Source organism: Eutrigla gurnardus (assembly GCF_963514095.1).
Source record: "Eutrigla gurnardus genome assembly, chromosome: 19".
Classification (NCBI taxonomy): domain Eukaryota; kingdom Metazoa; phylum Chordata; class Actinopteri; order Perciformes; family Triglidae; genus Eutrigla; species Eutrigla gurnardus.
The window spans coordinates 2,774,496-2,846,584 of NC_139930.1; the positions used below are offsets into that span (position 1 = coordinate 2,774,496).

The 72,089-nt window shown below is 44.3% G+C and overlaps 1 protein-coding gene across 1 annotated transcript; it reads left to right on the plus strand.

The window, feature by feature from the left end:
- Positions 1-8,308: 8,308 nt before the first annotated feature.
- Positions 8,309-36,360, plus strand: lmo4a (LIM domain only 4a). The gene is made up of 5 exons (XM_084036018.1): positions 8,309-8,485; positions 30,273-30,520; positions 31,242-31,338; positions 33,005-33,163; positions 34,997-36,360. The coding sequence occupies exons 2-5, from the start codon at positions 30,279-30,281 to the stop codon at positions 35,003-35,005; spliced, it is 507 nt and encodes a 168-aa protein (XP_083892144.1). The 5' UTR covers positions 8,309-8,485; positions 30,273-30,278; the 3' UTR covers positions 35,006-36,360.
- Positions 36,361-72,089: the final 35,729 nt, after the last annotated feature.

The window sequence follows — 72,089 nt, forward strand, 5'->3', positions numbered from 1 at the left end:
GAATTATATCCTCTCCATTAGACCTGTATCTTTCAGATATGTCATCAAATGCTTGAGCATACTGTCAGCCTCTGCTCCTAGCAGGTTCTCCATACTAAATACCCCCATGGATTTCTCTGCAGCTGCTGACAATGTTCTTCTTTCCTCCTCGTACCCTCTACAGTCCAACAGCACATGTTGGACAGATTCAGTCTGCTCACATTGGTCACATTTGCCATCCGGATGCTTTCCTATTTTATGTAATGTACCGTTCAGTCCTGTGTGCCCTATCCTAAGTCGTGTGATGACTGCTTCCTCCCTGCGGTTCCTGCCCCTCCTTCTTCCCAACCCAACCTGTTTCTGTATGTTATAAAGGTGTCTTCCTGTGTCTTGGAGGTCCCAGTATTCTTGCCAAACTTTCCCCAAATGTTTCTTGATTATTGATTTACCCTCTGCCCTACATAATGGGATTACTGTATCTACCGTGAGTGATCTGAGTGATTGTTTGGCCAGCATGTCAACTTCCTCATTTCCTTCTATCCCTTCATGGGCAGGAACCCAAATGAAGCAAACTGTCATGCCCTTATTGTGCATTCTGAGAAGTAGACTATGTATTTGATATATGAGATCTTGTCTACACGATTTCATGGTTTTGATGCTTGTAAGTGCTGCCCAACTGTCAGATGCTATTAGTGTATTGTTATGGTTATTTTCCTCTATCCACTCCAAGCCTAAAATGATAGCTACATGCTCAACTGTATGATAAATGGTCCGTGGTTCTTTTCTTGCTGTGTATTTTGTATTGTGGAATGAAAACTGCAGCTCCTGTTCTACCAGTATCTGGGTCTTTTGACCCATCAGTATAGATTACCGTCTTGTCTGAAAAATGTTGCTCCAGATAGCTTTCAGCTACCCTTCCCGCCGAGACATGCCTTTTTCTTTTCTTCAACTGTTGCTGTATATCAAAGTTTACTGATGGTGTTATGTATAACCAGGGAGGAGTACATGAATGTGGGACTGTCGGACTGAACTGTATATGATCTAAACCTGCTTGTACTGCTTTTATATTTCCAATCCACCCAAAACTCATAATATTGGATTTATTGTGTTCCCAGCAGTCCTCCAGGATGGTTTTAGCAGGATGTGATGTCCTATGCCCTTGTAGATTTATCCAGTATGCCAACAGAAGTTTGGTTCTCCTGATCCGTAATGGTTGCTCCCCCATTTCCACCTGTATGGCTGCTGCTGGAGAGGATTTAAAAGCTCCACTACATATTCTCAGTCCCTGTGTTTGCTGCACATCCAGCTTTTTCAGATGACTATCCGCTGCTGCTAGATAGCCTAAACACCCATAATCAAGTGTTATAATTGCTCTCATAATTGCATGATAGATATTTAACAGAGACGCTCTGGTTGCACCCCAGTCTCTTCCTGACAGGCATCTTAAGAGGTTATTGACTCTCTTGCACTTAATTTTTCATCCATCCACATTCCAAGCAATCTGGCAACTCTGACCTGCTCAATTTTTTGACCATATAACTTCAAAGAAGCCTCTTTGTGGCGTCCAGAAAAACATATACATTGTGTCTTTGCGACAGAAAACTTAAAGCCCCACTCATCTGCCCACTGCTCCACTGTTGCAATTGCTCTCTGCAGTTTCTTCTGTATATATGCAAGATTCCGGCCCCTTGTCCATAATGCCCCGTCATCTGCATACAATGATTTGCCTATACCTTGCTCAACCTGCTCAAAAATATCATTAATCATAACATTAAAAAGGATTGGGCTGCAGACACTTCCCTGTGGCGTTCCATTCTCTACGCGATATGTTTTAGAATATTCTGTGCCCACCTTAACCTCTATTGTTCTTTCAAACATAAAATCTAACACCCAGTTGTAAAGTTTTCCATTCACCCCTAATCTATTGAGTTTGATGAGTAGCCCTTCCTTCCATAGCATATCATATGCTTTTTCTACATCAAAAAATACAGCAATCACCATTTCTTTGTTAGTCTGAGCCTTCCTTATTTCTGATTCCAAACATAAAACACTATCCATCGTCCCTCTTCCTTTACGGAAACCACTCTGGTAGTTTGAGAGAAGGTCTTTACTTTCCAGAAAATGTGACAGTCTCTCTGTTACCAACCGTTCCATGGTTTTCCCTAACTGTGATGTTAATGCAATGGGATAGCTAGAGGGACTTGATGGGTCTTTGCCTGGTTTAAGTATTGGTATTATAACTGATTGCTTCCATGTTGAAGGAAGTTTACCTGTTTCCCATATATTATTAAACAGCCTTAACACTGCTTCCAGTGCGTTATCTGTCAAATGAGCTAACATGCTATAGCATACACCATCTTTCCCTGGTGAGGTTTGCCACGCATTTAGAACTGCTCTCCTTAACTCAAATAAAGAAAAAGGCAGATCTAGGTCACCACCTGACAATGTGCTTCTTCTTACTGAGCCTCCTATATGTTGTGCAAGAGTGTTGTCTCTGCACTGTTTAACTTTAACTGATACATTTTCTGAGCTGTGAACTGTGACAAACGTCTTCGCTAGGAGCTCTGCCTTTTCTACCGTACTGATTGCTGTTATGTTATTGCTATGTATCACTGGGATTTCAAAGTTTCTTTTTATGCCGTTCATTTTCCTGATCATACCCCATACTTCTGCCAGCTGAGTCTCTTTCCCAATTTTATTACAATATTGTTTCCAGTATGACCGTTTTGCTGATCTTATTGTTTTCCGAACTACTGCTTGTGCTCTCTTGTATTGTATTAATGTGTCTAGTGTGTGGTGAGCTTTCAGATGTCTAAATGCTCTATTTCTCATTTTGATTGCTTTGCTACAGTTATCATCCCACCACGGCACACTCTTTCTCCGCTTGCTTCCACTACTCTTTGGAATAGTTTCATCTGCTGTCTGTATCAATGCTGTTACCAATTTTTCGTTCATTTCTTCTATATTTATCATACTCTCTTCCAGTAGTTTTACACACCTGCCTCCACTTATTATTTGGAATGCACCCCAATCTGCTTCATCCAACTTCCACCTTGGTGTCCTTGCACCCCCCTCTTGATATACTTCTATTCCTACTTTGACCAATATTGGGTAATGATCACTTCCTATTGTTGACTGGTTTAAGACATCCCAAATACTGACCCCTGCAATTTCAGTGGACGTGAGCGTCAGATCAATTGCACTATCTGTGTTCTGTGAGCTATTATATCGCGTACCTCTTCCATCATTAATACACACCAAACCCATATCATCCATAAACTCCTCTATTACTGACCCGTTTGCATCTGTATTATTGCTCCCCCATAATGGGCTATGTGCATTGAAGTCCCCACACCATATTACCTTCCCTTGTGTTGGCCCACTTGTATCATTCAGTATATCAGTGCTCAGTCTGTTGCATGGGTTATAGTAATTTATTATTGTAATGCTACTCTTTCCTGACCACACCTTCATTACAATAGATTCTTGCTCCTTTCCTATCTTAACTAAATTATAGCTCAACCCATTCATCACAAATGTTGCCACTCCTCCCCCATTCCCGGTTTGCCTATCCTTCCTTATTGCAGTGTACCCATATATAACAAAGTCCCACTGTGGCTTTAACCATGTTTCTTGTACACATATTACATGCGGCTTGTCTGACAGATTTTCCATAAACTTTTTAAATTCTTGTCCATTAGAGGTAAAACTCCTTGCATTCCACTGTAATATAATTAAGAACCTGATGATCCTCCAATCCATGTCTGAGAGTTTGATGCTTCTCTAGCTAACATGTCCTCTACTGCTTCCCAGCTTATCCCCTCCAGACCCAGATATTTCTAAGCTGCCCTCACAATGATCTTAATTTTTTCGGTTTTTCTGCTTGCTTGTGCTGAACAATTGATTACCTCAACCATAAATAGCACAAATTCATTCTTTCCTACCATCAGCATATCATCCTTTATGTTTTTAGCCTTAGCACATTCTCCACATGGTCTGGGGTTATCTTCTACTGCCACTGGTTTAGGGGCAACTGTCTGTTTTACTTTCTTCGCCGCCTCTGCATATGAAATCCCCTGGGATATTTTGACTTTCTGCACCTCAGCTGCTTTTTTGCTCATTTCACACCCTCGATAAGCAGATGTATGCTCACCTCCACAGTTGCAGCATTTTAGCTTAGCCCCCTCTTTACACTTGCCATACTCGTGCTCACCTGCACATCTACCGCATCTTTGTTTGCCTTTGCAAACTGCTGCTACATGGCCATACTTTTGACATTTAAAACATCTTAGTGGTGGCGGAACAAATGCTCTCACTTCGTAGCTCATGTATCCTATGTACACTTTGATCGGCAACCTGGGTTCATCAAATGTTAACACCACAGACAGGCTGTCACATTTCTCTCCATTTCTGTTCGCTTTAAGTCGTCTGGCTTCCAACACCTTTGCTCCCATCACATTTTCTTTAATCTGGTCTGTTGACACAACCGTAGGTATCCCTGAAATGACGCCCCTAATCGATTTCTTCCGATCTTCGGGTATTGAGCACTGCACTTTTTTACCCTCAATCTTGTCCAGTCTTATGGCCTTTCCTTGTTGTATGCTACTCCTACAGAAGATCAACACTGATCCATTACGCAACACTTTAGCTTTCTTTATTTCACCCACAGCCTTATGAATCGCCTTCGTCAGCGTAATAGGGTTCCACTCACCGAACGACGCACCGTCTTGAGAAAGTTTGATGATGATCTTATATTCCTCACTCTCCTTCACTACTGCTGTAGCACCTCCGTCGCTATCCGGTCTTTCTGAGCTACCTCTATCTCTTTGCTGTCTTCCTTTCCTACGTTTTCTCTTGTTTACCTTCCCTGGCAAACTCCAGTCATCTTCGCTCCCGCCATCCACTTCAATTCCCATCTCACTTCCTGATCCGTCACTAGCGTCTGCCATCTCCTGCCCATTCACAGTCCAGCCGTTACCAACCGCCAATCTCTTCGCCTCCGGACTACTGTATTCCCAATAGTCAATCCTGAAGTCAAAGAAAAACACCTTTTCAAATATTACCAGCACGGGACCCTTTCAGTGATTTCAGTTTGAGATTTTGTTCTTTACTGAAAACATCGGCCTCTCCTTTTCCCATATAGTTGTATCCTTATTATTTACTGTTTTGTCAATGAATGTTCTTGGAGCTTCATCTCCACATTTAATGATTGTATCAATTATTCATCTGGTTTTGTACATTATTAGCCTATTATGCTATTCGGAGGTGGGATGTACAAATACTTCGTAGAATTTCCAGGTATCTGTACTTTACTTGAGTATTTATTATTCTGACAACTTTTTACTTTTACTCCCTCCATTTTAAAACAAATAAATGACTGTGTGAATGTGGATTTTGGCAAGAATTAAAATCAGATTAATAAGGGAAAATGCATGTCTTTGTCGCTGTAATTATAGCTACCACATATAATGTCTGTATTACTCAAAAGGAAAATCTGAGAAATTATTGTCAACTATAAAGTTTTTAACATCTTTCTACATTTGTATTTGTAGTGTACAACATCCTCCAAATGAAGAAGAACTAAGTGATAGGAAATTCCAGTATGTACAATTTACATTTATGGGACTCTTTCACTTTTTTTTTTTAAAGAACGTTGTCCGTGGATAGAAACTGGATGAACTCAAATGACACCTCTGTTACTTTGTTACCTAGGAGGATTTTTTGTGTGGTGAAGACCAAACTTTCTTCCACTTAATTTCCCAAAAACAAATTACTTAGATAAAATGTTGCTGCTGGAACAGAAACCATGTTATCCTGAAATAAAGACCTTATTTTGGAGTTCATACCTTTTAATAATAGAAAAACAAACAGACTACAAGGTGACACTGAAGAAGGCAGTTAGTGGGCAACGCTACAATACAATACAATACAATATTCAATTTTATTTCTAGTATCATATCATGCTCATGATTTTCAGAGTTAATACATTTTCAAAGTCCCAACATCACCAGGAGCAAGTGTTACAGCGCCACCCAGTGGAGAGAAAACACTGCTTTAACAGACTTTTAGGCAGAAATCTCGTGCAGCCCAGGCCCTTGGGTTCCAACTGCATTTGGTGTTGGTAGTATAGTAGTAGTAGCATTAACAGTAGTGGTGGTATTAACAGAAGCAATAGTATCAACAGTAGTAGTCCATGGCAGCAGGCACAGCCACGCCCAGATGGATCCATCCCAACCATGTCCCGTAGACCAAAAGCAGGAGTTACAACACAATACAGTACAATACAACACAACACAATACAATACAATACATGTCCCTCAGACATTTTCTATGGCATTCAAACTTGCCTCTTAGCAGTTTGTCCACCAGAGGTCGCACACGTTCATGTTAGAATCAAAGAAGGTAGGAAACATTCAACGTACCTGCATGTGTTCATGATCACAATGTGGCTTTCCGAGCTTCATTACCCCCACCCCCCTTTTATAGTGAACTCATACAGGTTCATGTGTTTGGATGTCCTTTTAATTGACACCACATCTCAATGTTTAGGGTCACATCAGCTGTTTGCAGCTGGATCAAGTTGTTTGACTTTGTTCTTGTTGCCTGTTCTCTTCCTGCAGTGGTCACTGAGACGATTAGCGCTGCCGTCTTTAGACCGGACCTCTGCAGGTGTGATGCAGGACTGTGGTGTGGCCGTAGGCTTAGTTAGACCACGGAGCAGACTATAAATAACCACATGATTAAAGGTGTTGACAGGGAACTGACACTGTGGTCTCACTGCACTGCACCCCTGAAAACACCAGTATAGAGCAGCAGTCTGCAACCTCACAATCAATCAGGAGATCAATTAGATAAGAGCTCTATTCAAGAATGAAAACATCCTCGAGTCCAAACCTTGAACCTACCAACCTTCCACTCATCTACTTGTTCACTAATGACCTTAACAAAGTTGCATTTTTTGGGTATTAATTATATGCAAAGCAAGAGTATTAGCCAATCAGAGGCAGAGAGATTTTCATGGATTGCGGATCAAGCAAAATACTGTAAATAATTACATACTTATAAAAAACACATTCCATTCACTGTTCATGTAAAAATATTGATGAGTGCAACTCTAAGTCATGCCTTCTGTGTGAGGAAGTTCTTCTCTTGGTAGTCCACAGAATCCTGCTCGATGACCTATGACCCTCTCAACCCTGTGAGAGGTTTTGGTCTGGTCTTAAGGGACCTTTGAGGCTCCTCATTGAAACACGTCCTGCAATAATGTGTACATAAGAACATTTAGCTGGTAATACGACAGAAGGCGGGACATAACTCTGGGAACTTGATTTCATGGTTGATGGGTGCTAGGCTATGCTAACATTGTTGCTGCTCCATCAACACTCCAAATAAGGTCATCTAGACAAATACAAAATCTTGTTTGGACCACAGACAGTCTCTGGTTCCTCCACATAGTCTGGTCTGGTCTCTGGACTAATGTGAGCTACTATCTAGACCACTGGGGGACCACATTAGCATCATTTTGCATTGACATCCCGACTGAGGAGGATCAGTCATCTCTTCTACACACTGGCTTTAAACTGACACTCATTTTACTGCTGCTTTGATTTATTGCTTTTAGGGTTCTGGTGGCAGGTTACATGTCAAATTTATTTATTTATTTAATGGCATTTGTTTCATCTGTTGTACTGTTCTGTTATCAGTGTTCTAATTGTCATTTGTTTGGCCTCATATGATCGTGTATCTCACTTTAACTTTGCTTGTCTGTCAAAACTCTTAGTAAAGTCTGTTTTTAGAGGTGCTATATAAATTCAGTTATTTGTATAAGTATCTTTTATTTCGTTAATTTAACACACTATTTAATAATTTCACATATAGAGGAGATCGAACATGTATGCCCCATAAAATTGACTTTTGACAATCCATTTAGAAAAAGAAAATAAATAAATCTGAGGATAAAAAAGTTCCAGAATAACATACCATGTAAAATAAATATATGTGAAAAATATGAATCTTCTACAAATAAATTAAAGAGTTCAAGAGTTGTAATCCTTGTTTTTTTTAGTTATTACATTTGAGAGATTTTTTGATAATTCTGGAATTAAATTTGGAAAGCGATAGAGTTGGTTGATAGTTTTTGTTACCTTACATCTGTGCAAATCAAATTATTTGTGTTACAATTACAAAGTAGGCAGAACTCCCCAAGCAGTCATCCATTATCCTGACAGGAGCCACGCCCCCTCCACTACGTCAGAGGAGGAGTCGTTCCAAGCCGTTTAAATGATGAAGATCACCTACCTCTGTGCCGTTGTTCTCCGTGAGGAATCTAACCGGCACGCCGTCCGTCCGCTCTGCCATCCGATCCGTCCGTGGACACCGAATGTGAGAAGAGAAGAGGACTCGGGCTCCTATCCGGCAGCGACCCGGAACATCTGGTCCTGGTCTTTAACCGGAGATCACTTTCATCAACTCTTCAGTCGACGACTGCCAAGTTAACAGCGGTGAGGTGAGTGGGACGTCGCCGTGTGAACACGCCATCAGGACGCAAGTACGGAGGGGACGGTTCGGCTTTTCACCACAGAGACGAGGTCGCTCCTCCTGATTCATGCCCACATATTTAACAAAAGCATATTTAAATAAAACATTTTATTATTTATCATCATTATTATTATTATTATTATTATTATTATTATTATTACTATTATTATTATTATTATTATTACAGTAGTTACTGTTGGAGGCAGGAAAATGACATATGAAAATATAGTATACAATACGAGTTTCTCCTACAGAATATAAACTTGCAATGTTGATTTTAAAAATCGTTTTTTCTCAGCAGCAGGCTGCTTTCCCAGCTGGCATTCGACTGAAATGAAATGTTAAAATGTTGTTGAAATAATGTCAGTTATGATAAAACATTAATTCAACGTCAAAACAACGTTGAACACCAAATAGTTGAAGTGGTGTTGTTAACTCACTCTGGATTCAACATTGAAATGACAATTTTTGAGTTGTATGTCAAATCAAGGTTATTTATCAACAGTGACTCGATGTTAAAATGCCATTTGCTTCATGTAACGTGCAGAACTATCATGTTTATAATTTGCCTGCAGCTGTATTATTGTAGTTATTATTGTCACTGTTGTTTTAACTATTGGTGGTAGGGAAATTCAATTATTTGTTTTATCAGTAACTATTCTCATCTCATCAAACAGGAGTTACAGTAGATATTATAATTTTTTATGATTATTTTATTCTAATGTGTTGTTGATGAGCATGCTGGCTGCTTCATGTGAGTCTACAGGACTATAGATTGGCTGTAGTCTCCTGCTGGAGGACACTTGTGCCCCAGGTGTTAAAAAAAACATGTCAATGAAGCAGCGAGAGAAAAACCTGAATGTGTCTCAGGACCAGTTAGACCATCATCTCTGCAGGACTGGAGACTGTGGTGTCCCCCGGTGTCTTCAGTCATGTGACCTTAGTGGCTTCCCCCAGACACGGTTGACCCAGTGAGTGTGTGTCAGGGATCCATGATTAAATTAGTGTATTTCTATCAATGAAGGAGGTAATAAGTAGTGTAAAAAATCTCAATGAAGTGCTGTCATTTCCTACGGTTCCAGATCTCAGAATCAAACGGCTGTAAATCAGATTGTAAACTGACTCTAAATCTGCATTAAACTACAGGTCAGGAAAACAAAGTTGACTCACCAGACTGAACACATTTCTGAAATTATGAAAACACAATATGCCAAAGCTCAAGTAAAAATCTTCATATTGCTGCAAATTAAATATGCAAAAGATATTCAGCTTTACGTATATAAAACAGAACTATTCCTAATCTTAATACACGTATAAAGGCCCGTCAGCCTGGACTGAAGGAGGACTCAGATGCAGAGTGGGATCAGTAAAACAGGCTTTTATTTAGAAACTTCTTAGCTCTTTAACTACCCTAAACTACACTCCAATACTGAGCTATGAAATTGTACAATAAAGATCACTTCATCGGAGGAAAAGAACGGCTATAAACTTAAACTGCGAGACAAAGCTGCGCTATAAAATTATCAAACACAAAATCACTCGTTAAGAGGCAAAAGAATGCAAAGTTACCAACAAGGAAATCAAGGCTCGGCCAAGACGAGAGCTGTGGTGAAAAGCTGTACACGGTTGAACGAGACACTGTGGCACAAGACAGAGAGACAGACTATAAGACACATGAGGGAGAGGGGGACAGGTGGACACAATCAGGAATCAGGGGAGACGTCAGACCAGTGACACATGAGGAAGGACAAGTGACCTGCAACGAGAGGAGAGTTACTTTTCAAAATAAAACAGGAAGTCAAGAAACAAAAAACCCAGAGCAAGACAACCCTCACCGTGGTGTGACAAGCCCTTTGCACACTCAATGCATATTTTAACATTTTATTTTTTCATTTTCACGTTAATATTACTTTGGAACCTGTTTCCAGTCAATGCAAGATTTCACATCAGCGACGGAATTTCGCTGAGCGTTATTTCAATGATCTTGAGCTTTCCTTTCTGACATGTGAACATCAGACCAATCAAAAGGCATGTTGCTAACGTCACTTTCAAAACTTTCAACAAGGTCTGAATAAGTATCAATGCGTACTGGCATTGCTGCCTCGGAGCGCACAAAAAGGCCAATAAAAACACCACATGGGGAATTAATAAAGTGTGTGGTTGGATTGTCGGTTAACTCAGGCCTCGAGAGGATAGATCAGACCCCGAAGGCTTTCTGAACAAGTGACTCAACTCCTGTCAACTCAATGTACACACAGCAAACAAACGGGTCTTTTAAATTTAATGTAAAAAGCCCAAATCAAACTTTTCGCCGGCCATCTTAAAGTAGGTTCTGGAGTGGCTTTGGTCCAGTTTAAGCTCCTGAACCAAGGAGTGGAACTCTCTAAGTTCTCTCTTTTTCTCACATTTTTGTCCTTGTTATTAAGTAAAAGGTGATTTATCACTTGATGTTGAATCCATTGTTTATTTCCCATGATGTGAATAGTCAGGCACGTCAAAATTAGCCTCCGATTAATTTGTAATTTTGTGCTGTTCATCTGCGTCGCTGTTGGTGTGTAAAGGTCTCTCTCAAGAGTCCTTGTCGGCATCCTCCTGGAACAATAACCTGGCATGGCTTCAGACTGGGGCTGCAGGTGTCGAATATTTGTAGAATCGATAAAAAAAATCACACCACAATTCTGAAGCCCCAAACCCGACCCAGAATCATACTGGGTCCGCCAGTCATCAACGGACTAAAAACGATGACTGAGCACAAACTTGGCTAAGTCTGGGGACAAATAATATCAATATATATTGATCATTGTTACCTTATTAATATCATATCTTTGCTGGAAAACCAGTCAAATAAGGAGAAGGCATCCAGATGATCCATGTGACAGCGCTTCTACAGAACTGTCACATTCTGACACCAGTTTGGCTCCGCCCACAAAATATGTCAGAGCTGTTTACAACAGAAAGGTCTCTTTATTGAATTTATAGACTTTTAAAGTTTGCTTTTAATGAGTGGGTAGAGTCCATCAGTATTTAGTGTTTACATATAAAATAGTATTTGTTGTGAAACTTACGAGCATCCAAGTCCCTCGATGGTCCAACTCCGTTATCTGTGGTCACGTACAGACTAACAGCTTTGACTTTTCTTTGACTTTTCTTTGACAACAGTCCAGTGGTGGTCACCATGTTAATCGATACAACCGCTGGTGTTAGGGTTTAACCAGTGACCGTGTTATCTGGTGAATCTCAGTTGAAAGTGTCTGTGGTTGCTCGTAGTGACGGCAGCTGTTGAAAATACCAACAGAATTTTTAGGTGTCTGTGTAAAAGCCTTCAATCCATTGGTTTATTATCTATGCCAACTATTTACTAAAGTTAGGCCCCTACCAGCTGAAAGTCACCAGTTAACACGGTTCCTGGTTAAACTGAAACACCTGTTGCTGTGTGACTGTCGTGATCCTGTCTGAACTGAGGGAGTTGACGGGGAGTGAAGTCACATCCTCAACATGAGACGAACACACAATCCACGATGGCACAGGAAAAACTGGACACACAACCCTGATCATCAGGACACAGCACGGACACTTCCACCGTTGGCTGGGCCTGGAGCACAGGAGAACACGATGAGCATGGAATGAAAAGACTTGTAACAGAAATTCAATAGTTGGATCACGATGCGCTACCAATGGGGTAAACGGACAGACAGTGCCGGTTTGTATGCAGCAGGTGAGTAGATTGGGTGATTGCCTGCAGCTGTGCTGAGTGGCAGGCAGGAACTAATCACCAGGCTCCCTGGTGATCAACGCACAGACACAGGGGAGAACAGACAAGAGACACAAGGAAGGGAAGAAACACCAGACACAGGAGGGAGAGAGAGGGATACGGGGAAAACTTGATGGATTTTCATGGTTCTGGGGAGTTTGACACCAGATGGGTTGATGATTGTAATCATTTCAAATGGGGGAGATAACTTATTGGAGTCAATTCATAAAGGAATGTTATTAGAGGAAAGCCAAACCTTGTGTCCAGTCTCGTAAGCCAGAGCAGGAATCTGATGACGGTCAGTGATGCACTTGTTGGTCTCTGCAGTTCTCTAAAGGGCTGCGCGGGTATCCCTCCAACTTACGGCAATGCCGTAGATGTGTTGGACTGAAGGCACAGCAATGCACAGGAAACAGTTGAGGGGTGCTTCAAACCTGTTGCAGACCTAGGCAAAGAGTTACGTGCATACTCAATCCAGACTAGATGGGAAGACCAGGAGGAGGGATAAGTCAACACAACACAGCGTAAAGCAGACTCCAGATCCTGATTGGCTCTCTCAGCTTGCCCATTAGACTGAGGGTGGAACCCCGTTCCTTACAGAAATCACTCCAAACTTGTGAGATGAATTGTGGACCTGGGTCCCAAACAATATCCATAGGGATGCCATGTAGACGAAACACTTGGGTCACAAAACAGTTCAGCAGCCTCTTTAGCTGAGGGCAACTTCTTCAAGGTAACAAAGTGAACTGCCTTGGAAAACCTAGTGACTATAGTCAGAATCACTGAGTTACCTTTTGATGGCTCTCAGCCAGTGACAAAGTGGCAGGGGGCCTCAGAAAACCCACAGGTGTGAGGACTTTCCCTGAACCCAGGTGGAACAGGACCCAACAAAGTTCCAACTGTCTGCCTACAGTGTGGGCCAGCAGAAGTGTTGCTTCACCAAGGCTATGGTGTGATTACTGCCGGGATGAGAGGCGAAGCCAGATGCGTGGGCCCACTGCAGGACCTGAGGACGGACAGCATGAGGTACAAAGATGAGGTTAGGGGGTCAGGCTGGGTCCATTGATCCTCACGGAACATGGACTCAGTCTCCCAGCTTGGACTTGATCCTGAGCCTTCATTTCCCGTTATCTAGACTAATTAAAGATCCCATATTATACTGTTTTCATCAATTTCACACAGCTGTCAGAGGTCCAACAACACTGTTTTCGATATGCATTGCCCCAAACTCATCTGTGGTCCTGAATTTCAGCTGTCTAAAAGTTGCTCAAATGAGCTCTACTGAGAACATGCTGCTTCTGTGTCTGCACCTTTAAATGCTAATGAGCTCCGTCTGTCATCGCCTACTCGGAGAGAGACAGGATGCCGCTTGCGCTACGCGGCAGCATGCGGCAATGTTTACGTGGATGTATCACTATGGCTTGCCTATGTGATACAAGTTCACAAGTTGCTGGGCCCGTATTGTGGGGACAGATCCATTTATGAGGGTCAGTACAAAGCCAGCTTTGTACTGACCCTCGTTACTGAAGCAGCCCGATGTGAAGTGGTTAGCACACACATACAAGCTAACGCGGGCCGTAGCCGTAAAAATGAAATGCAAGAGACCCGACCTGGACCTTCGTGCACGTTGCTCTGTCAGACACGCGCCCCCGGGTTCCGTCCGACCGGAGGCAGCAGTGAAGACGCACCAGAGCACGTGAGACAGAGGGATTCCCGCACCGGGATTTATTCACAGAGCACCAGCCGGATCACCCAGCGCCATGACCGGTAAGTTGGGCTGCACTCTCCGTGCATGCTGTGGATCCGTGCGCGCTGTCTGCCCGTGCTCTCCGTGCCGCTCTCCGTGCGTGCTCTCAGTGCACGCTATGGGTCTGTCGGTCTTGCTCTCCCTCGCTGTCCGTGCGTGCTGCCGGTCTGTGCCGGTCCGTGCTGCTGTCGGCCCGGGCTGTCAGACCTGCTGTTGGTCTGTCCATGCTCTCCGTCAGCACTCTCCGTGGGTCTCTCTGGTTGGCGCTGTCTGTCCGCTTTCTCCGTCCGCGCTGTCGGCTCTCAGCGAAACGCCCCCCTTTCGATCTCCCATCATCGTGCAGAGGAGTTCGGGCTTATGCAAATTACTCCTTTTGTTACGTTAAGAAAGGAGCTGAATCTGAACAGCCAGGAGCACCGTTTTACCAGAGGGTGGGCTGCAGAGACCATGCAGGAATTGCTTGTTTTCCTCATCCTGGGAGTTGGCAGGCCCAGGGAGGACCAGTTTATAGGTGTAGAGACCAGAGAAAAAATCTGTTTTGAATAATATGGCCCCTTTAAGACTAGACAGTGAACCAGGACCCCAACATAAGACACATTTAGGACCCAAATGCAGACACTGACTAAGAAAAAAATAAAAATAAAATAAATAAACTTACAGATGGCAGTCCACAACAGAAAGGGGCAGGCATTAAACGAAAATCCACAACTGCACAGGAACATGATGATGAGACAACAGAAGCTCAAGGAAACAGGCTGGAAGATCGTCAACCGAATAACTCAGAGGTGGAATGAGTTGTCCTCCAATCGGAAGATCGGCGGTTTGAATCCCGGCTCCTCCAGTCTGCATGCCGAAGTGTCCTTGGGCAAGATTCCAAACCCCAAATTGCCCCCGACGGCTGTGTATTTGGCGTGTGAATATGAATGTGTAACTCCTGTCGGCAGGTAGCTACTCTGCCATCAGTGTATGAATGTGTGTGAAGAGGTAAAGAGACTGAATGTAGTGTAAAGTGCCTTGAGTAGCTAGGAGCTAGAAAAGTGCTAAATGCAGGTCTATTTACCATATCACACACGTGATACAGAAAAAGGGAGGGAAAACTGAAACAACACGACACGAGACAGAAACTACAAAATAACAGGAAATCAACAAGAGACAAAAAGTATAAAATAAAGAGGAAATCAAGCTATGATCATAACATAAATGTAGTTAAGTTGCCTAAACCTTACTACATAGTTTAGTTGTATGAAACCTAAGCATATAGTTTTGTTGTTTAAACCCAGCCAAGTACTTTTGTTGTCCAAACATAAAGTCCCAGTCGGCTAGTCCGGTGGTGGATCGAGGGCACAGATTCTGAATGTTTCCAACTCTCAAGCTCCTCCCCCACGACTACCGAGCTCCTCCCCCACGACCACCAAGCTCCTTCCCCTAGACTTCGTGCCCTTTGAAATCCCTTAGATCACGCCACCTTTGAAACGCGGGTCCGATGTTGACTCTGGTTTTATCACGGGCACCGTCTCAATCTTTCTTTTTTTCCTTCTTTTCCGACACTGTTTTCTTTTCCTTGGTTGTTTCGGACCTCCTCGTTTCGTTTTTTAACAAAGGAATTGGAAGCTTGTTGCTACTTCCCTCCGCCTCCCCCCTGTGATAGTGGAACGACCCAAGGGGTCAAACAACAGGCTCTACGTGCACGTAGAGGTGCGCTTTTTTTCTAAAACCGGATGATTTATGTTGTTCTATCGGTGCATAGTGTCGGCTTCAGTGAATATGATCAAAAAAATGTTGGGACTTTAACTATGTAGTTTTGCTTCCTAAACCTAACTATGTAGTTAATGTATAGTGTGGGAACATAATTTAGTAGGAGACAGAGTTGTGTTGAGTTGTGCACTGTTAAAGTTGGAAAAGGGCTCAATAATATAAACACCTTAAAGTGATTTCAGTCTCTGAAAGGAGAATTGAAAGGTGATATTGGGAACACCAGGATTCCATTTGTGAATTAGATAGATGGACTCAGTTCATTCATGAAAATGCGTTTACTAACAGGAGGGTTAGGTCCCGGTGCATGGGGCTGTTTGTGCTTTAATACAGCCTTGGGCTTCTTAACATGGTGTTCCTGTGGCTGATTAGAGCCAGGTGTCTACTCTACAAAATGAGGGTATTGAGGGCAGCCTGCCTCGCTGCAGAGGACCAGCTGCTGCAATCTCAAATAATCTTGTGGGAGGCCAGTCGTAAAGCTAAACATGCCCTTGCTGAAATTAGACGCTCTAGAGGACAAATTGTGCTGCTGTTGCTCATTTGGAAAATGAAATCTGGCCCTGCAATTATTTGATGTTGTTGTTGGCGCTAATTATAAATCATGAAGAGGCAGTGTTGCTGACTCACTGCTGAGTAGCTCACACGGCTATGGCTCTACTCAGTGTGGTTCAAAGGCAGTATTATTCCCAGCTGTGCATGAAATCAGCTCAGTTTTGTAATGGAAGAATGAAGACAGAGAAATACCGGAAATGTTGCCTAATGTGTAACACAGTTTCCACCGACAGCTACAGCAACTTAACTCAGAACCTTTTTTTGTTGTTTGTTTGACACTAAGTTTGAAAGAGAGGATGAAGAAATAAGCAGCTGAATCAATGAACTCATTTCCAGGCAGTGAAGGTCTGTGCTTCCAGTCAGAGCAGCTTCTTGGACTTATCATGGTGAAGAGTTAATTGTTGGCCCATAGGAGTGTGTGTGTGTGTGTGTGTGTGTGTGTGTGTGTGTGTGTGTGTGTGTGTGTGTGTGTGTGTGTGTGTGTGTGTGTGTGTGTGTGTGTGTGTGTGTGTGTGTGTGTGTGTGTGTGTGTGTGTGTGGGGGGGGGGGTATTTGAGTTGGACACAACTTTGAACTTGGGCTGCACCGTGGTGTAGTGGGTAGTGAGAGGGTCCCGGGTTCCTTCTGTGTGGAGTTTGCATGTTTTCCCCGTGTTAGCGTGGGTTCTCTCTGGGTTCTTCCTCCCACAGTCAAACAAATGCAGGATGGGGATAGGTTCATTGATGAATCTAAGGGCACATTTACACGTAGCAGGGTATTTAGAGAAACAAATACCCCCCCCCCCCCCCCCCCGTTTTCAAAAATAACATTGTACACACAACATCGTTCAACCCACATAAATCCGCCGTCGAGCGCCATTATAACTATACCAAACCTATGGGCGGCAGTGTAGGGAGAAGGATAAAGCCATGCAAGCCAATCAGAATCCTCAAAATCAACAACAACAAATAACACAAGCGGCTTCCTGTGACAGTTGAGAACCTAAAACCCTGTTTCTCCCAACAACCCTTAACCGGCATTATCCAAAATCTCCACTTTGGCCGGAGTTTTTAGAAATAATCATTTTCTGTGATAAAAACGGCTTTTTCGTGTAAATGAGAGGCCAAACTGCGTGGAAATATCTGTGTTTTCCCTTCGTGTAAACGGGGCTATAATTGCCAATAGGTGTGAATGTGAGTGGGAATGGTTGTCTGTCTCTACATGTCAGCCCTGTGATAGACTGGTTACCTGTCTGTCTCTACATGTCAGCCCTGTGATAGACTGGTTACCTGTCTGTCTCTACATGTCTCCCTGTGATAGACTGGTTACCTGTCTGTCTCTACATGTCTCCCTGTGATAGACTGGTTACCTGTCTGTCTCTACATGTCAGCCCTGTGATAGACTGGTTACCTGTCTGTCTCTACATGTCTCCCTGTGATAGACTGGTTACCTGTCTGTCTCTACACGTCAGCCCTGTGATAGACTGGTTACCTGTCTGTCTCTCCATGTCAGCCCTGTGATAGACTGGTTACCTGTCTGTCTCTACATGTCTCCCTGTGATAGACTGGTTACCTGTCTGTCTCTACATGTCAGCCCTGTGATAGACTGGTTACCTGTCTGTCTCTACATGTCTCCCTGTGATAGACCGGTTACCTGTCTGTCTCTACATGTCAGCCCTGTGATAGACTGGTTACCTGTCTGTCTCTACATGTCAGCCCTGTGATAGACTGGTTACCTGTCTGTCTCTACATGTCTCCCTGTGATAGACTGGTTACCTGTCTGTCTCTACATGTCTCCCTGTGATAGACTGGTTACCTGTCTGTCTCTACATGTCAGCCCTGTGATAGACTGGTTACCTGTCTGTCTCTACATGTCTCCCTGTGATAGACTGGTTACCTGTCTGTCTCTACACGTCAGCCCTGTGATAGACTGGTTACCTGTCTGTCTCTCCATGTCGGCCCTGTGATAGACTGGTTACCTGTCTGTCTCTACATGTCAGCCCTGTGATAGACTGGTTACCTGTCTGTCTCTACATGTCTCCCTGTGATAGACTGGTTACCTGTCTGTCTCTACACATCAGCCCTGTGATAGACTGGTTACCTGTCTGTCTCTCCATGTCGGCCCTGTGATAGACTGGTTACCTGTCTGTCTCTACATGTCTCCCTGTGATAGACTGGTTACCTGTCTGTCTCTACATGTCTCCCTGTGATAGACTGGTTACCTGTCTGTCTCTACATGTCTCCCTGTGATAGACTGGTTACCTGTCTGTCTCTACATGTCAGCCCTGTGATAGACTGGTTACCTGTCTGTCTCTACATGTCAGCCCTGTGATAGACTGGTTACCTGTCTGTCTCTACATGTCAGCCCTGTGATAGACTGGTTACCTGTCTGTCTCTACATGTCTCCCTGTGATAGACTGGTTACCTGTCTGTCTCTACACATCAGCCCTGTGATAGACTGGTTACCTGTCTGTCTCTACATGTCTCCCTGTGATAGACTGGTTACCTGTCTGTCTCTACATGTCTCCCTGTGATAGACTGGTTACCTGTCTGTCTCTACATGTCAGCCCTGTGATAGACTGGTTACCTGTCTGTCTCTACATGTCTCCCTGTGATAGACTGGTTACCTGTCTGTCTCTACACGTCAGCCCTGTGATAGACTGGTTACCTGTCTGTCTCTCCATGTCGGCCCTGTGATAGACTGGTTACCTGTCTGTCTCTACATGTCAGCCCTGTGATAGACTGGTTACCTGTCTGTCTCTACATGTCTCCCTGTGATAGACTGGTTACCTGTCTGTCTCTACACATCAGCCCTGTGATAGACTGGTTACCTGTCTGTCTCTCCATGTCGGCCCTGTGATAGACTGGTTACCTGTCTGTCTCTACATGTCTCCCTGTGATAGACTGGTTACCTGTCTGTCTCTACATGTCTCCCTGTGATAGACTGGTTACCTGTCTGTCTCTACATGTCTCCTTGTGATAGACTGGTTACCTGTCTGTCTCTACATGTCAGCCCTGTGATAGACTGGTTACCTGTCTGTCTCTACATGTCTCCCTGTGATAGACTGGTTACCTGTCTGTCTCTACATGTCAGCCCTGTGATAGACTGGTTACCTGTGTCTGTCTCTACATGTCTCCCTGTGATAGACTGGTTACCTGTCTGTCTCTACACATCAGCCCTGTGATAGACTGGTTACCTGTCTGTCTCTACATGTCTCCCTGTGATAGACTGGTTACCTGTCTGTCTCTACACGTCAGCCCTGTGATAGACTGGTTACCTGTCTGTCTCTCCATGTCGGCCCTGTGATAGACTGGTTACCTGTCTGTCTCTACATGTCAGCCCTGTGATAGACTGGTTACCTGTTTGTCTTTACATGTCTCCCTGTGATAGACTGGTTACCTGTCTGTCTCTACATGTCTCCCTGTGATAGACTGGTTACCTGTCTGTCTCTACATGTCAGCCCTGTGATAGACTGGTTACCTGTCTGTCTCTACATGTCTCCCTGTGATAGACTGGTTACCTGTCTGTCTCTACACGTCAGCCCTGTGATAGACTGGTTACCTGTCTGTCTCTCCATGTCGGCCCTGTGATAGACTGGTTACCTGTCTGTCTCTACATGTCAGCCCTGTGATAGACTGGTTACCTGTCTGTCTCTACATGTCTCCCTGTGATAGACTGGTTACCTGTCTGTCTCTACACATCAGCCCTGTGATAGACTGGTTACCTGTCTGTCTCTCCATGTCGGCCCTGTGATAGACTGGTTACCTGTCTGTCTCTACATGTCTCCCTGTGATAGACTGGTTACCTGTCTGTCTCTACATGTCAGCCCTGTGATAGACTGGTTACCTGTCTGTCTCTACATGTCTCCCTGTGATAGACTGGTTACCTGTCTGTCTCTACATGTCAGCCCTGTGATAGACTGGTTACCTGTCTGTCTCTACATGTCTCCCTGTGATAGACTGGTTACCTGTCTGTCTCTACACATCAGACCTGTGATAGACTGGTTACCTGTCTGTCTCTACATGTCTCCCTGTGATAGACTGGTTACCTGTCTGTCTCTACATGTCTCCCTGTGATAGACTGGTTACCTGTCTGTCTCTACATGTCTCCCTGTGATAGACTGGTTACCTATCTGTCTCTACATGTCTCCCTGTGATAGACTGGTTACCTGTCTGTCTCTACATGTCAGCCCTGTGATAGACTGGTTACCTGTCTGTCTCTACATGTCTCCCTGTGATAGACTGGTTACCTGTCTGTCTCTACATGTCAGCCCTGTGATAGACTGGTTACCTGTCTGTCTCTACATGTCTCCCTGTGATCGACTGGTTACCTGTCTGTCTCTACATGTCAGCCCTGTGATAGACTGGTTACCTGTCTGTCTCTACATGTCTCCCTGTGATAGACTGGTTACCTGTCTGTCTCTACATGTCTCCCTGTGATAGACTGGTTACCTGTCTGTCTCTACATGTCTCCCTGTGATAGACTGGTTACCTGTCTGTCTCTACATGTCTCCCTGTGATAGACTGGTTACCTGTCTGTCTCTACATGTCTCCCTGTGATAGACTGGTTACCTGTCTGTCTCTACATGTCTCCCTGTGATAGACTGGTTACCTGTCTGTCTCTACACGTCAGCCCTGTGATAGACTGGTTACCTGTCTGTCTCTCCATGTCTCCCTGTGATAGACTGGTTACCTGTCTGTCTCTACATGTCAGCCCTGTGATAGACTGGTTACCTGTCTGTCTCTACATGTCTCCCTGTGATAGACTGGTTACCTGTCTGTCTCTACATGTCAGCCCTGTGATAGACTGGTTACCTGTCTGTCTCTACATGTCTCCCTGTGATCGACTGGTTACCTGTCTGTCTCTACATGTCAGCCCTGTGATAGACTGGTTACCTGTCTGTCTCTACATGTCTCCCTGTGATAGACTGGTTACCTGTCTGTCTCTACATGTCTCCCTGTGATAGACTGGTTACCTGTCTGTCTCTACATGTCTCCCTGTGATAGACTGGTTACCTGTCTGTCTCTACATGTCTCCCTGTGATAGACTGGTTACCTGTCTGTCTCTACATGTCTCCCTGTGATAGACTGGTTACCTGTCTGTCTCTACATGTCTCCCTGTGATAGACTGGTTACCTGTCTGTCTCTACACGTCAGCCCTGTGATAGACTGGTTACCTGTCTGTCTCTCCATGTCGGCCCTGTGATAGACTGGTTACCTGTCTGTCTCTACATGTCAGCCCTGTGATAGACTGGTTACCTGTCTGTCTCTACATGTCTCCCTGTGATAGACTGGTTACCTGTCTGTCTCTACACATCAGCCCTGTGATAGACTGGTTACCTGTCTGTCTCTCCATGTCGGCCCTGTGATAGACTGGTTACCTGTCTGTCTCTACATGTCTCCCTGTGATAGACTGGTTACCTGTCTGTCTCTACATGTCAGCCCTGTGATAGACTGGTTACCTGTCTGTCTCTACATGTCTCCCTGTGATAGACTGGTTACCTGTCTGTCTCTACATGTCAGCCCTGTGATAGACTGGTTACCTGTCTGTCTCTACATGTCTCCCTGTGATAGACTGGTTACCTGTCTGTCTCTACATGTCTCCCTGTGATCGACTGGTTACCTGTCTGTCTCTACATGTCAGCCCTGTGATAGACTGGTTACCTGTCTGTCTCTACATGTCTCCCTGTGATAGACTGGTTACCTGTCTGTCTCTACATGTCTCCCTGTGATAGACTGGTTACCTGTCTGTCTCTACATGTCTCCCTGTGATAGACTGGTTACCTGTCTGTCTCTACATGTCTCCCTGTGATAGACTGGTTACCTGTCTGTCTCTACATGTCTCCCTGTGATAGACTGGTTACCTGTCTGTCTCTACATGTCTCCCTGTGATAGACTGGTTACCTGTCTGTCTCTACACGTCAGCCCTGTGATAGACTGGTTACCTGTCTGTCTCTCCATGTCTCCCTGTGATAGACTGGTTACCTGTCTGTCTCTACATGTCAGCCCTGTGATAGACTGGTTACCTGTCTGTCTCTACATGTCTCCCTGTGATAGACTGGTTACCTGTCTGTCTCTACATGTCAGCCCTGTGATAGACTGGTTACCTGTCTGTCTCTACATGTCTCCCTGTGATCGACTGGTTACCTGTCTGTCTCTACATGTCAGCCCTGTGATAGACTGGTTACCTGTCTGTCTCTACATGTCTCCCTGTGATAGACTGGTTACCTGTCTGTCTCTACATGTCTCCCTGTGATAGACTGGTTACCTGTCTGTCTCTACATGTCTCCCTGTGATAGACTGGTTACCTGTCTGTCTCTACATGTCTCCCTGTGATAGACTGGTTACCTGTCTGTCTCTACATGTCTCCCTGTGATAGACTGGTTACCTGTCTGTCTCTACATGTCTCCCTGTGATAGACTGGTTACCTGTCTGTCTCTACATGTCTCCCTGTGATAGACTGGTTACCTGTCTGTCTCTACACGTCAGCCCTGTGATAGACTGGTTACCTGTCTGTCTCTCCATGTCGGCCCTGTGATAGACTGGTTACCTGTCTGTCTCTACATGTCAGCCCTGTGATAGACTGGTTACCTGTCTGTCTCTACATGTCTCCCTGTGATAGACTGGTTACCTGTCTGTCTCTACACATCAGCCCTGTGATAGACTGGTTACCTGTCTGTCTCTCCATGTCGGCCCTGTGATAGACTGGTTACCTGTCTGTCTCTACATGTCTCCCTGTGATAGACTGGTTACCTGTCTGTCTCTACATGTCAGCCCTGTGATAGACTGGTTACCTGTCTGTCTCTACATGTCTCCCTGTGATAGACTGGTTACCTGTCTGTCTCTACATGTCAGCCCTGTGATAGACTGGTTACCTGTCTGTCTCTACATGTCTCCCTGTGATAGACTGGTTACCTGTCTGTCTCTACACATCAGCCCTGTGATAGACTGGTTACCTGTCTGTCTCTACATGTCTCCCTGTGATAGACTGGTTACCTGTCTGTCTCTACACGTCAGCCCTGTGATAGACTGGTTACCTGTCTGTCTCTCCATGTCGGCCCTGTGATAGACTGGTTACCTGTCTGTCTCTACATGTCTCCCTGTGATAGACTGGTTACCTGTCTGTCTCTACATGTCTCCCTGTGATAGACTGGTTACCTATCTGTCTCTACATGTCTCCCTGTGATAGACTGGTTACCTGTCTGTCTCTACATGTCAGCCCTGTGATAGACTGGTTACCTGTCTGTCTCTACATGTCTCCCTGTGATAGACTGGTTACCTGTCTGTCTCTACATGTCAGCCCTGTGATAGACTGGTTACCTGTCTGTCTCTACATGTCTCCCTGTGATCGACTGGTTACCTGTCTGTCTCTACATGTCAGCCCTGTGATAGACTGGTTACCTGTCTGTCTCTACATGTCTCCCTGTGATAGACTGGTTACCTGTCTGTCTCTACATGTCTCCCTGTGATAGACTGGTTACCTGTCTGTCTCTACATGTCTCCCTGTGATAGACTGGTTACCTGTCTGTCTCTACATGTCTCCCTGTGATAGACTGGTTACCTGTCTGTCTCTACATGTCTCCCTGTGATAGACTGGTTACCTGTCTGTCTCTACATGTCAGCCCTGTGATAGACTGGTTACCTGTCTGTCTCTACATGTCTCCCTGTGATAGACTGGTTACCTGTCTGTCTCTACATGTCTCCCTGTGATAGACTGGTTACCTGTCTGTCTCTACATGTCTCCCTGTGATAGACTGGTTACCTGTCTGTCTCTACATGTCAGCCCTGTGATAGACTGGTTACCTGTCTGTCTCTACATGTCTCCCTGTGATAGACTGGTTACCTGTCTGTCTCTACATGTCTCCATGTGATAGACTGGTTTCCTGTCTGTCTCTACATGTCAGCCCTGTGATAGACTGGTTACCTGTCTGTCTCTACATGTCTCCCTGTGATAGACTGGTTACCTGTCTGTCTCTACATGTCAGCCCTGTGATAGACTGGTTACCTGTCTGTCTCTACATGTCAGATAGACTGGTTACCTGTCTGTCTCTACATGTCAGATAGACTGGTTACCTGTCTGTCTCTACATGTCAGCCCTGTGATAGACTGGTTACCTGTCTGTCTCTACATGTCAGCCCTGTGATAGACTGGTTACCTGTCTGTCTCTACATGTCTCCCTGTGATAGACTGGTTACCTGTCTGTCTCTACATGTCTCCCTGTGATAGACTGGTTACCTGTCTGTCTCTACATGTCGGCCCTGTGATAGACTGGTTACCTGTCTGTCTCTACATGTCAGCCCTGTGATAGACTGGTTACCTGTCTGTCTCTACATGTCGGCCCTGTGATAGACTGGTTACCTGTCTGTCTCTACATGTCAGCCCTATGATAGACTGGTTACCTGTCTGTCTCTACATGTCAGATAGACTGGTTACCTGTCTGTCTCTACATGTCAGCCCTGTGATAGACTGGTTACCTGTCTGTCTCTACATGTCAGCCCTGTGATAGACTGGTTACCTGTCTGTCTCTACATGTCAGCCCTGTGATAGACTGGTTACCTGTCTGTCTCTACATGTCAGCCCTGTGATAGACTGGTTACCTGTCTGTCTCTACATGTCAGCCCTGTGATAGACTGGTTACCTGTCTGTCTCTACATGTCAGCCCTGTGATAGACTGGTTACCTGTCTGTCTCTACATGTCAGCCCTGTGATAGACTGGTTACCTGTCTGTCTCTACATGTCAGCCCTGTGATAGACTGGTTACCTGTCTGTCTTTACATGTCAGCCCTGTGATAGACTGGTTACCTGTCTGTCTCTACATTTCAGCCCTGTGATAGACTGGTTACCTGTCTGTCTCTACATGTCAGCCCTGTGATAGACTGGTTACCTGTCTGTCTCTACATGTCTCCCTGTGATAGACTGGTTACCTGTCTGTCTCTACATGTCAGCCCTGTGATAGACTGGTTACCTGTCTGTCTCTACATGTCAGCCCTGTGATAGACTGGTTACCTGTCTGTCTCTACATGTCTCCCTGTGATAGACTGGTTACCTGTCTGTCTCTACATGTCTCCCTGTGATAGACTGGTTACCTGTCTGTCTCTACATGTCAGCCCTGTGATAGACTGGTTACCTGTCTGTCTCTACATGTCTCCCTGTGATAGACTGGTTACCTGTCTGTCTCTACATGTCTCCCTGTGATAGACTGGTTACCTGTCTGTCTCTACATGTCTCCCTGTGATAGACTGGTTACCTGTCTGTCTCTACATGTCAGCCCTGTGATAGACTGGTTACCTGTCTGTCTCTACATGTCAGCCCTGTGATAGACTGGTTACCTGTCTGTCTCTACATGTCTCCCTGTGATAGACTGGTTACCTGTCTGTCTCTACATGTCAGCCCTGTGATAGACTGGTTACCTGTCTGTCTCTACATGTCAGATAGACTGGTTACCTGTCTGTCTCTACATGTCAGATAGACTGGTTACCTGTCTGTCTCTACATGTCAGCCCTGTGATAGACTGGTTACCTGTCTGTCTCTACATGTCAGCCCTGTGATAGACTGGTTACCTGTCTGTCTCTACATGTCAGCCCTGTGATAGACTGGTTACCTGTCTGTCTCTACATGTCAGCCCTGTGATAGACTGGTTACCTGTCTGTCTCTACATGTCAGCCCTGTGATAGACTGGTTACCTGTCTGTCTCTACATGTCTCCCTGTGATAGACTGGTTACCTGTCTGTCTCTACATGTCTCCCTGTGATAGACTGGTTACCTGTCTGTCTCTACATGTCGGCCCTGTGATAGACTGGTTACCTGTCTGTCTCTACATGTCAGCCCTGTGATAGACTGGTTACCTGTCTGTCTCTACATGTCGGCCCTGTGATAGACTGGTTACCTGTCTGTCTCTACATGTCAGCCCTATGATAGACTGGTTACCTGTCTGTCTCTACATGTCAGATAGACTGGTTACCTGTCTGTCTCTACATGTCAGCCCTGTGATAGACTGGTTACCTGTCTGTCTCTACATGTCAGCCCTGTGATAGACTGGTTACCTGTCTGTCTCTACATGTCAGCCCTGTGATAGACTGGTTACCTGTCTGTCTTTACATGTCAGCCCTGTGATAGACTGGTTACCTGTCTGTCTCTACATGTCAGCCCTGTGATAGACTGGTTACCTGTCTGTCTCTACATGTCATCCCTGTGATAGACTGGTTACCTGTCTGTCTCTACATGTCTCCCTGTGATAGACTGGTTACCTGTCTGTCTCTACATGTCAGCCCTGCGATAGACTGGTTACCTGTCTGTCTCTACATGTCAGCCCTGTGATAGAATGGTTACCTGTCTGTCTCTACATGTCAGCCCTGTGATAGACTGGTTACCTGTCTGTCTTTACATGTCAGCCCTGTGATAGACTGGTTACCTGTCGAGGTGAACCCTGCCTGCGCCCAATGACAACTGGGATCGACTCCAGCCCCCCCCCCCCCCCCCCCGCGACAGGATAAAGCAGTAGACAATGGATGGACAACCTTGAATTTGTTTGTTGTAAAACAACTGTGATACCATTACGGTTGTGTGTAGTTGTGTCCTAGTTCAGCATTCATCCTAAAGATGTCCCGTCCTTCATGGTCTATGTCAGCAAAGTCCTTTGAAGACCATAAGGGCCGAACCAAGTGGTCTCTGAAGTGAGACGGTCTGGTCTACAGAGCATGGTAGACTCAGATGTAGACTGAGTCATCCTCCAATCAGAAGATTGGTGGTTCAGCCTGGAGGGCCGTGGATTGAACCAGGCCCCATGCCAAAGAGTCCTTGGGCAAGATACTGAACCCCCCCTGCCTCAACTGCCCCCGCAGGCTGTGCCAACGGTGTGAGAGTGTGCGTGAATATGTTAGATTTAGATGGGCAGGTGGACCCTTGTGTTCAGCCCCTCTCCAGTGGCGGCGCCAGGGGGGAGCTAGGTGGTGCTGTAGCTCCCCCTATAATAGCCATAGCACCCGCCCAGTGTGATGGGAATTTTTCATTTAGTAGTTCATTATAGTATAATTAGTAGTTTGAGTAGTTTTAACTCATACTATTCCATGTGTGTCATGAGGTAACCTGTATTCTGCACTTATGTCATGTCATGTGTTACATGAGTTGTGAAATGCATCTTGTGACACCAGCACAGCTGGCAAGTCAATATGGATCTCTGGACACTGATGAGTGGTTCAAACACCACATTCTGGACAAAGTTCTCCGTCTACACAAACAACAGAACAATGCTTTCTGATGACACATCACAAACAACTGTATAAAAAGCCCTTCTCAAGACTGAAGACTTGGTCAGACTCTTAAGGAGTCTGCCCCTATCTGGCCAGATAGTTTGCCCTGAAGCTGTATGTCTATGATGCGGTCCGCTTGGACACCCTGTTTGCGAGGGCTTTGACTTATTAGACTTTGTCTGTTTACAGTCTGTCCGTAGCGACTGCTGGCCTGTTTTAGACTCTTTATAGAATAAATTACTAAAAGCGCTGTTAGGAGTTGTATTCTTATTTCTCATCAGGTGATCATAAACTGATTTCCACCACACCCAGCACCCCCAAGAAATGTCTGTAATTTTTTTATATTTATATTTTAATGTCATGCACAGACTTAATTTGGGGGGGGACACAGGGGACATGTCCCCTGCACTTTTTCAAAAGGCCGTTTTAGTCCTGTGCACTTTTTACGGTCCAAAAACAATGTTACGCTATAGTAAACAGAGACGCGTCAAGCACTAGGACCAAGCGGAAAACGGCCGCTCAAGCTGAAGCCTGTTTCCCTTAGTCTAGACCGCCCACAAGCTCCTCGGTTGGCTCTGCCGTTACTTGTGTGATTGGCTGTCCCCACTGTCACTCCATGTTGCTTGCACACCGGTCTGCTAGTCTGCGGTCAGGAGTCCTACAGGAGTCCGCTACTGTAAACTGCCTGGTTCACGTCAGCTAGAAGGATTGTAATATCAGAGGTTTTATTTACATTAACGTTTGAATCGGTGTCCGTGTGCGTATGTGTGTGTGTGTGTGTGTGTGTGTTTGGTAATTAGACGCAGCCAGGATGTCTAAAAAAAGAAAAGTGGACATAAGAGACTTCTTTAGAAGTCAAAGTGTAAGTTACTCAAAGAAATGCGTTACACCCATCCTGCAACACCTTCACTGGCTCCCAATAAAGCAGCACATCCACTTCAAGATCCTCCTCATCATTTACAAAGCTCTCAATAATCTGATCAATAAAATGTATTATTATTATTGTTATTATTACTATTGGATTAGAATTGGGTGATAATGTTTTGCTACATGAGTTACAACCAGTCAAACCAAAAAAGGGAACAGAAAACTTAAATGTAGCAATAGAAAACTAGAAGAACTACTAGAAAACACAGTGAACTGAAAGAGTTAGAGTTTTATTAAAAATACTTGTGTCCTCCCCACCTCTGAAATCAAAATTTCGTCCTTGATGTATGTTGTATGTTGTATAGCCCTTGTGTTGAATACTTTTACATATATGCTTATAGTCGCGGAACGAGTATAGTTAATGCGGGCGTGTGTAGCTATATATACCAAGGGTGGTCCGATGCAACCGCCATAATGAAATGCCCCGAAATTCAAAGCACCTTCTCTTAAGTGTTGAGCATCCCCATAGCACCTGCAACAGAAAATCTCTGGAGCCGCCACTGCCCCTCTCTGTGTGTGAACGGGTGAATGTTTACATGTAGTGTATTTCACTTTGAGTGACCGGAAGACTAGAAAAGCACTATGAATGCAGGTCTATTTACCATCTACATTTGCCCCTCCCGTTGCTTAGTAACCAGCTGCGGTTGACCATAAAGAGGTACTGTAACTAACATTATCTGATTAAAATGGAGCCCGACGTCATATTTGATTCTTTTTATTTATTTATTGTGTGTGTGTGTGTGTGTGTGTGTGTGTGTGTGTGTATTATATTTCTGCACTCAAGCAAAAGTATATAAAAACACAGGAGATTTCCTCCTTTCCTGGTGATGGGATCGCATATCTATGACTGAGGGGTTTCTCCCTGCGCTGATATCAAGGTGGTTTTAGCTAACTTACCATCAGAACAGTGATGTTATAAAATCACCTCTGGAGTCCGGGTCCTGCTGTGCACTCAGAGAGTTTCTAGTGGAGCAACATGCCCCTTTACCTGAACTGGAGAATCAGTAAAATGTTAAATGATGAGTGATTCTATGAGTTGATGATTTCATGTATGATGCTTGTGTACAGTCTTGTCTTGACAAAGTCCTCCAGGTGTTTCCTCTGAAGAGTTCGTCCATCAGGGTCGTACTGCTGGGATGAACCATTTCCAATTTCTTACTCCACACTAGAGGATGGCGTTGGATTCTTTGAGCTCAGCTTGATCTCTGGGAGAACACAGCCTTGCTACGTACTGATGCTTGTTATGCAAATAGATGTATTTTATTGCAACCCTACTAATAATTCAACCAGTATTATTGCACCAAATGATCAACACGCCACCTTTGTTTTGACCAACTTCCTGTCAATCAATTTATTTTATTTTATTTAACCTTTATTTAACCAAGCCCATTGAGATCGGAGATCTCTTTCACAAGGGTGACCTGGCCAAGAAGGCAACAGCACACGTCAGAACGAGTATACAAAGACATACAAACAGCAAGACACAAGATTAAATACACAGACAAGACCAGAGATCAAATACACATACATTGTCCAAATTATTTAAAGGACCTTAAAATAAAGGTTTATTTTAAGGTCCTTCAAGATCATATCAAAGTCATTTTTTGGGATCAGGTCTGGCAGCTTTAAATCCTTCTGGAAGGAGTTCCAGGCTACTTAGCATCTGTGTACTGACACAATATTCTCACACAAAATATTGTGAAACTATGTATCGACTTTTTCTCCCACCCGAATTATTGCAAATAACTGTTTCCTGCTCCAGTCTTCTCACATTTCTTCTTACCATCCCCCGTCTTCAGGTTGCCATGGTGAACAGCAGGGTGGAGGCGCCCACCGTGGCAGTGATGGGCGGTGGCGGAGGCACAGCGAGCAGGGTGTGTGCAGGATGTGGCGGTCGAATCGCGGACCGCTTCCTGCTCTTCTCCATGGAACGATACTGGCACACGAGGTGCCTCAAGTGTTCCTGCTGCCACGCTCAGCTGGGCGAGTACAGCAGCACCTGCTACAGCAAAGGAGGCATGATCCTCTGCAAGAACGACTACATCAGGTGGGTCCTGCTCGCCTGTGGACAGAAACATGCGTCTGATTAAAGAGACTAAAGGCCTTTGCTCACTGAGTCTGTTAAAAAATAATTAGGACCAATCACATTGACAGACTCTGAAGCTTTCGTCTGTCAAAAAAACTTGTCTGAAGACTATTATGATGCAGAGGTGAAGGACAGATTGTGGCGGCGATCACCGAGCAGTTTGGGATCGGGGGACGTACTGCAGATGCTGATCAAGGTCATGTGGATCGTGGAGATCAGAAGAACAGAATAAAGGCCTGGGGAAGGATGAACACAGTGGCCCCACTCTGTCAGCCAGACTAGAACAAACATTTAACTATGGTTTCTGAAAAACCAACAATCCTATTTCGCTTTGAAATCAAATAATCCTTTCCTTTAAAGAGGACTGGATGTGAAAACACCCATAAAATGACACCTAAAATCTACCTTTGATCAAAATAAGTAGGCTACTTTCTTTAGACTTGTCTGTGAAAACATTGTAGTTTGCTTCTTTACAAAGAACAGTTTACGTCCTGTCACTTAACACAATGTTTTCCCTCCTTTTGAAGTTTGATGTTTTTTCAGATGGTCATGAAATGATCAGTTCCTTGTGAAGAATCTCAGCAGCATCACGTGAATTCTGTTTCGCAGCAAAGTGCTGATGTAGCTGCTGATGCGACGGTGTTCTGTAGTTGAAGTGACACGCTTGTGGTTTTGTGTGCAGGCTGTTTGGACACAGTGGAGCCTGCAGTGCCTGTGGACAGTCGATACCTGCTAGTGAGATGGTGATGCGAGCACAAGGCAACGTTTACCACCTTAAGGTAACTGTCATTACGGAATGTATCATTACCACAGTTGTTCTCCATAAGCTCATCTTATAATAACTTAAAGTACCTTAATCATACATTGATGATGTATGATCATCATGTTTTTGGAGCTCAAAAGAGGACCAGAATGAATGCCAGGAAGCTGCGATTCAACAAATGGCGAGTTAATAACAAAAACTCATAGAAAAACAAAAACCAAAAGTGAGTGAGCAGGAGTGTATTCGAGAAAACAGGTCTAACAAACTCTGAACCTAACCCTGGACCCTGAACCTAACCCTGGACCCTGAACCTAACTCAACTCTGAACCTAACCCTGGACCCTGAACCTAACCTTGAACTCCTAAACTTGGTTCCAGAATAGCTGTTCTGAAAAAGTAGGTTTACCTGATTTGTGCTGACTATAAAAAGCCATCATCAATGGAGCTCTGTTACTATGAGTCACCATGGCAACTGAGGAGAAATGAGGTCCTCCTAGTTCACGCCATTATAGTTAGAGATAATAAGTTGTGCTTATGGAGAAAATTAGCTCATCCAAGTGATGTTCTCCTTAGCAGCCTGAGACAGTTGGTGTGGGAGCTGCTGTCTGAGTCAATGCATAAGACTGAATGAAAAAGTTCTAGCCCAGTGGCTAGCAACGCTGACTAATGCGCAAGCAAATGGGGTTCAATTCCAGTGATGCTTGGCTGAAAGTAGTGAAAAGTATTATCTTTTTGATTGAGGTGCAATCCCACAGGCACAAAAAGAATATGGCTGTAGCTGAAAATGAAGCATGAGAATATCATGCAAACAGGTAGCCTAAGGTGTATGGATTTAATCACAGTTCACAAAATACAAATCTAAGAATATGAAGAAAGGAAAAAGACTGACATCATCCCGAGATGTTCGGTGAATTTCGCCAAACTGGATTCACAGGTTTACCACAGCTGCCGCAAACTATTTATCTGTGATGCTGAAATAACTCCATAATGATGGTGATCAGTAACAAGTGTGAAGTCATGCTTTGTTAGGTCTGTCTGCAGACCACAAGCTAACTACTTTTAAAATGCTTGTTTTCTGAATGGAGTCTGGTTGATGGGTGCTAGGCTATGCTAACATCGTAGCTGTTCCATCAAATAAGGTAATCTAGACATAAATACAGCAGAGACCTTGTTGTTTGGAGTAGAGACAGTCTCTGGTTTCTCCACATAGTCTGGTCTGGTCTCTGGACTAATGTGAGCTACTATCGTAGACCACTGGGGAACCACAGACAGTCTCTGGTTTCTCCACATAGTCTGGTCTGGTCTGGTCTCTGGACTAATGTGAGCTACTATCTAGACCTCTGGGGGACCACAGACAGTCTCTGGTTTCTCCACATAGTCTGGTCTGGTCTCTGGACTAATGTGAGCTACTATTGTAGACCTCTGGGAGACCACAGACACAGGAGACATCTGTTTCCTCCATGTGAATATGTGAATGAGGTGAATTTCCCGAATTGAAAACTAATGAAACAAAGGGAACAGAACAATGCTGAAAAGACTAAAAAAATTTAGGAAAACCACAAAGACAGCAAGTCAAATTGACCCAAGACACAAGCAGCAGGGGTCATCAAAATAATACAGGAAATTCACCAAATAAAACTAATCACCGACAATAATCATACTATTTCTCACTTGTTTTGCCAGTGTTTTACCTGTGCGACCTGTAGGAACCGCCTGGTCCCTGGTGATCGCTTTCACTATGTCAATGGGACTATCTTCTGTGAACATGATCGGCCAGGAGGAGGGCTGCTCACTGGACATCCAACTCCACTGCAGGCCAACAACATGATGTCCGACCAGAAGGTGAGAGGCCATGTGATGCTAGTCAACATTTCTTTATACACTTTTTATAATGAGGACACAAAATAAGGCTATTTGGAGAATTAGGTTGTTTCCACAAAACAAAGAAATGAAAAATCTTCAACGATGATTGTGCCATAGAGAGGCTAAGCCCCGCCCCTTCCTGTGCTTCCCATGGGAACATAATTCAGAAACAATTTGTACGATCAACTGTGTGAGACAAATCATTTTGAATTTTGTTTGAATTATGGCATGACTTACACACATGATGTTATGATTATTGATCATTTAACACGTCACTGTGACTGTGAAAATACGTAAAATGTATGAAGATGACACACCCACATTATTTTATAAAATAGAAATAAAATCCCACTCACTAGTACCGCCACAAATGTCTCTCCTTCCCCACTCACTAGTACCGCCACAAGTGTCTCTCCTTCCCCACTCACTAGTACCGCCTCTGAGTGTCTCTCCTTCCCCACTCACTAGTACCGCCTCTGAGTGTCTCTCCTTCCCCACTCACTAGTACCGCCACAAGTGTCTCTCCTTCCCCACTCACTAGTACCGCCTCTGAGTGTCTCTCCTTGGCCACTCACTAGTACCGCCACAAGTGTCTCTCCTTCCCCACTCACTAGTACCGCCACAAGTGTCTCTCCTTCCCCACTCACTAGTACCGCCACAAGTGTCTCTCCTTCCCCACTCACTAGTACCGTCACAAGTGTCTCTCCTTCCCCACTCACTAGTACCGCCACAAGTGTCTCTCCTTCCCCACTCACTAGTACCGTCACAAGTGTCTCTCCTTGCCCACTCACTAGTACCGCCACAAGTGTCTCTCCTTCCCCACTCACTAGTACCGCCACAAGTGTCTCTCCTTCCCCACTCACTAGTACCGTCACAAGTGTCTCTCCTTGCCCACTCACTAGTACCGCCACAAGTGTCTCTCCTTCCCCACTCACTAGTACCGACAATGAGTGTCTAACCTGCTACCTAGCTAACCAGTCATCTGTCTCCATAACTGTCCTCTCTCTTCCTGGTTACATCACTTTACTACCCCACTGACGTGTTTTGTCACCATATCTTTTGCACTCATCACATGACCACTGAAAACAGTGTCCATTCTACTCCTATGTCTCTGAATGTAATACAGAACAATCCATTCCGTACTTAAATGGACCTGTAACATTGTAACCAAGGTGATAAGATTGTTAAATCTGTATTTTTCATTTGTTGCCTTTTAAAAATGCAACTGTCTCCCGGCAACATTACCATGACATCAAACCTGAAGTCACATATATCTCTACAATAGATTAAGTTTAGGCTGCAGCATCTGTGTTTGAATTAATTTGGAGAGATGACATGTTCATCCTCATTCATCCAAAAATGAGAGCCCTTGTTCAAGCCAACAGCTAGACATAATCAAGACAATAAAAGCATCAATCAATCATCAAGTAAAGAGTTGGTTAAACTTGACCGCTAAAAATTGTGGAAATCTTCATATAGTATACTGTCATTCAGAATTCCTAAAACTGTGGTCACATACATAGCTATAGCTTGATGCAACTACAACAGAAATCAATAGCACAGCAGTGGTTGGATTGGACATTTTGACAAAAAACGCAAATAAATGTTCATTTCCATTCAGTCTTGTTCACTTCAAGAAAATAAAGCAAGACCAGTTGCCTACAATTAGGCTTTCAAAGTTTATAATTGCATTGTTTCAGTGAGACCAAGATGTGTTCATTCAAATTCATACACGAAACCAATAGATTGCATTTCATAGCAGCTGTGAATCTGGACTGAACATTTCCAACCTGTTGTCTCCACCGTTTGCAGGTCTGCTGAGGAAGAGGATGGAAAACCCAACGTGTGCCTCGTCCCCCACCTCTCTCCTCTGTCTCTCCTCCACGCTCTTCCTCCACCCAGAAATCCTGCCATTGGTCGCCCTCCAGTCTGGATGTCGTCATTCCTGCTCCGCCTTTAGAACTCAACACAAAAACAGGGACTGGCTGCTTTGAGTCAACTGTGTGGACTGTGTTGAAATCTGGACTCATCTGTTGGAGGGACGCGGATGCTGACGCTGGTTGGAATGTATTTGTACAGTAGACTGTTGTGTCTATTGTGAACTGTGGCAATATTAATGATATGAGCTGGCTAATGGGTCAAAAAGGAAGACTGCCATGGAATGATTCCTTCACCTTTACCCAGCCAGCCAGTTACAGTGGGCATTGAATTCCTGCAGGAGGTGAAATATACTTCCACGTCACACAGACCACACACACACACACTCTATTTTTTCTTTTTGTTTGAGGAAAATATGTATGAAGTCGTGATTTCATCTACTGGATGTTTCAAGGTTGAGTTCATTGTCATTGCGTTGCACATTCAGGGGACAATTCAGTTTGTTGTCCCAATTTGCTACATAAGAACAATACAGAACTTTTTATAGTGTGTTTTAGGATTAATGTTGGAGTCTCTCAGTTGCTCTGAGGTCTGCTGGTTCTTCAGCTGATCCTTGTGTATCTCTTCAAGACAGCAGCAGGGTGAACAGGCGGTCTGGGTAAGTTGTCTTTTAATATCTTTGGGCTCTGTGCAGGCACCTCTCGTCACCAATATATGTGGTAGATGGTGCCAATGATGTTCTGGTGGTTTGTAGAGTGCTCCTGTCCTGGACCCTGAACATCCCACGACAGTTTGTAATGTTTCCAGTCAGCAGGATTTCTATTGCTCCTTCCGCAAAGTTTTCAAAAACTTCTTTAGTTTCCTTAAAAAATCCAGCCGTTTTATGAGCTTTTTTCAACAGAATGGAGATATGTGATGTCAGGTTATTTGTGATTCAGATGTTCACTTACTCCACCTCAGCTCCATTCATGTCGACAAGATTGTGTGTTTCAATCAACAATCAACTTCTTGGTTTTACTGACGATGAGCAGCAGGTTCAGACACGTGAACAAGACAACTATCTATGATGACATTTACTTCTCTGTGTGATTCTCTTTCAAATATTCAACCAGCATGTTCGCTGCAGGTTGGTTTTAACCCCATGGATTGGAGGTGATAGTCGTCCTCTGATGTTGACATTCCATCTCAGACAAAAGTAGCTTCACAATTCTCTGTACTCAACCTTTGTACAAAACTGATGAAATAAAGGACCAGACTTGGTTATATTTGATGTTCTAGCCCATAATCTTCAAATTTTGTTCATCATATATTCTCGAATCATCGCTGAGGCATTTATTTACCTCGAGTGACTTGACCCATGTCAGATTTAAGTCACCAGATTAGGGACTTGCTTGAGTAACAGTAATAAAAGCCTTGACTTGACTTTGACTTGCTATCCATGACTTGAGACTTGACTTAGACTTGCATGAAATTACTTGACAAGTCATTGCTGTCTTGGTTGATATGTGAATTATTAAAAATATGTTTATTTTCCCCAATCGGATGTTGCATGTGGGCGAACCTGACAACCAATCTAACCAAGTGATGCACTCATCACTCCAGCGGTTTAGACTAGAATCACTGCAGACAGACAACAACACTGGATTCAATATGCATTGCCCCAAACCCATCCGGGGTCCTGAATTCCAGCTGTCTAAAGAGACCATGCAGGAGTCGCTTGTGTTCCTCATTCTGGGAGTTGACAGGCTCAGGGAGGACCAGTTTATAGGTGTAGAGACCAGAGAAAACCTGTTTTTGCCTGCTCTACCAACTCTATTTGACCAGCGACATTAATATGGTGCCAAGTCACTAGAAACACAGAACATAAACAGGACTCTAGCTGAATACATACAATATAAATTATATATATACACACCCTACAGTTATGTTGTGTTTTTTGCACTACGTCAAACAACTGTTTAAAAAGTGTTAATGATGTTGTTTGCATTAGTCTCATCTTTATTTCAAAAATTCTGCCTCTTAATTGTTATCCATATTCTGTCTCTCTCTTGCAAACATGCTTAATCATGACACAAACACTAAGTTACATTAAAGGTTCATCGTCACATAAAAGAGAGAATGACGGAGTAATGGACGTAGAAGTCATACTTGTTCCAGTTCATTTTTTGATGCAATGTTTTTTGCGGCATTGAAATATTTGTTGCAAATAAAAGTCCAGCACTTTAAGACGGTTGTCTTCCAGCCTATTATAATTTTGTGACTTGACTTGTGACTTGCTTGACCAAAGCCATGACTTGACTTCACTCTCACAAAAATGACTCGAGACTTGTTTGAGACTTGAAGGTTGAGACTTGCATATGTGTGACTTACTGCCCACCTCTGCCTCAATGAGAGGGAACCATGCCTTCGTTAGAAACACACCTTTATTTCCATTTCTTAATACAAACTCAATGCATCAAGGTTTAATATTATTTTATTGCCATTGTATAAAAGGGTTGCATGATGCATGAAATGCAGAAACTAAACATTTTTTTTACTTGATAAATTCAATGTTATGTCCATGTCCACAGCATACATTGCATTAGCACAGCAGTTTCTCCTATACTATTTGATTTTAGCATACATTTAATTAATTAGAAGTCTTATGGCTTCCCCTTTATAGAAGGGCCTGTATTGTGAAAAAGTGAGTATACAACCATTATCACTATTAACAATAGAAAGTGACAAAGTTGTAAGTATGACATGGCGCTGTTAACACTAATAGAAATGGTACTTATTGCTGAATTCACAATGAGGCAACACGTGTTTCCATCGTTACATCAGATTTGAGATGGTTTCCTCAAGATGAAGGCAGCCATTAGGTCTTCACTTTAGTTCAGAACACTGTGAATATGTGAATTAACTGGAAGCTGAACGTTTGCACGAAGTATGCAATTCATCCCAATCAGGGATTTATACCTTTTAATTATAACAAGAACATGTTATACTGGCATGAACACGCTGGACTAAAATAATCTGTGTCTAAATCTGGAATGTATGCTTTGGAAAATGGACGTCATCATCGTCACCTGACATCTTGGTTTTGTTCCCCTCAGGGTGAATGGTAATCATATTTTCCTCTAGTGGCATCATCAGGTCAAAGTTTGTATTTGTGAAATTCTTTATGACTTAATATCTGAAAACTGCAAAATCAACCGTACTGTGCATTTAGTGCTACAGTAATTAGCATGGCAGCAAACATTAGCATGCTAACAGTCTAAACTAAACTAATGGTGAACATTATAAACATTACCTGCTAAACATCAGCATGTTCAAGAAAAATGGTGGTCGATTACAACGTGGATATTGTCGTTGCTTTGACCGTTGGTTCTATCAGACATGACAACATTTTGTCTCCGCTCTGACATTGCTAAGATACAGCAGGAAGCTGCTAGAAATGGGGAATCAAAGCATTCATACTTTACATTTTACAGCCACACTGACATAAATCTATGTTCTTGCAAAATATTTCACAAATGATCATTTTTCGCCCAAAAATCGCAGATTTAGTTTACTTATTCTTTGGTAAAGTTGAAGTTGATGGGAAGTGATTGTGAGGCTCAGGGGTGTTATTATGAATCCCAATGCTTTACTATATAAGACCTGTCCTGTGTAGCATTTAGGCGCTAGCATTGGCTAAGTGGCTCGCTTAGGTACCTGATTGGTGCCCTGACCTGTGGGCTATCCTGCCCCTAACTACTCCAGGTAAATGCCTTATCTACACAGGGCAGCTCTTGCAGAGAAGCAGTGGGATAGTCGCCATCTTAGTCAAGTTAGGCTGACTTGCACTTGAGCTGGAGCTTTGCCTGTTTATGGCTCATCGCTACACCATTACAACTTAGTGTATGGTCTTATGGTTTTTAGCGTTTAAACTGATCTGTTCATAGTTTATGAATGAGTGAAGAAAATGGGGAGGATATGTTGAAAGTGCAAAAGAACATCCTGTTTCTTTGTATGCCACAGTGTATGAATCATGTTTTCTGTGGGTTTTTTCTATATGAAGAGTTGTTTTACTCAGATAACATGTCAGTGTTGATAATTATCTGGCTGAAGCTACAGTGGGAGCGTAGTTACAGGTCGCCGATGCAGACTGAGGACTAAGTAAGAATGCTGGCGGTTCTCCGGCAAATATGGCTGATTACCCACAGGAATGGGATTTCAAAGGCCTGAGTGGAAGCCATTGCAGAAGCAATTAAAGTGGGATGCGCTGGAGGCCTGTATGGGCTTTAGCTGCGCTCCAGTGTTGCAGCCTAATGAGGCCTAATCTGGTGAGCTGGTCTAATTAAAGGGAGGGAGCTTTTTCCTGTGGGCACCAGGCAGCCAGCAGTTTGTGCTCTCTGAAGCCATCTGAGGGGGAAAGTCACAAAACGCAAACAAGTTTAATATTTCTCCATTCTCCATTTAAATTAAAACTTGACATTTTGAAAAATGTTTCTGGTCTCTAGTCTTTCCAAGGTCTCTACTCTGGTTTGTCCTGATTGCTTTTTTGGCATGAAACGTGTATTTAAATGGGCCTTTTTTATATGTACAGTTGGCACAGAAACTACGAGATGGTTTCTTCCAGGCTAATTTTAGGTTGGCTACTTCTCCACAGTGTCTGTGTGGCTTTCTGCAGAGCAGAATGGAAGCCAGTGGGACGAGTAGAGGCACACATGAGAAGCCAGCTGTGACTCTTCAAATTAACTCAGAAGCTTCTCTCACATGGTCCGTCCAATTAGCTTCACATTCACAGCAACAATGAGGCTTTGAATGGAAGCATTTCAAAGTGCTCCTTCGTACTGATGGATGGGGAACACATTCCTCTGCTTTTTCAGTCATGACTCCAAACCTGAGTCATGCCAAGTTGCTTCTGAATTGACTAGAATGCTTTTGTTTTGTTGCTACCTGAGATCACTGATCAATGACGATAGTGGACTGAACACCTTTAAATTTGTGTTCAACTAAAGTAAAGGCTTGATTTTCACCCAAATCCCACGTACCTCGAGAGGTATGGTATGGTTTCTCTCTGGAAGGTTATTGTGATAGGTATAGATACTGAACTTATATCCAGATGAATTCAATGTTTTTTTTTTTTAAAGTGTAAAATCATAAGTTATCATGGCACCTTTAGATAAAGCAGGTCTAGACCGTCCTCTATAATTCACAGAGACCCAACAAGAGGGAACGCCAAGTCTGAGGTGACAGTGACATGCCCCTCGGGCAGAACGTGGCTCTGCCATGGTTGTTTGGGTTTAGACAAAGAGAGGGAGGGGCAGAGATGCACAGCAACAACAACAGAGAGGGTAAGTCCCTTCCCTATTGGTTTTGAGCCCGTGTTGTACCAAGATTTATACGTATGACGTTTGGCATTTTTAAAAGATTATTTTAAAAGTCAAGAAAGTCTAATTTTGTCATATAACTGTTGGAAGTATAAGACTGAAAATATGTTATAAGATAGACTACACACCCGGAAGAACTCCAGAGTGGTCTCGCCTTAGACACCGGCCTCCTGCCCGAACCCCGGAGAGGTCCCACCTCCGAAGCCAGTCTCCCGCCTGGCCTCCAGAGGCCCAACTTTGATGCCGGCATCCTGCCCCAACACTAGAGGGGGTCCGCCTAAGATACCGGCATCCTGCCCCAACACTAGAGGGGGTCCGCCTTAGACACCGGTATCCTGCCCAACAGTAGAGGGGGTCCGCCTTAGACACCGGCATCCTGCCCAACACTAGAGGGGGTCCGCCTTAGACACCGGTATCCTGCCCAACACTAGAGGAGGTCCGCCTAAGACACTGGCATCCTGCCCAACACTAGAGGGGGGCTAGCATGAGACACCGACATCCTGCCCCAACACTAGAGGGGGCCCGCCTTAGACGCCAGCATCCTGCCCAACACTAGAGGGGTTACTAAAATGAAACGAGGGAGCTTTGTTTATTTCCCTTTGACTTCATATCGTGAAATGAAGAAAAGTCACTCTGGGACACTGAAGCTGATTATAACTGAGGATAATAGAGAAAATAAATTCCACAATCAAACTTGCATTAATTGCTCACAGATGTTGTTATACACCAGAAACCTCCTTTGTGCATGGTGGTGTATATCTATGTCATACCCTCTAAAAACTTTTATTGGCCTCACCTTTGCTGTCTTACTAATTGGCTCTTGAACTCGTCAGGATAATTAATGATATGCAGATGAGGCTTGATTGGTTCGAGTGTGGCAGGGAACTTGCAGCGTTGAGGGAGATTTGGAGACCCCCCTGCTTGCTTATCAAGATATGGAGATAATTGCAATTAAATTAATTTGCATTTGCTAATGAATTTGTCTTATGCTTTTTGTGATCACAGACAGTAAATAATTGATTTCCTATCAGCACTGAGCACGTCAAACTGCTTTTGTCATGTCAAAGTGAAAGCAGTTTTATTCCAGGGAAGGGACTCTACTCAAGCAATGTACATGTATGTGATAGATGTGTAAAGCTGCTGTGATGCGTGTCGCAGCCAGACAGACGATCCGGACCTGGACCCCGGCTCCAGTTGTTCTCTCTGCTGTTTCTCAGTCAAGGATCCAGTAGGACCGGATCTTCTAAGTCAGGTCCTCCGGAGTCTAGACTCCTTCCCAGCATTTAGCATCTCTCTCAATGTGTCATTGAGAGAGAGTGTGTTGGTGGACAGAAGAAATTGTTGTTTTTGTTTTTAATTTATTGAGTATAATTTAGTACATTATAGTTTATAGTAGTAATATTGATTTTGCATTCCTCAAAACAATATACACAGATTCAAAATACTTAGACCTATTAAAGGGGTAAGGGATTTTTACAATTATTGTAATTTGTTAATGTACAAAACAAAAACAAAAAATGTATCCTCAATGTCCCAGAATCCATTTCATTTTTACCTGGCTGATTGTAAAATGCTCATGAAAACAGTCTTGGTTAGCTCTTTACATTGTTCCAACCACCACCAACTCTGGTTTGGATGAAATTGTGAAAATGAACAGCTGTTATTTATACAGCACCACATAGTGGAGAAAAAAACTGTCTTAGCAGACAAGCAAAACAAGAATACACATGAAATTATAATCAACTACAAAAATTTAACAAGAAGTGTGATTGGTTAACGCAAGTGAAAATTAAACAATTATCATGACTGTGTTTTTTTGTTTTGGTGCCACATGCATCAAATATTTACTCAGTGGACACTTTGGGCCCTAGTTTCGTGGCGCAGCGCAGGGCGGCGCAGGGTGGCGGAGCCGGCGTAATGCGAGTTTCGACGCTCGCAGCCTTGCGCACGGTCAGTTTGGCAGTTTGGTGGATCGCCTGCGCCAAGATGGGTGTGGCGGCGCAGCAGAGGGAGGCGTCACAGATTCAGCTTGGCGTAGCGGAAGTTTCGTGGCAAAAAGCCTCGCCGAGACTGCGCTGTGCACGAAACTTGCAAAGTCCAGGCGGACACACCCCGTCGCCGTGGCGCAGGTGCGCTGAATGCTGACTGCGCCTGGTCTACGAAACTAGGGCCCTTTATCTTGAACACTGCTCACGAGTGCTCTTCCACATGCCTGTAACTTTCTTGTCCACACTCCAGTATATTAGTGTTGGGTCATGTGGGGTCAGGTGTAAATGTCCCTGCGCCCAAAATGGCTGCTCGTCTTTCAACCACAGACGGTATGTAAGAAGTGGGCGTAGTCATGGTGACTACAGTTTTGAAGCTGTCGCCATCTTGGTTTTCTTGCAACCAGTGCAGCAAGTGACCATATTCTGACTGTGGAGGAGCGACTGGTGGGTCTGATGTACTCAAGTGGCAGAGCAGCAACGCTCAGTAAGATCTGGAATCCAGTGGATTCTGGTGTGAAGCTGCTAACAAAGTTAGCTTCATGATTCAAGGTCAACTTTACAGCTGAGTGTTAAAGTCATCTTAGTAGCTAACTGCATTGGTAGCGTGGTAGCGACCTGTCAATCAGGTAGCGGGTAGCCCCGCCCCTAAAGCTGAACATCATGCTGGATTGAAGAAGACTTGAAACTAGAGATTGAGACATAAACTCATGTTTACAATGTTTACTGTGATAATACGATGGCCAGTAGAGATAATGCAAGTGTAAGGCACATTTAAGGTGTAATGTCATCACTACCTTTAGTGCCTCTGCTATCTCTCTTCAGCTTTTTTCTTCATTCACTCTGTCTGTCGTGATTGTCCCTCGAGGAAACATAAAAGAGGCAGGGCTGTTGTTGCCATAGTAACAGAATTCCTCTTTGTCTTCACCATTGTTTACAAATCGCTCCTATCGGTCAAAGTGGCGGCCGTGATGGAATAAAAGTAAAAAATCAAACATGCTGGACTTCCTGTCAGGACGTTGTGATGTGTCCCAGAAGCGGCGTCGCTTTCCGTCTTCTATGACTCACAAAACCATCGATGGTCATTCTGGTCCTGATCTGAGCCGACACGGCCGTCAGGATAGAATCAGGCAGTAGGAGTAAGGAACATAAAAACAAGTAACCACCACCAGGTGTAAGCATGACGTATGGACGCTTCGGTCAGCAGCCAAAGGAACAGCATCGCTCTGAAGAACACCCAAGCAATAATACTGCAATGCACTGTATGTGAAACCACTTAGCAGAATATAATCACGCACATGAATATGAGGACACATTAGACCATGATGCAATGAGAGTGACCCATTTACCAGAATACAATGGATGGGATTAATTGGCACAAATGTATGAATAGTAGTCATTTAGATGAACACAATGAATGAGAAAGAAATGAAGAGAGCAGTAGAAATGTAGAAATAAGTGGATAATGGTGAACGTGAAAGCTTTTATCTGAATAGAATGAAAAGTAGCAACTACAGAAATCCATGCATCCATCCATCCATTTTCTACCGCTTATCCTGTATTCAGGGTCACGGGGGGGCTAGAGCCGATCCCAGCTGTCATTGGGTGAAGGCAGGGTACACCCTGGACAGGTAACCAGTCTATCACAGGGCCGACATGTAGAGACAAACAACCATTCACGCTCACATTCACACCTACGGGCAATTTAGAGTCACCAATTTACCTATCCCCATCCTGCATATCTTTAGACTGTGGGAGGAACTACAGAAATCAATGAATGTAATCATCAGAAGAATAAATAACTGAACAATATGCCAAAATATGATATGAATGAAATATTATAAACATGCTGGCACTGATCTGGCCCGTCACTTCTGAGAAGCCAAACCAGTTATATGTCTAAAGAATCACAGCTATGCACATTTATAGATCAGGCACCTAATGACAATAAAGGCATTGGTCATGTGACCACTCGTGATGAGGACTTTGTGCAGCAGTTGTGAGATCTGCAGTCTCTTTCGCTTAAAAGGGAAACATTTGCCTTCTTGGCCGACCCTCCTGAAGGTCAAAGCATAACGGAGCGGCCCACAGACTCCCGTCACCTTCTGTGATATGGAATGGATACACTGTGAACTGAGTGTGTAAGATGGAAGTTGAAGCAGGGAGGAGGGGGGTTGTAATTTCATCCAATCAGACTTTGAATAATTAAACTGATTAACTTAATTAGCTCAATTAAGTTGATTTGACCATGGAAAATTGCCATATGGCACAAGGAAACAAAAGAGAGGGAACTAATTAAAAGTAAAATAATGAGGATTTTAATTAACTGGTTCCCCAGACGTCAGCAAGCGGGATGTGGAGTTGTAATTAAAAAGTCCTGTAGTGCTGGCAACATTCTCTCCTCTCTGTTTTCATAACGGCAAGGGCTCACATCCATCTAATTAAATCTGTAAATGAATTAGCAACATTAAGGGTCTCTGCTTGAGTTTTACACCCCACCTCCCGCAGCAAACCTTCCAGATACTTCTGGAAATTCTGTCATGAAAAAGGAAGGAAAAGAAAAAGAGGGAGAAGAAGAAAAGAGGAATATTCCTTTTAACTTTTTAAATTCACATCATTCCAATTCCTTCCCGAATTGTTTTTTTGGTGTGCAAATATCTCATTGAAATGGATGTATTCATTTCATCATAAACAAAAAGAATTTGAGGACCCTATTTTAACAGTTTAAACTAAAGTCTAAATCCGTGGTCATGAGTGGCTTGTTTGTGTTGCCAATGCAGGGAAGGTTCAGCAGTAGGAAAAGAGGATCGGACAAAGAGGAATAATTAAAAGCACGTGTGATCGAGGCTGTCTTCAATCATGGCCAATCAAATCACCTCATTATAACGTCACATTAGCCGTGGACAGTGCACTGACCAACTCATGATGGCTGAGGGACGTCCAGACTCCAGAAATAACAATAGACTGTGGCCATGGCCGTAGCCAGGGTTTAGTATTTAGTGAGGTCCAGAATTTTGTCTGTTAATGGAGCTTATTTACTGCATTTCTGGACGAGCCAAAACGACACCTGCAAACACAACCCAAGCTATACACCACACGCAACTCATTATCTATAATTCAATACATACAGAGGGACCTGTTGTGTGCGTGTGTGTATGTACTTTTCTAAAACATGCACTGAATCCTCACATCTCTGTTTGGATATGACTTCACGTTCATTTCTAAAATATATATATATATGAAATAATGACCAAGGTCTGGACCTCGGTGACCTCATAGCATGACAGTGGCGATCAAACGGCAACCTATACGCTGACTGCGTAGCCCATACAGTCATTATATTATTGTGATCCAGCCTTAGTTATAACCACCTTACGACTGGCTGTTGTCAACTGCCTACGAGTCTATTTAGAGTCGAGGTGGAGATCCGCCTGCAGCCTGGATTAACAACACCCAGAGGTCTGCAGCTGCCCCCCCCACGAGCCCACCATCAGCTGCTGCCCATTTCTGTCTTCATCACCGTTAAGTCCTGTGTTTCACTGTCCGTGACTGTGTGTCGGTGTTTTGTCACTTCCTCCTCTGGGAGTTGGAGACGAGGTGCTGAGCTGGTCTTCAGTCGGCCCACCAGGACTACAGGCCTTCATTAGCACTCTGTAATTAGGAACAGATGCAATTTGCAGCGCAGTGTTCAGCTCTCACACCAAAAACCTGCATGCATGGAGGCCCGCTGACACGTACTGTACCTCGGTCACTGACGCAGACCAGGACCCCCCCCAGTTCACCTCACACTAGCTCACAGGCCTTCAGAGCACTTGGTTATTTGGTTATTTGTTAGAAAGATGAACAATACACACATCACGTAGGTGTTCAGCCATCATGCAGCATCATTAGAGAACCGTTTAAAGCCTGCACACGACTCCATGACATAATTTATTGCTTCGTTAATGTTTCCATCCTGCTTGGGTCTTCACCAGGTCAAAACCTTTGAACAAAGGAAGTCACACACTTATGTATAGGCTGCATAATGCACTCAGCAAACATGCTCCATGGCAGGAGTGTACAAACCGTTCACACCATTCAAACCGTTCAAAACGTTTTCAAACTGAAAATGTAAACGTTCCCTGGAAATGAGAATGAGAGTCCAGTTTAGTTGTATGGAGAGGTAACTATGTAAGAAACAGAGTTGATACAAACACTGTTCAACATCTTGGCAAATGCGCTGATTCACTTTCTCACCACTCTCACGTCTGTTTGCTAAATATGAAGCCACCCAACTAGCCAGCTAGCTTAGCTTAGCATAAAGACTGGAAGCAGAAACAGCTATCATATAGAGATCTCTTAAGTTCACTAATTGACACATTAAATCGCATTTGTTTAATCTATGCAAAAATGTAACATTTAAAAAATGACAATTTGCTTTTTTGGGGAGGTTATGTGTTGAAATATTTCTCTCTGTAAGGAAACCAGAGAGAGATGTCACAGCTCTGCAGACATGTCTGTCTAGTTAGGGACTGTTCGTTATTTATTTTAATACCCACCGGAGGGATTTTCGGACCTCTGATCACTTCATGCATAACCCCCCCGGCGATATAATTTATCTTAACATGACCCTGCAATCAACATGGCAGAATTGATATGACCCCCCGGATCTGCTCCAGTCGCCAAATCTGTGTGAATGCGTAAGTTAATAGTCGTATAATATGACTGCTCCATCATAAGGGCACTACTAGATCTGACTGATTAAATGAATGTGTTAACTCTGCTGATAGCTCAGTGGTAGAGTTACCCACAATGTACTAGAGGCCCTTTTGAAGTGGCGGTGCCTGTTGAGACGATTCTCTGTATGATCGGGACCTTACGAGAACCAATCACAAGACTCTGAATCTGCAACCTGTTTACCATTGAACATTTACACCAATGCTTTTGTGGGTGATTTGACTTGTTGAATGTTAAATATATTATAACATTGGCAGCAGTAAACAGCCGCAGACATGAATACCAGCATCCATAACTGTTGCATTACCACCATCTGCTGGACTACCCATCTATTCTTTGCCATGGCATGTAAAATGGGGGGGAAACGAAATGTTCCTCAATGTGTGACGAGTGGAAATCACGAGTGCCGCCTGAAAGGTTATCCCAGTAATTAACTGGGAACTACTGTATGTGTGAAAGGGTATTTATTTTTTTAGTTTTTCCAGCTGGTCATTCCTGGAGTCGAGTCACACATGTGTGCAACCCTACCTCCCTGTCCTCCCACTGCCCCCACAGCCTGCACCACACTGCCCAGTTCCCCTCAATTCTCACCATCGTCCCATCGTCCCATAGTCCCATAGTCTAGATAGTCCAGATCCAATTTCGCTAATATCCCTAATTGCCTCATTAAATTGACACACAAGCCAGGACAGAGGCTGAGGCCAGGACCCTAATTAGACACCTAAACATGAAGACAAGGGCGTTTTATGGAGGGGCACTTTGGGGAATGTTTTAATGAGGACGTGGTGCTGAGAATAGCTTTAGAGTCATTTGTTGACGCAGGAGTTGCAGCCGGTGGCCAGCATCGCTAACACACACACACACACACACACACACACACACACACACACACACACACACACACACACACACACACACAAAGAGTGAAACAAAGACAAACCTAAACCTTAAGTCCTGCTACTGCCCCCTACAGGCTGCACTGTGCTGGATGGAGAAAAGTTTTGACTTTTGTTGTTTTGTATTTAGTGGAATAAAACGCTATGGATCATTAAAGTCCAAAAGGTTTATCATCTAAGGCGCATGAGGTTTCTGTACAACAATGTATTAGGGACATTATAGGTAAAAAGAAAATGGAGAAGGGGGAGGGTGGGCAGTATTCTGAGACAAAAATCAGAATTTGGGAGATTGGGTGTAAACAACACATGCCTACTGATTTGGATGAGGTGATAATTGGGTCATTCCGTGTCATTTCATCAAATTTCTGAAAATCTTCCCACCTGACCATCTCAGAATGTCCTGAAAAAATTCAAGTACAAAGACACACTTGTTAATAGGACAAATCCAAAATATTAGGTCTCTACTGTCAACAGTTTTCTCATGAAACATCATTGAATGAAGGGAAGTTTAGACGGTTTTTGGCATCATACTCTGAAAAGCCATTTTTAAACAGCAATATCTTGAAAACTATCTCACCTGTTGCCTTCAACATTTCTACAGTGTATATCTGTTACTAATAGCCTCCAGACATGAAATATCAGGGGTGTAGCTCAATGATAACCTAGTATGGTAGGTACTTAAAGGGATAGTTCGGAATTTTGGACATAAGACCTATTTTCCAAGTGAGCCGGTGTGTTTGAGACATCTGGATACGTTTTCAAAAAATTTCATTCAGGTCTTCTAGTTGCCGAGTTCGCTTATGCTATGACTAGCGCAAGTCAACGGTTCCTAGCTAGACAGGCATTAAAAACAGTCTTGCCCACTCCACAGTGCACCCGGGGCAAATCCATTGTAACGGCAGACTATCGATGTACATATGTGTTGATAGAATGTTTGAAATAAAACCAACCTTGCATTTTTAAGGATTTATGTCTCAGCAGCAGCAGCGTGTCATACTTCCTAGTAGGCTATGGCAGCGGCGGAGTGATGTCACCTAGCACTTATAAGTTACCGGTTCTATAATAGTTTGTTTACCTGCTGTCATTGCAGACGCAGAGTAGCCTGCAGTGCTAGTTTCTTCAATCTCACAGAAATGGAGACTTTTGGAGAATATACTGAAACTTTTGAAGACTCTGATGAGGAGCGTCTGTGGAGACCGAGATAGCTGGAGCTGAGAACCGGGACCGAACAAATGGAGACTGGTGGTGCCAGGAGGGAATCCCCCGCAACGTGTCCGAGGGTTTACGGGTCTACGGACGGAGCAGAGGTCTGGGTTCGCGGTGTGTAATTGTCCGGTGTTTGCGTGAGGTCCAAGCGCTTTTCACCCAGGTCTGAGGGCGTGAGTCCCGACAATTCGTCCCGGTTCGATTGGCTATTTACGGCCAGTATTTCGGGCGGCGCGTCTTAGAGTTTTGAGTCTGACGGAGCAAAGTAAAGTTCCGCTGCTGCTGAGAAACTAGTTCCTCAAAAATGGATGATTCATGCGATGCGAGGTTAGTTTTATTTCAAATATTATTCTATCAACACAGATATCGACAGTCTAGTGTTTTAATTGATTTGCCTCGGGTGCACTGTGGAGTGGGCAAGACTGTTTTTAATGCTTGTCTAGCTAAGAGCCGTTGACTTGCGTTAGCCATAGGATAAGCGAACTCGGCAACTAGAAGAACTGAATGAACATTTTTTAAAACGTATCCAGACATCTCAAACACACCGGCTCACTTGGAAAATAGGTCTTATGTCCAAAATTCCGAACTATCCCTTTTTAAAATGAGGCTTGTCGAAATGAAGTAGTACATTTGAAGAGTGGCTGAGCTCCCATTTTTGCAGATCAACGACTTCTATCACTTCTGCCTCTATCTCTGGGTTTAGCTTAAACATTCTACAAAACATGGTCTCTCTTAGATGATTAGTTTCACAGATATTAAAGCTCAAAAATGGAAGTAAACACATCTTCCCCCAACTTCACAGTCATATTCCAAAAAACTGACAATACGTATCAGGTCCAAACTTACTTTTTTTGAAAGATCATAGTCTTGTTAAAATCATATTAAAAAATCGGGAGGGTGTTTTGCCTCAATTTGTCGCAGTGATTTTTTAAAATCCTGATATTGGTGGGGTTTTTGTGGCCGGTTTTGGTACTGCATGTCATAATATCCTACTGGTTTTTGTACTGTAATGTAAAATCTTTATGCTCAAATTAAGATTATTATTTGATTTGGTTGTGTAATTTATATACTTTAAGTATGACAAAATGTACAGTCTTCAATATTATGCTATGTTTGATCATGGTTTAAGACATTAAAAGCTGCTTTCAGCATGTTTAACTCACATTCAAGAACTTATTGCCTCTGTAACTACAACTGTGCTACATTTTAATGTTTTCGTAAGGCTAAATTTATCAGTAGCATTTAGTCACATGTAAGTCTTTGGTAAATGATAAAAAACACAATTGAATTGCCCTGCTGTGATGTTTACTAGTAGGCTGTTAGGACGTGCAGTACCAAAACCGTCCACAAAAACTCCACCAATATCAGGATTTTAAAAAATCACTGTGACAAATTGAGGCAAAACACCCTCCCGATTTTTTGATATGATTTTAACAAGAATATGATCTTTAAAAAAAAGTAAGTTTGGACCTGATACTTGTTGTCAGTTTTTTGGAATATGGCTCTGAAGTTTGGCAAAGATGTGTTAACTTCCATTTTTAAGCCTTAATATCTGTGAAACTAATCATCTGAGAGAGACCATATTTTGTAGAATGTTTAAGCTAACACCAGAGATAGAGGCAGAAGTGATAGAAGTCTTTTATCTGTAAAAATGGGAGCTCAGCCACTCTTCAAATGTACTACTTTATTTCAACAAGCCACATTTTAAGTACCTACCATACTAGGTTATCATTGAGCTACAACCCTGATATTTCATGTCTGGAGGCAGATATACACTGTAGAAATTTTGAAGGTCACAGGTGAGATAGTTTTCCAGATATTGCTGTTTAAAAATGGCTTTTCAGAGCATGAACCCAAAAACCGTCTAAACTACCCTTCATTAAATGATGTTTTATGAGAAAACTGTTGACAGTAGAGACCTAATATTTTGGATTTGTCCTATTAACAAGTGTGTCTTTGTACTTGAATTTTTTCAGGACATTCTGAGATGGTCAGGTGGGAGGCATTTGATGAAATGACACGGAATGACCAAAATGTCTCTTCAAAGTCCGGATGCTTATGATAGTATGGTGATTCTGAGCTAAAATTGCGAGTATTTCCTTGTTGCTAAAGTTGTGGAGGTGGGCGTGGTCCAGAATCTGGCTGCAGGAGAGAGAGGTGTGTGTGGATTGCTCACAGCTGTAGGTGATTTGGTTTGATTAACAAGCCGTGTTGTACTCCAGTAGCGTTCCTGAACACATGGCACTACTCCATGTGGTCCTCCCACCTACCACCTCTGTGCCTGGGAGTGGTTTCAGGTCAGCACACGGTGTCTCTTGTCGAACACTGCACACTGTCACATCATTGTGTTACTAGTGCACATCAAAAAAGTAGCACATGCCGACATGCCTCTTCTGCAGGCAATGGAAAAGGCCTGCGGAGACATTGAGGTGGTCACACAAGGGGATATTTTCCCCGATGCCTAGTGGGAGAAGACATTGCTTGCGATGTGGATGAGATCCTGTGGCCAGACCCATACAGACAGCAGGATCCATTAGCCCACCTACAAACAATTGCTATGTTTTTCTGTGTTCACAGTATAGTGTATTTTTGGTTTTATTTTTGTTTTATTTTTGCTTTACCTGAATTTACCTTACTGTGAAGTACAGTACTGCAATGTATTGTATTGAGTATTTTATTTTTTGGTTGTTGTGAAAACGTGCCTTCTGTGGAACTGAATAAAAACTGAAAATTAAAGACTGCAGTGTTAAATATAAAGTAGACTAGTGAATTGCTGCTGATCTGAAAGTGTATTCATATGATGCTGTAATGTTGTGATTTTGTTAATGTGGTTGTGTTTTTGTTAATGTCATTGTGTTTTTCGTTTTGTTTTTGTTAATGGTGTTTTTCTTTCTGTCATTGTGTTTTTTTTAATGTTCTTGTGTTTTTGTTAATGTCGTGTTTTTGTTAATGTTATGTTTTGGTTAATGCCGTTGTGTTTTTCTTCATTGTGTTTTTGTTAATGTTGTATTTTTCTGTTTGTGGTTTGTTTTTCTTTTTGGGGTTGTGTTTTTCTTTTTGTCATTGTCGTTTGCCCTTCAGGGCCACCGTAGGTACCAACACTGGTGAAGACATGTCATGTGAAGTCACAGCTTCCACCTCATCTGTGATGTGGCTTGATGGAGTCGAGAGAATTATTTCTATTCCCCTGTTAAACACTGGCCACCTCTGTCTCTATCTGTTCCACTGTCACAGCCCTCAGACATAGTGCAGGTCTCCACTAAGGATCCTTCAGAGACACACTGAGGGCACAAAGACTCCATTCACACAAGCCAAACAGGAAACAGCCATCCAGCATCCCACTGCTGCAACACTCAAGCCTTCAGCCTGAACCTGCTTTCTCTCCCATTAGGTTTCTGCTATGATGTTCTGTGAGGATGTATTCACTGTAGCTAAGGTGACTTTTCTAAATTACAGCTATTTTCTTTTCAACTATTCCCCAAAATATTTGTAACTCCTTAACGTTCAGCGTTAAACCCATGACCTGATGTGACTATGACGCGATTGAAGATGAGAAACCTGCAGGATCCAAACGGGCACGTTTCATATTTCCCTGGATGAGGCTGCCATCTGTTGACTGAACAAACCTCTTCATTGCGTGTGAGGTAACACATTTTAATTTGATGTAATATGATAGTCGTCCCAAGGAAATTGCTCGTGAGCATCAAAAGCCACTGAACCATTATGTGAAGAAGCAGCTGGGTGACCAGATGAGTCTGCAGCTTAGGAGGAGCATTTCTATTCACTTTCTATCACATTTCCTGTCTTTGCTCATCATCATCAGGGTGTAAAAATCTGACAATGAACTGTATGGTGTCCCGTTCATTTAAAGCGTAACTAAAGCCCCGGACATTTAATTACAAGTATTTGAATTGTACACAATGTGTTATAAATATATATAGTGACTGCTATACGGGTTGAAAAACTATGTAAAAGCAGGTGATCATAAAAACATATCTAAGGACACACCTGGTGAAACCTGAACCTAACCCTGGACTCTGAACCTAACTCTCAACTCTGAACCTAACCCTGGACTCTGAACCTAACTCTCAACTCTGAACCTAACCCTGGACTCTGAACCTAACCCTGGACTCTGAACCTAACTCTCAACTCTGAACCTAACCCTGGACTCTGAACCTAACCCTGGACTCTGAACCTAACTCTCAACTCTGAACCTGACCCTGAACCTAACCCTGGACTCTGAACCTAACGCTGGACCCTGAACCTAACCCTGGACTCTGAACCTAACGCTGGACCCTGAACCTAACCCTGGACTCTGAACCTAACCCTGGACCCTGAACCTAACCCTGGACACAGCTGAATCAAAGGAGAGACAGTTGGTCTGGGAGGTAACTGCTGCCAGAATCAATGAAGTCTCAATTAAATAATCAACTGATTTTAAAGTTATTAACATTTTATTTACACTTCTACAGCGTGGGACAACAGTGTAATGTTAGCAATGCTGATTAATATAGTTTTTAAACACTCTAGAATACACCTGTTAGAACCAAGTAGTTAAGTTGTGGTTTCGATTCAATTTCATAGTTAATTTGTTTTTTACTAAACCTAATTATATAGTTTCCCACTGAGCAATTCTAAAATGTTTAAATAGATGAATATTAGACATCTATTTTAAATTCTGGTTATTCGGGGTTGAAAAGTCTCAAATCAAAGATTTAACTAGTTTACTTCTCCAACAAGTATATGTTATGGTTTTGTTTTGGTGTCCTCAAGTCTTTTCTCTGAGGAAGAAACCTGTGAATGATGTTAAAATCTCCAAATCCTGGCTGAATGCTCTTAATGTATGGGCAATAAAAGGGCAGTGGTCCTGTTGGCAGGCCCAGCTGGCCACCAAGAGGCCACTCTTTGTTGACTTGTCTGATAGAAATCTGCACTGACATTTCTGTCTTCTTTCTATCTGAAAGAGCCCAGGACTGACATTCCAGCTAAGCATTTCAAAGGCCCAGTCAAATAGCTCTGTTTGATATTGAGTGAGGCCAGCCTCCTGGGTACCGTGAAGAAAGACCAGGAGCATGTAAGACCGAGACCATTTCAACAAAGCAGCAATATAGCAGTACAGTGACCCGAATACAAGACCTCTGTGAACTTTATAAACTCTCCAACTGAAAAAGTCCCAAATATCTAGGGCTTTGAAAGATTTCAGGTAGAGACATGAACATGTGACTTTGTATCCAGAGAGTTTAAAGAGAAACTCAACCCTTTGGTACATTTCTCAGCTCAGAATTGAAATTCTCAAAATTACTTGTTCAATCGTCATCATCATAGTGCATCATAGTGCACATCAAAAAAGCAGTTTATCATTTCGTTGAAATGCTTTGCTACATCTATGCAAATTTAGGCATTAGTTCAGCGCAAGTTGTCATAATATGTCAAGCATATTTGTATACATTTCCATGAGACTTTTTTTCTAAATCTATCCTGAATTGGTAAATTGCTCTCAGGTGAATCATGACTTTCTCTAACGAAGGGAAATGTGTGAAGCATTAGATCGACTAATGATCAACCAGTTTTCTGAAATAGCTCAAAGGTGCATCTCATGAACCATCAACAGGCAAGGATATATATGTAGCCCTGTGACCCTTATTTTCATTCATTTATATGCAGACATTAAAATGTTTGTTGTTAATAACCATTCATGAAATGTAACTATGTTTAAAATGTCTCAGAGTTATATGTTAAACATTCATTTTATTCATTATTCATTTTATGTCTCGTTTACCTCGACAACCTTATTGTGTTCAGTCACACTCTGGAAGAACATGAAGAGCGTCTTCTGCGTGTACTTGACCGCCTAGCAGAGGTCGGCTTGAAACTTTCCCTGGATAAGTGCCAATTTTGCCAGCCGAAAGTAAAGTATGTGGGACATATTGTGTCCGCAGCAGGCATTGCGACTGACCCTGACAAAATCAAGGCTGTAGCACAGTGCCAGCCGCCCACCCACTTGAAGTCGCTGCAGTCATTTCTGGGGTTTTGTGGTTATTATCGCAAGTTCATCAAAAGGGATACCCTCCTGTAAGGAAGGGGGAAGAAAACGGCCAAATCCGATGTTAATGACTATTATCGAACATCTGAACCCTTTGGCGAGCGCTGGACCCCAGCATGTACGGATGCATTTTGTCAAATCATCCAGCCTCACCAGTGCTCCAGTGTTGGCTTTTGCCGATGCGACAAAGCCTTACATCCTACACGTGGATGCCAGCCTAAACGGGCTTGGCGCAGTCCTCAATCAAGAATACCCTGACGGGTTGCGACCTGTGGCATTTGCTAGCCGTAAGTTATGCCCATCAGAGAGAAACTACCCTATCCACCAGCTTGAATTTCTGGCCTTGAAGTGGGCCATAGTAGATACGTTTCATGACTATCTCTATGGTGCCACAGTGAGAACGGACAACAACCAACTCACCTATGTGCTCACAACTGCAAAGTTGAGCGCTACTGGCCATAGGTGGTTGGCTAACTTAACTACATATGACTTTGACATTAAGTATAAACGTGGATGCTGACTGGTTGTCCAGGAAGGCCATGGAAGAGGACGATGGATGGAGACACATCCCTCAAGCAGGTGTTAAAGGGATAGTTCAGAATTTTGGACATAAGACCTATTTTCCAAGTGAGCCGGTGTGTTTGAGACGTAAGGAGACGTTTTCAAGAAATTTCATTCAGTTCTTCTAGTTGCCGAGTTCGCTTATGCTATGGCTAGTGCAAGTCAATCGTTCTTAGTGCACCCGAGGCAAATCCATTGTAACGGCAGACTATCGATGTACATATGTGTTGATAGAATGTTTTAAATAAAACCAACCTTGCATTTTTAAGGATTTATGTCTCAGCAGCAGCAGCGTGTCATACTTCCTAGTAGGCTATGGCAGCGGCGGAGTGATATCACCTAGCACTTATAAGTTACCGGTTCTATAATAGTTTGTTTACCTGCTGTCATTGCTACAGACGCAGAGTAGCCTGCAGTGCTAGTTTCTTCAATCTCACAGAAATGGACACTTTTGGAGAATATACTGAAACTTTTGAAGACTCTGATGAGGAGTTTTTTTCCATCCAAACCCAACCGTACCTGTACGAGCCTGAATATACAGAGGAAGAATTGCTCGAGAGGGATGCTCAAAGGGCAGAACGTGAACGAGCGTCTGTGGAGACCGAGATAGCTGGAGCTGAGAACCGGGACCGAACAAACGGAGACTGGTGGTGCCAGGAGGGAATCCCCCACAACGGTTTACGGGTCTATGGACAAAGCAGAGGTCCGGCTTGTGGCTTCGCACGGCCGTGAGCTGCCCGGTGTTTGAGTGAGCTCCAAGGGCTTTTCAGACAGCCTTGGGGGCACAAGTGCCAAGAGTTCGGCGGTGTTGAGCCGCGTGTTTACCGGCTGGATTGCGAGCGGCGCGTCTTAGAGTTTTAAGTCCGACGGAGAGTCCGCATGTGTGGATTTTCGTGGTCTGCGGTCCAAGGGCTTTTCACCCAGCTCTGAGGGCACGAGGCCCGAATATTTGGCGGTGTTCATGTGTCTATTTATCGGAGGGAATCCCCACATAACGCATCCGAGGGTTTACGGTTCTCCGGACGGACCAGGTTCGCGGTGCGTAATTGTGGCTTTGCGTGGCCGTGGGCTGCCCGGTGTTTGAGTGAGCTCCGAGGGCTTTTCAGACAGCCTTGGGGGTATAAGTCCCGGCAGTTTGGCCCGGTTCGATTGCCTATTTACGGCAAGTTCTGCTGCTGCTGAGAAACTAGTTCCTCAAAAAATGTATTATTCATGCGATGCGAGGTTAGTTTTGTTTCAAATATTATTCTATCAACACACATATGTACATCGACAGTCTAGTGTTTTAATGGATTTGCCTCGGGTGCACTGTGGAGTGGGCAAGACTGTTTTTAATGCTTGTCTAGCTAAGAACCATTGACTCGCGCTAGCTATAGCATAAGCGAACTCGGCAACTAGAAGAACTGAATTAAATTTCTTGAAAACGTCTCCTTACGTCTCGAACACACCGGCTCACTTGGAAAATAGGTCTTATGTCCAAAATTCTGAACTATCCCTTTAAAGCTCTTTGTCGGCAATTTAGTGTCACTCAATCATCTGACATACCTAACCATCTCATAGACCAATTGGGAGTTCCCCCAAGTATCATCCTACCTGCTTACTTTTTAGCCACTCAGCTTGGAGTGAGTACTTTGGAACAGCTAAGCAACGAGAAGCTGCGCAAAGCACAAGATTTGGACCCTGTCATCAGTATTGCCAAACAAGCTGTACAAAGTGGAGTCTGGCCTGTGACCTCCAAAAGCCACCCTCCAGATATTGCTTTGCTGCAACGAGAAAGCAGCAGGCTTATCATAAAGTCAGGTCTGTACAGGAAAACCACCAGACCAGTGGGCGGGCAGATTTTCCAACTAATCCTCCCCAGTGAGCACCGTTCTAAAGTGCTCAAGTCTGTTCACGATGATTCTGGCCATCTGGGAGTTGACCGCACCACTGACCTGGTAAAAGACAGATTTTACTGGCCAAAAATGGCCTCCGACATTTCCCAGTACATCAAGAACTGTGGTTGTGTGTCGCTCGTAAAACGTTACCTCACAGGGCCGCACCTTTGAAACAGATAACCATCAATGGTCCGCTCGACCTAGTGTGTATAGACTCTCTATCTATAGAGCCAGATTCAAAGGGTTTGACCAACGTCCTGGTGGTAACAGACCACTTTATGCGATATGCACAGGCTTATGTGACTAAAGATCAAAGAGCAACAACCGTCGCCAAGGTGCTGGTCGAGACATTTTTTGTACATTATGGCTTGCCATCCAGAATCCATTCAGACCAAGGGCGCGACTTCGAGAGTCGCCTCATCAAAGAGCTCTTGGGAATGTTAGGCATCAAAAAATCCAGAACAAGTCCATATCACCCTCAAGGTGACCAGCAGCCAGAGCGTTTTAACCGAACACTCTTGTCTATGCTCGGTACTCTCCAACCCAGTCAAAAACAAAAATGGAGCCAATACGTCAGTTCGCTCGTCCACGCCTACAACTGTACCCGTAACGACACAACTGGCTACTCTCCATACTACTTAATGTTTGGGCGTGAAGCTCGTCTGCCCATTGATCTGTGTTTTGGAGCTTCCCCTGATGGGGATGACTGTAGTAACTACTTACAGTATGTTGACAAACTGAAAAGTGACCTGAAAAGGGCATTCGAGTTAGCAGTGACAGTAGCTGACAAGTCGCATGACAAAAACAGAGTGAGAGACCAAGTGTTAGAGATGGGGGATTGTGTGCTTGTACGAGCTCTAGGCTTGCCAGGAAAGCACAAGCTTGGTGATAAATGGCATTCTGACCCTTATGTTGTTGTTGAAAAACTGCCAAACCTACCTGTGTACCGAGTAAAACTTGAAAAGGGAAGAGGCACGGTCAAGACACTGCACCGGGACCACCTTTTACCTATAGGGTATCTGGTCAGGTTTCCCTCGGAGGTAGCGGTGGATGGGCTACCGCAGAGGCCAGTCACACGATTGCATGAAAAGGAAAAGTCAATTGAAAATCAAAACGAGGGAGAATATTCGGAAGATGAGGATGAACACTGTAACCTACCTGCTGACCGGAGGGAGGACCTCTTATTTGCCCTTGATCTGCTGGCAGATCAGTTAAATAGAGATGTTCTCCTGGACCATACAACACTTGCAGGTGTATCTCAGCCTAACATTGGTGAAGAGGAAGTTGATGTGGATATTGAGGAGGTTGTGGATACAATCCCGGAAGGACAAGACGAAGAGTAGACTGAGCAATTGCAAAGGGACACTGTGGTGGACACGGGTCTAGAAGGGGGAGAGCTCCTCTCTATTAGTCAGTCTCAAAGTAGTGCTGAGCCTGTTTGTAACCGTCCCGCCCATAGACAAGTGAAGCCAGTTGTTCGGTTAAGCTATGAAAGGCTTGGCCATTCCACCAATAAACCTATTATAGTTGTACATAGAGGATTGAGAATCACTATTAAAAGAGACTCCCCATTGCTTTATCCAAGTTGGGATAATGTATAATGATACAACACATAATTATGACCCTAGTCTGTAGCATACATGCCAGACAATGATATTGACATAAATACCGGACGTATGTAAACTTTTGTGATGAGGGCATCAACACCTTTTAGAAAGGGGAGGATGTAGCCCTGTGACCCTTATTGTCATTCATTTATATGCAGACATTAAAACTGTTCGTGAAATGTAACTATGTTTAAAATGTGTGAGAGTTATATGTTAAACATTCATTTTATATACAGTTAAGTAAGAGCGAAAAGAAGAGTGGTGTTCCACAATCATTCATTGTTGGTTGTCTGCACAAATACCCAAAGACCACGTTTGTTTGTGGGGCAGTGAAGCATCTTTTATTCTCTCATCTCTGTTGGTATGTTTGTAGTCCTGAACCAATCCTGTCCTCACCTTGTTCAAGGAGGAGGTGCTTAAAAGCTTTAAAGCTGGCGACGAGATGGGCCTGAGGACAGCCCGGGCCAACCTGTCACGTGGCATCAGGATAGCCAAGAGACAGTACTCAAGGAGGATCGCCGACCACTTCAGGGACAGCAGAGACACCAGGAACCTGTGGCGGGGGATACAGACCATCAAAGACTACAAGCCCTCTCCACAGACCTGTGTCAACTCCTCTCTGCTAGACCAGCTAGACCAGCTGAACGACTTCTTCGCTCGCTTTGAGGCAGACAACAACACCCCGGCACAGAAGACTCCTCCACCTCCCGGCGACCAGGTGCTGACGTTATCCCCGGACAGCGTGAGGCAATCCCTCAGAGGGACCAACGCACGCAAAGCCCCGGGTCCCGACAACATTCCTGGTCGTGTCCTGAGAGACTGTGCTGAGGAGCTCACAGATGTCTTCACGGACATCTTCAACACCTCACTGAGCCAGGCTGTTGTCCCCACGTGCCTCAAAGCCACCACCATCATCCCGGTCCCGAAGAAGTCGTCCCCCACCTGCCACAATGACTACCGCCCGGTCGCACTCACCCCCATCATCATGAAGTGCTTCGAGCGGCTAGTCATGCAACACATCAAGTCTGCCCTCCCCCCCACCCTGGACCCTTTCCAGTTTGCATATCGGTCCAACCGCTCGACCGATGATGCCATCTCCACCGCCCTCCACTCAGCCCTCACCCACCTAGAGACCAGAGACTCCTACGTCAGAATGCTGTTCATCGACTTCAGCTCGGCATTCAACACGATCATCCCTCAGCAGCTCACCCACAAACTAAGTCAGCTGGGGCTCAACACCTCCCTGTGTAACTGGCTGCTGGACTTCCTGACGGGGAGACCACAGGCAGTTCGAGTTGGAAGCAACACCTCCAGCATCATCACGCTCAACACAGGGGCCCCCCAAGGGTGTGTGCTGAGCCCCCTCCTCTTCACTCTGCTGACCCATGACTGCTCACCATCATCCAGCTCCAACCTCTTCATCAAGTTTGCGGACGACACAACTGTGGTGGGTCTCATCAACAATGATGAGGAGACCGCCTATAGGGACGAGGTGAGCCACCTGGCCACGTGGTGCAAGGACAACAATCTCCGCCTGAATGTGGAGAAGACGAAGGAGATTGTTGTGGACTTCAGACGACGACACTCCCAGCATGCTCCACTTACCATCGACGGTGCTGCAGTGGAGCAGGTAAGCAGCATCAAGTTCCTGGGAGTGCACATCTCTGAAGACCTGTCCTGGTGTAACAACACAGCATCACTGGCCAAGAAAGCACACCAGCGCCTGTACTTCCTCCGCAAGCTCAGGAGAGCAAGAGCCCCGACCCCCATCATGCACACTTTCTACAGAGGCACCATCGAGAGCATCCTCTCCAGCTGCATCACCGTGTGGTACGGCACCTGCACCGTGTCCTGCCGCAAGACTCTGCAGCGCATAGTGAGGGCAGCCGAGAGGATTATTGGTGTCTCCCCCCCCCCCCTGCTGGACATATACAATACCCGCCTCACCCGCAGAGCCATCAGGATCGCAGGTGACCCCACCCACCCCTCCCACAGCCTCTTCAGCCTGCTGCCGTCGGGGAGGAGACTGCGGAGTCTCCGGGCCAAAACCAGCAGGCTTAAAGACAGTTTCTGCCACCAGGCAGTCAGGAGACTCAACTCCCTCCCTGCTCTGCCCCCCCTCCCCTCTCTGCCTCTGCCCCCTGCCACAGCCACCCTTACACCCCCCCTCCCCTCCGTCATCTGACACCATGCCCCCCCCACTCACACACACACATTACATTCTGAACTCGGGGTCTGCTAACCCCTCCCACCTGCTATTTGCACTTCACTGCACTACCTCACCTTAAAATGAACATTACCGCTCTACCTCACTTCATACAAATGGTCATTTCAATTCAACAGTTCAACAGTTCAATGTTACTGTCTATTTATTTCTATTTATAACAATACCTGTCACTTTACTGCCTATTGTCACTGATATATTATATGTTGTATATATTTTAAATTTTAAATGCCGTTTTTGCACTGGGTCCGAGAGGACTGAAATTTCATCTGTGCTGTATGTCATGCATATTAGCACACTTGACAATAAAGCTGACTTTGACTTTTGACTTTGACTTAGCGTCACCTCCGTGCCGCTGCAAGGTTAGCGACGGGGCAGAAGTGGCATTCGAGCAGGATAGCTGTAACGCTAAATGTAACACTCCTAACTTCCAAGACTGACGGAGAGTCGTTCATTTAATAGCCCGGTGTGAATGAGTGTGGGCTGTGGACATTTCAGTAATTCTGATTTGACCTGTTTTCTGTGTATTCATCACGGGACATTTGCCAAGCTACCAGAGCATATTGTGAAAGAGTTTTGAACACTGTTATTATTGCATATATAAAGGTCAACAGTGAACCAGTTAACTATTTTCCGAATACTTTGTAATAAATAAGACTGGTTGTTTCACTTAAATCCTGTGTTGTAATTGCAAAGGTGATACTCTCTATATATTAAGTGATAACAGGTTAGCGCAAACTTTTATTTTCAAGGGGAAGTACCAAAATTTGTGTCTACTTCTAGACAGTTATTGGAGGCACTGCCAAGTTATTTTATATCACTTACCCAGTTATCACAGGTACAAAGCGCCAACTTAAGACGAACTCAGGCCCCGTCCCATTGTACTACAACACCCTTGGGGCCCTAGTTTCGTAGACCAGGCGTAGTCAGCGCGCAGTGCACCTGCGCCACGCTGACGGCGTGTGTCCGCCTGGACTTTGCAAGTTTCGTGCACAGCGCAGGCTAGCGCTGGCACTCCTCCCGTCACTCCCACCCGCGCAAGTGGGAAAGAGGGAGGAGAGAAGGTGTGAGTGGGAGACGAGGCGTGGACTGGGATTAATACAGCCGATTCAGATCTTCACCAATCAAATGAGCTCCTCTCCTCACCTTTAATGTGCCAGGCGAGGTTCAGTGCAAGTTTTGTCACTTGACAACCCAATGACAGAAGCAACGCCGCCGCTCCCACCACGCTCATCACGCACTGTGCGTGCGTATAGTCATAATAATTATAATGCCGATATTATATCACTATAGAAATTGTAGGCGCATTTTAGGCATGTCTATCACAAAACAGGGTCAGGGTGCACAGCAGTACACATAATAAACGAGCTGGCCGGGCCATTCATCATCATCATCACTGTCTTCATCATCTGCGCTCCACAGCTGCACCGGATTCCCCATCCAACACCAGAATCGGGACACCGGGACCCCACCAGAAGCCGACGCCACCTCCGTACCCGAGACCCCGACTTCAGTGGCTCAAACGACGTCCAGGACGCAAGCAACTTCGAAGAAAACCAACTCCGGCTCATCCACGCCCACCTCCTTTAGGAGCTTGGAGAGGACGAGGAAACTCACGGACAGAACGTCGCCGGAGTTCGCCGAACCCTTCGCCTCCGAACATCACTCCAGCCTCCCGCCATCGTCCCGACAACACCGGCCGAACAACTCGCCGGTCGCAGCGTCACCACGCTCCAGCAAGATCCCCCGACCAGTCTCAATCTTCAAAGAATCTCCAACCGGAAAGACGCCAAAAGACGTTCCATCGATCGGACAATAAAGCAAACTCCACACTCGTGGCTGCTCGTTCCGTCAACACCAGGTCGCTTCCAGGTGACCACCCGTGGGCCGTTTCGCACTAGTTTCGCATTCATTCCATTTAATCGCATATTATTTCGAATGTGTCTGCGTCATATTATACATAATTTGAAAGCAAGCCCTTTTAGGCTCACGGAAACGCATCAAAAGCAAACACAGCGTGCGTGCAAGGAGCGCAAAAAAAAAAAAAAACAATGCCGAAGGACAAAACTCAAACACGATTCATGTTACATTTCCGTAAGTTTACGTCCGAGACAGCTGACCAGTAAGGCTGGGTTGCGTGAAAGTTTAACTTCCGTACGGGGCAGTCCCAGCCCAAGAAGATAAAATGTATCCAGCACCCGGAAACGGGGTTCTTTCCGACCGAGATCTTGCGGGAGCCCTGCCATTCCGAGCCCAGGCCCGCCATACTTTACTGTGGCCTGAACAAATTCTATTTTCATGAACTGAAGATTTCTTCGGTTTATCCTTGGGCTTCCAACAAAAGAACCGGGGGCTAATAGTACCATCAAATAACACAGCCAGACAATGAGGGGGGCGTGGCTAGGCCGCAATGGAGTGAGCAGTGTTCGACGTGAGCTCCCGTTAAACCTCTATTTTAACTGAAAAATGTAATCCCTCTCATACGACAGTAAACTTTCACTAAACTCCACCGGATAGTGGAAGAAAACCACGCTGGTACCCTGATGGACAAGAGGCTGAAGAAATTTAAGTATTCTGGGCCCTCCAAAACAAGGCCCAATACCTCCCCGGTCCAGAGTGCTACCAAGAGCCCAGCTAAACAAGTGACTGACGTTGCGCCTTCACCTGCCTCGGGAAAGATGGACGCTTAAGGCTTGAAGTCAGAAATCCTTCTATCTCTGAAAGCGGACATTTCAATGGTGATAAAGTCAGAGCTGAGAAATGCCCTCGCTGATGATTTCGAAATGCTCAAGACCGAGCTGAAGGCGGTGAAAACAGAGATAATAAATAACACTGTGGCGCTGAAGTCCGAGATCGAGCAGGTGAAAGTTAGCGTCAAAGAGGTAGAGGGGGCTATCAGCTTGGTCAGATGAAGTGGCTACGTTACAAAAAACTGTGAGTGAGATGAAGGCAGAAATGGCAGAACTGAAAACAAAGAATGAGGATATGGAAGGGCGGATGAGGAGATGCAATATAAGAATCATTGGTGTACCCGAAACTCCCGACTCCAGCACCATAACCGCTGTATCGAAGTTGCTAACTGAGGTGCTACAGTTGGACAAAGAGCCGATGATCGACCGCTCGCACCGGAGCCTAGGGCCGAAGAAGCCGGACTACACAGCAACTGTGGCTAAAGCTCGGGCTGCATTAACAGAGGTGAGGAAGCTGCTTCGCGACCGAAAGGGAGTCCGGTATGGGATTCTGTTTCCAGCGTGACTTCGGGTCACGCACAGAGGGGAGGACAGGGAGTTCACTGACCCGGACAAAGCTATGGTCTATGTCTAGAAGAATATTATCCCATCCATGGAGGCCGGAGAATGTGCGTGAGACTGATCATCTTAACTAAATATATCTCATTTGACCTACGGATTTGTTGACCATGTCTATACTGTGCCAGATGTCATCATGTACAAATTCATAACACAATGTTTACGTTTTCTATATTGTTCCACTTGCTTATTGGTACTGCTGACCAGCGTGAACTGTGTGCGCTGACATACTATTTCAGGTACTACTAAAGTACTTGTTTTCTGTTTTTACTTTAAGGTTATCACGAGTTAAAATGAAAGTCATGCTGTTTCAGTTCATGATTATTATTATTATTATTATGGGTTAAGTGGGTCGGCCACATTTGGTTATTTGTGAGAGACATTACACTTGACGCAGTGTTATTTAAGGAAGTTAATGCTGTATAGTCTTGATATTCGGCATGATTAATAGATTCTCTCCCAAGAATCATAACCTAAGTTTACTGTGCATTATACCGAGAAATGTATTACTTTACACTTTACTATTCCTTATTATCTCTTTGTTGGAGGCTTGACGGGAGCCCCAGCGCTTAGCTTTATACCTCCCAAGCACAAACACTTAATGTGTGGATTTTTCTCTGGGGGTTGTAGTAATCACCTTGTTCACGTTGGTGATAGAGGGCGGGTAACTACTGGGCCTATCTGTGAATTCATGCTACTCTGGCAGACTTTTATGTTTCTTTGTTTTTGTGTCTTTGGGTTTCATATATGGTGCTCACTTCTCTGTATACACAATATGGCCAATATAAATAATACAAGAGGTTATGATGGTTGTCCTGGTAACTTCATAAGTTGGAATGTTAAATCACTTAATCATCCAGTGAAATTTAAAAAAATATTCTCACACATAAAACAGTTCAGGGCAGATATTGCATTCTTACAAGAGACCCATATACGATCTTGTGATAGTTCTCACCTTGCTAGGGGATGGGCTGGCCAGGTGTATCAATCCAATTCCTGCTCAAAGGCTAGGGGTGTTGCTATTATGATAGGTAAAAATGTACAGTTCACGGCATCTCATGTGCAAACTGACTCTGCAGGGCGATTTGTCATTGTGGCAGGAAAATTATACTCGCTCCCAGTTATTTTAGCCTGTATTTATGCCCCGAACTGAGATGACCCTACATTTTTCACCAATTTTTTTTCCCGCTTACCAGATCTGTCATCAAATCATCTTATACTTGGTGGTGACGTTAATTGTGCACTATCTCCTCTTTAAGATAGGAGTAATTCTAAGAGGGCATCACTGTCAAAGTCAGCACACTCTATTCAGCTCTTCTTGAAGACTTATGGTGTAGCAGATGTATGGCGGTTTCACAACCCCACCTCTAGAGCATACTCTTACTTCTCCCCGGTTCACAAGACGTATTCACGTATAGATTACTTTTTCCTGGATAAAAGAATTCTGCATCTCACGAAAGAGTGTGATTACGGGGCTATGGTCATCGCGGATCATGGTCCCTTAACTATGAAAATTTACATCCCTGATACACAATCTATATACCGTCAATGGCGGTTTAACCCTTTGCTTCTGTCAGAAGATGAGTTTACTAAGTTCATATCGTCTGAAATAAAAATGTTTCTTGAAATCAATCAAACTCCAGGGATGTCACCATCTAGGTGAGTCGCTAAAGGCATATCTATATCATGATCTAAGGGGTCAAATTATTTCATACTGTGCAAATAAAAAAAGGACTAGCACTGAGCATATTAAAAAATTAGTAGATGAGATATTAGACAGGCTAATTGGCCATTCCCCTTCAGCAGACGTAATTAAGAAACGCTTGTCATTACAGACAGAGTTTGATCTCCTGTCCACCCGACATGGTGAATACCTTATTTCCTAATCAAGACATGGTTATTATGAACATGGGGAAAAGTCTGGCCGAGCACTTGCTCACCAGCTACGCCAAAGAACTGTGAATCAAACCATCCCTGAAATTAACGATGAATGTGGATCAAAATGCACTGAAAATGCAAAAATCAATTCCTGTTTCAGGAAATTCTACCAATTATTATATACTTCAGATGTGCCCACCAATCCTGCTGTCCTAGAAAACTTTTTTGAATCCCTGAAAATGCCATCTATCGGTGAAGAATTCTCAGCTGAACTGGAAGGGGATTTCTCAGTCAAGGAGATAGTGTCAGCAATCGGTGCCATGCAGCGTGGCAAATCTCCGAGGCCAGACGGTTTCTCAACCGAATTCTTCAAAAAGTTTTCTGACCAGTTATCTCCTTTGTTACTCTCAGTATTTGAAGAATCTCTATCCGCCAATTCTTTGCCCCCAACCATGCGTCAAGCAGTCATCTCTCTATTACTTAAAAAGGATAAAAATCCCCTTAATTGCAGTTCATACCGCCCTGTTTCATTGCTGAACTCAGATGCAAAGATTCTTGCCAAGATGTTGGCGCGTCGCCTTGAAAATATTATCCCCTCTATTATTTCGCCCGACCAGACAGGATTTATAAAAAATTTGTTACTCATTTTTCAATATAAGGCGCCTTTTTAATATCCTTTATTGTCCCACTCCGCCCAACCCTGGGAACATTGAGGTGATGCTATCACTCGACGCTGAAAAGGCGTTTGATCAGGTGGAGTGGGACTATCTTTTCAAGACTTTAGAAGTGTTTAATTTCGGCCCTAAATTCATCTCCTGGATCAGAATCCTATACACGCTCCCAGTGGCTGCAGTTCACACCAATAATAATTTATCCACCTACTTTGAGCTGAAGCGGGGCACGAGACAGGGGTGTCCTCTTTCATCACTTTTGTTTGCCATTGCACTTGAGCCACTTGCTTTAACCCTGAAACAGTGCCCCACCATCAAGGGGATTCACCGGGCGGGTTTAGAGCATAAAGTCTCACTTCATGCGGACGATATGTTATTATTTATATCAGACCCCCTCTCTAGCCTTCCTGAATTATCGACTCTACTAACAAAGTTCGGAAGAATTTCTGGTTATAAAGTTAATCTCCAAAAAAGTAAGCTTATGCCTATCTCCTCTGTAGACAGATCATATTTTGGGTCAATCCCCTTTAAATTTAGTCCTACAAAAATAAAATATTTAGGTATATGGGTCACACGTAACCACAAGGATCTTTTTAAGGGCAACTATCATCCCCTCTTAAGTAACCTTAAACAGGACCTGGAACGCTGGGACCCTCTGCCTCTCTCCTTAGGAGGGAGGATCAATACGATTAAGATGAATGTTCTCCCTAAGTTTTTATATTTATTTCAATGTCTTCCTATTTATCTAACAAAATCTTTTTTTTCCAAATTGGACAGCCAGATTTTATGGCATAAAAGACAGCCCAGGATCAGTAAAAATATATTACGGAGGCCTTGCGCAATGGGTGGTATGGCACTTCCAAATTTTCTGTATTACCATTGGGCTGCTAATATAAGAGCACTACTGTATTGGTTGAGAAATGATTGCACGGATGTCAATAGTACTGACTGGACGGCTTGAGAGAGGGAATCCATTGGATCTACCTCCCCAGCAGCTTTATTATGTTCCAAATTACCTTTCAAACAGCCTATCTCAGCCTTTACCACTAATCCAGTTGTTATCCATTCAATCAAAACCTGGAACCAGTTTAGAAGGACCTTGAATCTCACTGATCTTTCACTTGCTACACCATTGATAAAGAACCATATGTTTGCCCCTTCAATGATGGATGAAGCTTTTAATGTCTGGGCAAGAAATGGAATAGGTACACTTTCTGACCTCTACATTGATAATAGGTTTGCCTCTTTTATACAATTGCAACAGAAATATGGTCTTCATAAATCACATTTCTACAGGTATTTACAACTTAGAAACTTTGTGGTCTCTAACTCTGACTGTTTCCCATTGAGCCCTCCTGAAACACTGCTTGAAACAATTTTAATATGTAAAGCTAACACAAATCAAGTAATAGGCAGAATTCACACATTGCTCAATACAAATGATATGAACAGTCTTGATGGCCTTAGAATCAAATGGGAAACAGACCTAGATGAAACGATTTCAGAAGAAATATGGCAAAAGATTATACAGCGAATCTACTCTTCCTCCATATGCCTCAGACACACTGTGGTTCAGTTTAAGATTCATTGGACCAAGGATAGATTGTCTAAGATTAAGATGGGTATTGAGTCTACGTGTGATCAGTGCAGGCTGCCACACTGCTGCACATGTTTTGGTTGTGCCCTAAGCTACACCATTTTTGGCAGTCTATCTTTGAGGCATTCTCTGGAATGTGTGGGAAAACAGTACACCCATCTCCTCTGATTTCACTGTTTGGTGTGGCTCCGGTGGATGCCACTTTTTCTGGGTGCCACCTAAGCATGATGGCCTTCTGCTCTTTGTTGGCTAGGAGGCTTATCCTGTTTAAATGGAAAGATGCTTTCCCCCCAACATATGGCCAATGGATTAGGGAGGTAATGAGTTATGTTCATTTAGAAAAAATTAGATACACTGTAAGAGGGTCCACTAGAAAATTTTATCTCATTTGGCAGCCATTTATTTCCTTTGTAGAAGGCACGGCAGCTACTGACATTTCTATGTAACCCAAATGTATGTACGTATCTTGTGAGTTGTTGTTGTTGTTGTTTTTTTCCTAAGTATTATTATTATTTATGTATGTTGTCTTTTTCTTTTGTTAACCTAGATATATTAACTATAAATGTATGAATCTGCAAACTCATATTTGAATATGTATGCACTGAAATGTGTTTGGGTCCACTACCTGGGGTGGGGGGAACTGGGAAGTCTGTTTGTTTGTATGGTCAGGAACTAGACTTGACTATTTCATGTGTGAATTGTGTATTTTTGTTTGTTATATTTGAAAAATAAAAGAGACCTTGATAAAAAAAAAATAACACAGCCCTAAGAAAACAAGAGCAGTAGCAAAAGCAGAGACAGAGATCCTCTGCCACAACTCCGGAGTTTCCGCCACCACTTCTCGTCATCGCTACACTCCAGAGGGAGCGCCCAGATGGATTCCAGGACCCTCCAACTTCCATCAGGATTGTCATCATCAGCAAAAGCAACCTACAACCCAAGGGCAAATGCCACAGCGCCCTCCGCCATCCAGTTCCAGCCGTCACCGCAGCTAACCTTTGCGGGGGCTCCTGGCACCGGGATGCCAGTGCCCCCTCGTCGCTTTTCCAACAACCACAGCAACTCGTGTCAGCCGGGGCTCCTGGCACTGGGACGCCAGCACCCCCTGCCATTTTTCCAACAACCACAGCAACTCGCTTCAGTCGGGGCTCCTGGCACCGGGATGCCAGCGCCCCCCGCCGTTTTTCCAACAACCACAGCAACTCGTATCAGCCGGGGCTCCTGGCACCAGGATGCCAGCGCCCCCCCGCTGTTTTTCAATAACCACTGCAGCTCGCTTCAGCCCGGGCTCCTGGCACCAACATGCCAGTGCCGGGATGCAGGGATCTACTATATCCCAGCTTTCCCCGTTCCCACTAACCTACGTAGGCAGCCAATCGACGGTAACTACATCAACCTCGCACTCCCTATCTCGCCTTCCCTCCATCAACCACCCGCAGACAGATTTATTGAAGGACACGAGGGTGCCCCCACTCTAAAGTGAGAGCACCCACACGTTCCAGAGAGCTTACTGCTACAGAGTTCGCTTGCGCCTTCTCCCTTTACAGAGACGCTCTTTGTTCCAAACTCCCCATGCAACGCAATGAACTGGACGATTACTTCAATACCAATATCAATACCACACACACTTCGCCTCCGAAGCTGCAGCCCACCTCTCACAGTTTAACAAGACCACCTACTGGGGCGCTCTCGACAATGAGATTTACTGCTGCATCTTCGCCGCCCCCTGCAGCCCTCACATGCTCCCTTCGCGGTGCCCCATCTCACCCAGCCTCTTCTCGCTAAAGAAGTTAAGGAAGGCTCCATGTCTTCCATCCTCCATTTCCTAACTCCGCATCAGCATCGGTATCGCATCAGTATCGCAACCAGGAAATACTCCGGCAAGAAACGCACCATTATCGATCTTTTAGCACCCCATGGCAGTACCATTCCCAGCACCAATAGCTTGATCCCGAGCTAAGAATTTTCTCTCCACTAAGCCACCATCAACCTTGCCATCGCCTTAATAAACCCACTGGTAAAGGATCGCGGCTCTCAAAAAACCAACATCACTACGCCACCATCAACCATGCTTCGGGCCTGCCCTTCAGGCAGTTCGGGCCTGGCCACCAGCCATCCCCAGATAACTTCCCTCATTAAAGGACTCCCACGCCAAGAGCCAGCCACAAACCCTCGTCGTCTTCCTCTTACTGTCGACTTGCAGTCCACCTGCCTCCGCACGATCCGTTCCAGCCATGAGGTTCGCCCAACCTCGGAAGCCATGTTCTTGCTCGCCTCGTTGGTTTCCTCAGATGCTCCGCATTCACCTCCTCAACCATTCGCTTCGACTCAAGCCGCCATGCTGGCATTTTCGACACGTCTCGTTTTTCAGACGACATCATGGTGCTCCACTTACAACTAATCAAAACCAATCAATTCGTTCTGCCCACACCCGTCTTCTTCTTCAAGGTCCAATCACCACTGAATCCCTTCGAAAACCTTGCAAACTCTCGCATTCCGCAAATCTCAGAGCACAACATGACAGATCCCTTCATCATTTCCGAGTCCGGCCAAGTGGCTACACGATTCTAGTCCCACCATCACTTTCGCCTCATGCTCTCATTGTCTGGCACTTGACCCGACAACTACTCTGGGAACTCCTTCAGAATCGGAGCGGCCACTTCGGCCTCCCGTAGTGGCATCCCAGAACACTTCATACGTCCCGTGGGCCGCCGGTCCTCCCAAACGTACGACCGCTACATCCGTTCAGATCTCAAAGATCTCAAATCCGCTCAATCTCTTCTTAAGTAATTGGAGGTTTTTGGGGGTCCGTCGCTGCCCGGGAGCGGCGGCGGATTCTCTACAACAGGGATACCAGGGTTACGGCCCGCGGGCCGGACCCGGCCCGACTGTACGTCGCATCCAGTCCGCGGGTGATAAGGGGAGAATATTTTTTTTAATTATTATTTAATCAATTTTTTTTTTTTATATATATACCATAAATCCTCTACTACTGGCCTGTATTCTATTATCGGCCAGTCACATTGGCCGGGGCAAGTGTCGACAGGCAGCGTTATTTCCACCCTTCCCATTCATTGTCAGGTTCGCTTCGCGATATTTTG

Coding starts and splice junctions, on each gene's coding strand:
- lmo4a (XM_084036018.1), top strand. CDS start 30,279: ATGGTGAACAGCAGGGTGGAGGCGCCCACCGTGGCAGTGATGGGCGGT. Junction 30,521..31,241: donor TGCAAGAACGACTACATCAG/GTGGGTCCTGCT, acceptor TTTTGTGTGCAG/GCTGTTTGGACACAGTGGAG. Junction 31,339..33,004: donor GCAACGTTTACCACCTTAAG/GTAACTGTCATT, acceptor TTGTTTTGCCAG/TGTTTTACCTGTGCGACCTG.